The 72089-nt window shown below is 38.1% G+C and overlaps 1 protein-coding gene across 1 annotated transcript; it reads left to right on the forward strand.

The window, feature by feature from the left end:
- Positions 1-25412: 25412 nt before the first annotated feature.
- PTGFR (prostaglandin F receptor) lies at positions 25413-41589 on the forward strand. The gene is made up of 3 exons (XM_083357674.1): positions 25413-25505; positions 29392-30218; positions 40550-41589. Exons 2-3 carry the CDS (start codon positions 29451-29453, stop codon positions 40859-40861), a joined length of 1080 nt encoding a protein of 359 aa, XP_083213800.1. The 5' UTR covers positions 25413-25505; positions 29392-29450; the 3' UTR covers positions 40862-41589.
- Positions 41590-72089: the final 30500 nt, after the last annotated feature.

Raw genomic sequence — 72089 nt, forward strand, 5'->3', positions numbered from 1 at the left:
CAATTCCAAAGAAAGGCAGTGCCAAAGAATGTTCAAACTATCGCACCATTGCACTCATTTCTCATGCAAGTAAAGTTATGCTTAAAATTCTACAAGCTAGACTACAGCAGTATGTGGATCGAGAACTACCAGAAGTACAGGCAGGATTTCGAAGAGGCAGAGGACCTAGAGATCAAATTGCTAACATACGCTGGATCATGGAGAAAGCTAGAGAGTTCCAGAAAAACATCTACTTCTGCTTCATTGACTATGCTAAAGCCTTTGATTGTGTGGATCATAACAAACTCTGGCAAGTCCTTAAAGAGAAGGGCATACCAGACCATCTTATTTGTCTCTTGAGAAACCTATATGTGGGCCAAGAAGCAACAGTGAAAACTGGACATGGAACCACTGATTGGTTCAAAATTGGGAAAGGAGTCCAGCAAGGCTGTATACTGTTGCCTTGCCTATTTAACTTATATGCAGAGCACATCATGAGAAAGGCAGGGCTAGATGAATCAAAAGCTGGAATTAAGATTGCCGGAAGAAACATCAATAACCTAAGATATGCAGATGATACCACTCTAATGGCAGAAAGTGAAGAGGAACTAAAGAGCCTCTTGTTGCGAGTGAAGAAGGAGAGTGCAAAACTTGGGTTGAAACTAAACATTAAGAAAACCAAGATCATGGCATCTGGCCCTCTCAATTCCTGGCAAATAGATGGGGAAGAAATGGAGGTAGTGACAGATTTTATTTTCCTGGGCTCCAAGATCACTGCAGATGGGGACTGTAGCCAAGAAATTAAAAGACGCTTGCTCCTTGGGAGGAAAGCCATGGAAAATCTAGACAGCACACTAAAAAGCAGAGACATCACCCTGCCAACAAAAGTGCGTATAGTCAAGGCTATGGTCTTCCCAGTTGCAATGTATGGCGGTGAAAGTTGGACCATGAGAAAGGCTGAGCGCCAAAGAATTGAAGCCTTTGAACTCTGGTGCTGGAGAAGACTCCTGCGAGTCCCTTGGACTGCAAAGCGATCAAACCGGTCAGTCCTAGAGGAGATCAACCCCGACTGCTCTTTAGAAGGCCAGATCCTGAAGCTAAAACTCAAATACTTTGGCCACCTAATGAGAAGGAAGGACTCACTGGAGAAGAGCCTCATGCTGGGAAAGGTTGAGGGCACTAGAAGAAGGGGATGACAGAGAATGAGGTGGCTGGATGGAGTTACTGAAGCAGTAGGCGTGAGCTTAAATGGACTCCAGAAGATGGTAGAGGACCGGAAAGCCTGGAGGAACGTTGTCCATAGGGTCGCAATGGGTCGGACACGACTTCGCAACTAACAACAACAACAACATCTGCCTATCTAGCTATCTATCTATCATCTATCTCTAAGTGAAGAAACATGGCCTTTAAATAATAATAATAATAATAATAATAATAATAATAATAATAATAATAATAATAATAATAATAATAATAATAATATTGTAAACAACTACTGTATAGGAAGCTTGGTGTGGAAACATAAATTTGCATAGATGAATAGGGAAGCTGCAACCAAGAAAGTTTTGGAGAAGAAAGAGGTAAGCTGAGTGCTTAAAGTTCTTTGCTTACTCTATTGCACCTGCAAATTCAGTAGGTTCAGTCTTGACATTTCCAAGCATTTCTTCCAAACAATTTTCTAGAAATAGTGGTACGAGATCTTTATTCTAATGCAGAGTCACTGAATCTGCTGACATTGTATATTGGCTGCTAAATGTAGCATCTGAGCTCCAAATTTGCCTGTAGTGTTCAGCCAAAGGGTTAAACATGTTAACCAAAGGGTTAAACATGTTAAACAACATGTTAAAGTTTGATCTAATGGTTAAGAAATGAAGACTGAAACTGGGAGAATGTGAGTTAGAGTTTCTCCTTAAGGCATGAAAGTTGGCTAGGTTAGCCAATCTTTTTCAGCCCAACCCACTGCACAGGGTTGTTGTTGTATGGAGAAATAGGAGAAAAAGAAGTATTAGGTATGCTCACCATCTTGTGTTATTTATAAAAATAATAAAGATGGGATACACACACACACACACACACACACAGAAACTTGTTTCTCTTTCTTGTCTATGAAATAAATCCTTATTAGGAATACAATATCTCTTCCCTTCCCATTGTGTTTGGAACTAAAATTGCCCGCTTCCCATGCAAACTGGAAAGAAAAGAGCTACCCCACTGTTGTTTTTTTTAAAAATGGTTCTTACATTCAATTTTCTCTTGAAAATTAAAATTAAGCCTGTAATCGCTCGAGACTGTAGACAAATGCACAACAAGAGAGGGGCACCAAGGATGTGAATTGGAACGGCATTATTTAATTATTTAATTATTTATTTGTATAACTCACTATAATTATAACTTATAATTAAATGTAGTAAACACTGATGTAATAACATGCTAGAATCAATTACAACATTATTATTTATCATACTATAAAACAAGGAACCTGTAATTTAAAAGATCCAGCCATTTCTTGATCATATCAAATGAAGGGTGACTATCATCCTTCTGTGTAACCTTAATAACCGTTAGGAAATTCGTAATATTCAGTTGCGGTCTGCCATTCTCCATTCATTGCTTTTTCAAGAATGATGAAGAATAGACTTTGGCTTCTTCCCCATGAACCTTTGAAGGTATTTGAAAAGTTTGGTGGCCATATCCTCAATTTTCTCATTTCAAATGTAGATGTTTATATTCGTTAGATATTATTCATCAGGTGAAGTTGTTAAGATATACTAAAGATTATGCATGTATTTCATTGTATTTCTACATTTGGTGATTTATTCTCTTCTTTTTAGGATATATGTTAAATACTGTACCTTTGATGGAAAAGTAGCCTTTTATTCTTGGAGAGTTAACTTCTTAACTTAACTTAAACTCATTTTTAATCTTAATACGACCAGTTTCCTCTGTGGAAGTTCAGTATATACTCACAAAAATTAAACGTATGTTCAGTTGAAATTACGCATGGAGTCTAATGCAAATGTATATTAAATTCATGCAGAGAACTTCAATAAGTTTAGTAAATTTGTGTGTGTCTCTCTGTGTACACGCACACACATGCACAATAATACTATAAATTTGAATAACGAGAGCCTATTTGTGCATGTAAGTGTACATCCAAGACTTTATTCGTTGTAATGATGAAAAAAACATTGGGATCAAAACTTTTTTTGTAAAATAATAATAATAATAATAATAATAATAATAATAATAATAATAATAATAATAATAATAATAATAATAATAATGGTGGAAGGTAACTTGGAGGTACAAATGGCTGTCCACTCTCTTCTTAAAAACTTCCAGTGTTCAAGCATTCACTGCTTCTGGAGGCAGGTTGTTCCACTGATTAATTGTTCTAACTGTCAGGAAGTTTCTCCTTTGTTATGTATGCAGGCACCTGCATAGCAACAGCCACCAGGGGGCGTTGGCCTGAACGGTTTTGGCGGGAAACCCAGTTTCGGCGGGAAACCTAGGGCCAACCCCATTGGCTGTCCGCTTACCTGGCTAGGTATTTAAGGAAGCCAGGTAACCCTCATTCCTCAGTACGCTACCCCCTTCCAATAAAGAGCTGAATACATACTCCGGCTGGCGTCTCTTCCTTGCGTCGGACCCACTACATTACATCCTTAGTTCTAGGTTGCTCCTCTTTTTGGTTAGTTTCCATCTGTTGCTTCTTGTTCTGCCTTCAGGTGCTTTGGAGAATAGCTCTTCTTTGTGGCAGTCCCTGAGATGTTGGAAGACTGCTATCATGTTATCCCTTGTCTTTCTCTTCATTAGGCTAGACATTCCCAATTCCAGCAACTGTTCCTCATATGTTTTAGCCTCCAGTCCCCTGATCATCTTTGTTGCTCTTCTCTGTACTCTTTGTAGAAACTCAACATCTTTTTTACATTGTGGTGACCAAAACTGGATGCAGTGTTCCAGGTGTGGCCTTACCAAGGCATTGTAAAGTGGTATTAACACTTCACGTGATCTTGATTCTATCCCTCTGTTAATGCATTGTGTTGGCTATTTTGGCAGCTGCAGCACACTGCTGGCTCATATTTAAGTGATTGTCCACTAGGACTCCAAGATCTCTCTCGCAGTTGCTACTATGGAGCAAAACTTTAACTATACTTGTGCATTTGGTTTTTCTTGCCTAAATGTAGAACCTTATTTTTTTCACCACTGAATTTCATTTTATTAGATAGCGTCCAACGTTCAAGTCTGTGAAGATCCTTCTGTATCTTAAGCCTGTCTTCTGGAGTGTTGGCTATTCCTGCCAGCTTAGTGTCATCTGCAAATTTGATGAGTTCCCCATCTATCCCCTCATCCAAATCATTGATGAAAATGGTGAAGAGCGCTGGGCCCAGAGCAGAGTCTGGGGCACCTCACTACACACTTCCCTCCATGTAGATGCAGTTCCATTGAGGACCACATGCTGAGTACGGCTGGTCAGCTAGCTACAAATCCATCTGCTGGTGATGCTGTTTAACCCACATTTTTCTATCTTATCAAGTATTAGGTTATGGTCTACTTTATCAAATACCTCGCTGAAGTCCAAGTAAATTATATACACAGCATTCCTCTGGTCCACTAATTTTGTCATCTGGTAAAAGAGTGCAATAAGATTTGTCTGGCATGATCTGTTTTTTGACAAACCCATGTTGGCTTTTGGTAATGACTTTGTTTGCCTCTAGGTGTTCGCTGATTCGTTGCTTGATTATCTTTGTCCAAGATCTTCCCAGGTATTGAGGTTAGGCTGATAGGTCTATAGTTTCCTGGATCCATTTTTTCCCTTTTTTGAAGATGGGCACTCCTTCAGCTCTTTTCCAGTCCTCTGATATTTCCCCAGTGGTCCAGGATCTTTGAAAGATATTAGTACAGTGGTTCTGAGATCACATCTGCCAGTTCCTTCAAAACCTTGGGGTGTAATCCACCTGGTCCTGGTGTTTTGAACTCCTCTAGGCTGGACAGGTGCTCACTTACCATTTCCTTGCCTATCTTAACTTGTTTCTAATCTGTTTTTTATGGTACTGTTTTTGATAGATTGGATTATTTTTTCCTTTTGTGTAAATATGGATGCAAAAAACAAGTTGAGTAGTTCTGCTTTCTCCCTGTTGCTTGTCACCAATTCTCTAACTCCATGGTAAAGAAAATCAGTGGAATGAGTTCCAACTATTTCATATTTTGAAGTTCCTTAATGTTTGAACTCATGTAATATTTCAGAATTTATAATCGATTTAATTAACATCTAAAAGCTTGTCATGTTCTTTTTTTTACCTTTTTTTCCTCTCTTTCAAAGTCCTGCTTTATATCAGAATGTTACTTCTTTTGAAGCTATGCTATTTTTGCTGTCAACTGCAATCGATCTCCGGTCGGTTATTAATACTGAAATCTATCTTTTCTGTGATCACTGCAGTAGAGATGATACATTTGTATAAAAATTAGCATCAGGATTTTTAATTATGGATTTTTGGTCGTGGATTTTTTCCATGCTAAAAACTAACACTTTTAAGATAGTTTGCATGCAACATATTTGTATGTATGTTTCACAGAAAACTACCCACAAAACACATTTTATCAAGCATCACTTTGCAAAAATGTGCATAGTAGAAAAAATATTACTAAAAGGAGAAGAAAGTTCAATTTTACTATGCATAACACTGCAGACTTTGGATGGTTAAGGATTAAACTGAACTTGCCATTCATAAAGTTAGAATTCTGATGAAAAAGAGATGAGATAGAATTTTTTTTTACCTTTCTTGTCATATTAAAGCTCTAATCTGTAATGTGTATATTTCAGGCTGTCTAGAGTTACATGCACATAAATATAATATGAAAAATAGGAAGGAAGGAAGGAAGGAAGGAAGGAAGGAAGGAAGGAAGGAAGGAAGGAAGGAAGGAGAAAGGTATGAACTGCTTTTAACCCTCTCCTTGTTATTTTTATATAATGTTTGAATTGACTTTCAGGTGGACATACGTTGTTGAGAAATATCACAATTCTATGGAAAAAGCAACATATAATTCATATTTAAGTTATGATTTTTTTTCCTTATTCTCTTTTTTATTGATATTTATTGGAATTTTTTTTGAGTCAAAATCAAAAGAAAAAAAATTAATAATGAATTTAAACCATGAGTTCTTCCAACAAGAATATGCTTTTGCCTTCATATTCTTCAGAATCTAACGCAAACCAAAATATTTTTCAGCATTAGTTAATACTGCTTTTACTTACACATTTGTTTACAGCATGCGAACTGACTTTGCTGCTCTGAGTGGTATTTCACTTAGAAATAGGAAATATAAATAATAAAAAAAATCAGAAACATAGTTACATAGTTAAATATAACAGTCATTTTCTTCTTTGGTTTTCAGGTTGCATGCAAACACTGTTACTTGTCCAGAAATGAAATGTGTTTCTTAAGTATTTAAGGTAATCTTATTCAAGTTATCTTCACTGACAACAGCCATAAAATTAGTTATGTAACCTATTAATCCTTATGCGTTATTTTGTTGCTGAATTGGCATTTATATAATTTCTAATGGAACATTTATTACTATAATTCTTCAGCTTTTAATAGTGTTCTCGCATTTGCCCTGCTGGGTCACAGAGACATTATTCACAGATTTGTTTCTTCCATATAAGCCCAGAGGCATGATATTGTATGGCGACATGTGTTTTGATGTGAAGCAGTTCCAGTCCAACATTAATCAAAAATCTAGTCTTCCTGGTAAAAATGCTTAGCTCTCAGATTCAATCCTTTATTTTTGAAAAACTATGTTTTAATAGTGTGAAGAGCTCCAAACCATATATGTTATACCAATGTGTTCACAGATCTTTCTACTGAACTAGCATAAATACTGTAGTAATTGCATTATTTTTGGTTTTAGGTTTCAGAATTTTTAGCCAGAAATTTTTGAGTTAATGTGTGTTCCCCATTACAGATGATGACCTGGAAACAAGTTCAGTAGAATCTATTTGAAATTCATTTGGGAAAGAAGAGGAAATGCAAAAGAATAATAGTACTTTTTCCAAGTGCAACTCTATTTTTTTTATCAAGCTATTAAAAATATTGCTTCCTTTTCTCACTTGGTGAATTGGTTGATTGCGTGGCCTGATTGGAAAAAAAGACTGTAAGAAATTTACTAGCAAACTGATCAGTGTAGAAATATGGAAATCCAGAATAATAACACTAATATGAAGTAGAAAGCAGGAAGAAGTCAAACTTTGATGAGTGGCACAAATACAATTATCATATATTTTGTAAAAAGTAGTTTCTACTTGTTATGGATATCTAATTTTGATTCCTAGTTTTAAATTGTTTTAGGCAATGGTGGACAATCTGTTGCGTCTAAACATCCTTTACCCCCCAGCTTCTAGAGTACTTCTGCCTAGCATTGCTGAAAATTAAAGCCTAAAAATAATGTAGATTTTGAAAAACTCAAAATTCCTCATCCAAGTTCATCAAAATAAAACAAAAATCCTAGCTATTAGTAATTAGCATTAGCATGCTCAGATTCCTCCTAAATGTTAAGTTTCATGAAGGTTTTAGCATTTAATGTGATCATTCAATTATGTGAAAAATGTTTGTGCATGCACTTCTGTGCACGTCCATCTTCTAACTACACAATGTATTTCATAATAACAAACATTTATGACTTCCTGAAACAGGGTTATTTATATACAGTATGTCATAGAAAATGAACATAATGCATCTATTTTGTATTTGCATGTGTTACCTTGATCTTTTCGGACTTGTGAAAAATTGCTGAAATGAACTGGGAAGATTAGGAGAAGTGTTCAAATATTCACGGAGATTGGAAAGATGTAATATAATATGTCTAATGTCAACACATCACACCCATACATTGTATTTGTACTTTTTTCCATGAAGGTACTGAATTAGGAAGGATCTTCATACCTTCTTTCCTTTAAAAGTGAACAGAGATACATTTATCAAACGTGCATATTGCCAGCTCAGAATGGACCAGCCATATCTGATCTGTCAATTTGTCTTAGGTTATAAAAAAGCAACTGTGCTACTTTCATATTTTGAAGGGGGGAAAATGAAAAGATTTATTGGAATTGAAGTTGGAAAGGAGTCACTATGTTTTTTGTTATTTGCAACAGCTAGTAGTGATTAAAGACTTGAACTCTGACTGGGAGTATGAAACTCATGGGGTGATTTTGGCCATCCATTATTTTTCAGCCCTGCTTCAGAAATATATTGTTATAGGGAAAACTGGAAGGAGAGCTGCTGGAAGAAAGACGGACTATAAATTTAATCACTAATGAAATACAGTAATATTAGGGCAAATGGTAATAGTGTGTAGAGATTACTACAGTATTCAATAGTATAAATGCCTACCTTTCTCTGGGTTAGAAGTCACTTCCACTTACATTTCTCATAAAAGAATGGGATGAAAATCTCTTTACAGCTCAGTCTTGTGCGTATTTTCTCAGAAGAAACACCCCCTTTTACAAGCAATTTCTAGTTTGTTTGGGCAAAGATTTCGTGCTGTAAACAATGGCTGTGCAGCTTTTAATTTTAAACTTTTGTATTCAGCCAAGGCAGAAGGTTTGCATATGTTGGACTAGATCCTGATAATGACTCTATTTGACTATTTTATTCCAAATGTTCAACATTTTACAGAGCAGGAAAATTAGGACTGTCTCTGTCAGCAACCCACTCTTGCCAAATCTGTTGTTCGCACTAGTTGTGCAGTCTTCATTCACTGGAGAAAAGTCTGACAACGAGTCTGCTGATTGTATATAAGTTATCGCTATCATTTTGAATCTGGATTATGCAGGATTGGAGGAATATCAGCAATTGCTGCAGTCTTGCCACTTCATGTGCCTCTCCTTATATGTGCATAAGTAATGTGAGGTGCTAATTTGGAAGATGCAGGAACTAAATCCAAATTTTTGCTCTTTCTCTACATGCAGTGTTAATGTTATTGAACAGAATGCCTGAATAGTCCTGAAGTTTATTTATTTATTTATTTAATTCCATTTATATCCCGCCGTTCTCCAAAGACTCAGGGCAGCTTACAAGCTTAGCAGTTAATAATGTTTAGTATCCAGGGCTTTTTTCTCTCATAGAACGCTCAGAACGGAGTTCTGGCACCTTTTTGGGATGGAACCTTGTAGGTTAGGCAAGGCAGGTTGTATGACATGTGTGAGTTCCGGCACCTTTTTCTTTTACAAAAAAAGCACTGCTAGTATCCATTGAATGAAAAAGTGAAAATTTAGTAGTGAGTAATGTTGTTGTTGTTAGCTGCGAAGTCGTGTCCGACCCATCGCGACCCTATGGACAACATTCCTCCAGGCCTTCCTGTCCTCTACCATCTTCTGGAGTCCATTTAAGCTCACACCTACTGCTTCAGTGACTCCATCCAGCCACCTCATTCTCTGTCGTCCCCTTCTTCTATTGCCCTCGATCTTTCCCAGCATTAGGCTCTTCTCCAGTGAGTCCTTCCTTCTCATTAGGTGGCCAAAGTACTTGAGTTTTAGCTTCAGGATCTGGCCTTCTAAAGAGCAGTCAGGATTGATCTCCTCTAGGACTGACCGGTTTGATCGCCTTGCGGTCCAAGGGACTCGCAGGAGTCTTCTCCAGCACCACAGTTCAAAGGCCTCAATTCTTTGGCGCTCAGCCTTTCTTATGGTCCAACTTTCACTGCCATATTCATACCTGATATTCTATTTTGAAAAATAAGTCACACTATCAGAATAAACAAAGCACAACTCTGATTATTGGGGGTATGTTTCACATAATATGTCCATTAGCAAAGATATTTCACGGAGGGGTTTTTTTGGCCAAAATTTGTCTTTAAGGCTTGTAATACCTGCAATGTTTTAACCTGTTCAAGCTTTCCTTGTTAGGAAATCTGTTCTGCTCCATGTTATGACATCAAAATGTATCTGACAAATGGAATGCAGGGGAGACAAGAAGGAAAAGAATAACAGTGATAAGACCAACAGTTCATAGAAAGGGTAGTAGTTAACATCTCCTAATCCACATATTTTATTTATGAGCTTTGCTGGCATGCACTCATTGCAGCTGCAAGAAACTGGCCATATTTATTAGAACCATTATGCTCTCTTTGAAGAAGAAACCTGTAATATTACTGCAAAGCTGATTTCCAAAGCAGTATAAATTGGAAAGTAAAATGCTGAAATATCTTAAAAGAGAAATGCAAGAATAGTTCACTTGCAATATAAAACACATGATTCAAGATGGAAAAGAGGAATTAATTTAAGCACCCTGTTTAGCCCACTCTATGTACTGTTCCTCCTCTCCAAAACCTGCCTTTGCAGGTAAGGAAAGACCAGGTTGTGAGGTCTGTGGAACATTTCTGAGTCTCAATTAATTCCAACAGGAAATACAAAGACTGAGCAAAATTAACTCAGATGGAACTGGGAGCAGGTAAGAACATGTGACACTTTAAACCATACTGACAAACTGAAAACAAACAACCCCCCCATTCATTTAGATAATATCTGCAAACCGTCTGCAGAATATTGAACATGATTCTAGTTCAACCTCTTGAGTTAATCACAAGATTTCATTTGCATGTGTTTTGTTTCCAAGAAAACCAACCACATGGATAATAGATGTAATCACTAGATTTTTGAGGACTGTCAGTATTCAAAACATCTGTAGATATAACTGAGCAGTTACATCTAGTTTGAATAGTTTGCAAAATAAATGATTATATATATATATATATATATATATATATATATATATATATATATATATATATATATAATACACACACACACACACACACACACATCCCCTACTACTCAAGTGTCACTCACATTCCTAGAATTTCCATGGATTAAGCTATTTCTGTCATAAATTTGATAAGAAAATGAGTTATCCTGCATTGAGGACAGCACTGTTATCAAAATAAATGCTTGCTAACTTTGCTAATTATGAATGCTATGTTAATTTTAAATGTCTTTGCTCTTTTTTTTGAATGAATCACTTGTTGCTACCATTGATCATGTTATTCTTCTGGACCATCTGGCGGGGTTGGGGAGAGGGCATTGTTTTACAATGGATACAGTTATTTCTGGCAAGATCAGCCCAGAACATAGTACTGGAGAACTACCAGGTCATTTAGAGCTTCAGAGTGTGGAGTGCCATCACCAAGCTATTAACACCCAGTTCTGTTCCTTACCTAATGTTGGAAATTGAAGCATTCTCTCTCTGAGTATGAGAAAAAACCTAATCTGAGGGGGGGGGGGAATAGTAAAGCAGGTTTTTATAACTAACACAGAAAATAGAGTTATACATTACAGGAATAGCTGCCCAACTAGCTACATTCTGCCATAGAATAGTCAAAAGACCATGTTCTCTGTACCTCAGAAGAAAAGCAGAAGGACAGGGCCTTATTCTAGCAATCTCACAGATAAAGAGCAGGCAGAAAGATATAAGTAGGGACAAAGACTAAGTCCTTAACTTTTTATCTATATGTTATTTCCTCCTCGTGATCATGAAATTAGATGGCTTCTAAATTTCGATAAACAAATAAACAGTAGGAATATCCAGGGTGGTAGCAGCTCTTCAAGGAGCTTGTGGTGCTGATATCCTTAGATGAAGAACACTGCCCCAAATTGACTTGAACAGCCCAGGTGGTTGCACTTAGTCTAAAACATTTGCAAATGTATATGGAGCATTAGCAAGTGTAAATGGAAGCCTGGAATGCTGACAGATATCCCATCAAAACCCAGGTTGGTAGCACCTGTTGGATGGAAGTCCAGGATGCTGTAAGAATCTGGGGGAGTTAGAGGAAATGGAGGGGTTAGAATCTCCAAAATATCTATCTGTCCATCTACCAGTCCATATGTATTCAAATATATATATAAGGAATGATAGGATAATTTATAGGATCAATAGCAAGTTGTAACAAAAATGTAGTCAGCTGGAGCAAAGTTATAGGAATCAGCATGCAGTAACACTAGAAAGAAAGAAAATAATTAAATAGGAAACAAAATAGTAAAGTATATAGCCTAATCTCTAATAAATACATTAGAACAGGCTATATAGGATATTAGAACAGGTGTTGTAACAGAGAGAAAGAAGAACCTAGGTTGGATTTAGATAACTATCTGGAATAACAACGGGGAAAATCTACTTTTCAATTAGGGAAACCTTTTCTGCATGAAACCCTTTGTACTATCAATTTCTAATAACAATTATTGCCTTGATTCCCAATTCCTTGTCACCGTCTTTGTACTGAACCTACAACATTCTTAGTGACTTGTATTTGTTTTATGGATTTAAACTTTTTCGCCAAAAATTTAGACATGATTTGTATGATAACCAAGTTGAATGACAGCAATTATTTGGGAAAGTTAAAACAAAACAAAACAAAAAATTAAAAACATTTTCTCCAAATGTTTCTCCACTAAAAGGCAAATGGCATCTAAGATGAAGTAATTGTCAGAAAGTATAAGATCTACAGTAAAAGAAATGAAAATTCAATGTTAAAAATTATTAAGAAAGGAAAAGATATCAAGCTGCCAACATCTCACATTCCTTCATACATATTTATGCTTGTGGGCAATTCTGCTCATCATGTCTCTGAAGAAATATTGCATTGTTGGAAGGTAACCAAAAATGCCAAGCAAAATTATCAAGAATTTGAAATAATTCACATACTAAAATAAATGTTACAATATTCGGTTAAAAGCAAGGAATGATTGAACACTATACAATTATATATACTATGAATAAAATAATGGATTGTCTCCTCTTTCCTAAAACTAAAACTGGTTCATCCCATAAATGTGGTAAACCCTTGTTGGAAAAAACCCCAGACTCACATAATACATAGATAAACTACGTAATTGGCTGTCCTGAAATGTACTGCATCTATTATTCTCATGATAGGTCTATCGACAACTGGAAATAAGGACATAAAAACATAAGAAAAGTAGCCTGCTAATGCAGGCCATAGGTCCATTTAGTAAAAGTTTTTATGATACACAGTAGGCAAGTGGATATATTTGGGAAGCTGGCAAAGTTGGACTAGAGAGTGATAACTCCCCTCGACTGTGGTTTCCCAGCAGTATTAAGACATGGTTTTTGAGTCAGGAACTTTTAAATAGCCATAAATATTAATACTCCCTGTAGGTAATCCTCCATGAATCTGCCCAGTCCCCTTTTAAAACTCTCCAAACTGGCTGCGACAATGTTAAACAGTGAATTCCACAGTAGTGAACACAAAACTTTTGTCTGATCAAGCAAAGCAAAGCAAAGCAAAGCAAAGCAAAGCAAAGCAAAGCAAAGCAAAGCAAAGCAAAGCAAAGCAAAGCAAAGCAAAGCAAAGCAAAGCAAAGCACCAATGTTAACTATAAAATAATTATACTTAAGTAAAAAATACAAAACTAATTCAAACAAGGAAAATAATTTTTACACACACATACACAAACTCAGTATGTCAAGAAAAAAAGATGAAATAAAATAAAGATCAAAAAAGAACAGAATCAAACAAAAATTTGCTTGATTTTTTTTCAATGATCATCTGATATATATTTTTTTCTGCCCATATTAAGAATAATTTGATTCTGTCCTTGACCTTGTTTTGATTCCTCATAGTTTGATATGACACTGCTTTCATCTAAATCAGACATGTCAAACACAAGGCCCGGGGGCCGGATCCGGCCCGCGAAGTGGTTTAATGTGGCCCGCGAAGCCATCCTGAAAACAGTGAGGGAATGGTCCCCACTGCCTTGGCCCTGGCCCAGAGACCCTCCTTCTGCCAGAGACCCTCAGATCTGTCCCACTCCGGCCCAGGCCCCCATAGGCCCCCTTGAGGCGAACAATGTAGAGCTGGCCATGCCCACCCAGTAGGCCACGCCCACCCTGGCCATACCCACCTGGCCCCTTGAGGGCAACCGCAATGCTGGTGCGTCCCTCAATGAAATTGAGTTTGACACCCCTGATCTAAATGCTTTCCATTCCAATATGACGAAATCTGAATTATATAGCCATTTCTAACTGTAACAATAAACCTCTCCTAATCTAAACTGTTACTCCCAGATTAGTTGGCTCAAAAGTTTGAGAGTCAGTTCAATGAAATTCAATAAAATGGCAGACACAAATTTGGGGAAAGATGTAATAGATGTGTTGGGGGATTCCCTCTCTGCAGCTGTATCTGCCTGTCCCAACAGATCCATACTACTGGCCCCACCTATTAAAGAGTGCCATTTGGCAGGACCCAGGAAGACGGCCTTTTCTCTTATGACATCGCCCGAGATATTAGTTTGGCCCTTACCCTGTTGGCCTTTTGTAAGCCACTGAAGATGTGACTATGTCACTGGGTATCGGGCAGTCAGAATCTTTGGCAGAGACCGTGAGATGGTCATGTTGATAAGTGTTTGTGCTTTTATCTCAGCTACGAATAATGTATTTGTTGCTGTGATATATATTATGTTAGATTTCACTGTTGTTAGCTGCCCAGAGTCGGCTGGGAGATAGGCGGTCATATAAAAACAAATAAGGCCTACTGTCATGCTACAGAAAAAGCAGTAAGAACATAGCTTTGTTAAAATATATTTTGCAATTTCCTTAAATAGTTATTTTTAGTAAGAAGACATTACACATATTCACTTGACTTTGAGGCAAGTTTAATATTTTTGGATATCTTTGAATCAGTGATGTGTATACATACATGCATTATATAATATAAATTTAGAGTACATACAGTATATATATATACATACACCCCCCATTCTCTCCTCTCCTCTCCTCTCCTCTCCTCTCCTCTCCTCTCCTCTCCTCTCCTCTCCTCTCCTCTCCTCTCCTCTCCTTTCCTCTCCTTCCCTTTGCATTACATTCTTTATCTGGCAAGTGTTAGCTTCTTTGGCATTTTTTTCTGGGATATATGCTTTTGTGTTAATTCTTTAAGGTTAAGTAGTAATGAAATGAAGTATTTTAGCTTATACTTTATCGGTATCTAATACAGTTTTGACATATTTGGCACTTTCTTCATAGCTTATGACAAGGCTATATTCCTTTGCCAGACTTCTCATTATCTGTTTTAATGAACTGATTACTGAATACTGACTAATTCATTTATTAAAATGGACATAACTTCTAGAGGCTACAAAATGTTTACTGATGGACAACTTGCATTGATCACTTCTGAGTTTTAATCCGTTTTATTCTTCATGAAATATGACAGAATAGATATTAATGGCAATTGCCTAGATATTTTTGTGTAGCATTATTATAGCTGGTACTATTAGAGATATTAAACTAAACAGAAGTGGAGTACATTCCTTTCAGAGAAGGAACAAACCCAACATTAATTAAACATAATGAATATAGTGAATTGTATCTGGACCTGCTGTTCCATACATGGAGGAACTCCTTCTATTCATGAAAGTGATTTGGATTGAATAGGATTGACTCCAGCTGAAGAATGACGGTACACATTCTGTCTTCCCTCTGCAACTCCCTTGTAGTCTTGGAGATCCTGCTAGCTTTGCAGAGTTGTGAAGGATCTCACAGCTTCTACTCCCAAGAATGTTTTCACATAAGCTTTTTGTTATGTACTCATACTCACGATAATGGACATGTTCTAAAATGTGTATCTGGATCATTCTGCTTTTCACTATATTTCTTCCTACTCTTTTTTCTTCCATAAAATAGTCAGTAAAGAGAAAACGATGGCAGCATTAAGAAGTGTCAGGAAGATAGCCTGAATTTCACAGCTAAATGAATCTTAAATTCAGAATCAAGGTTCAGCATTTTTTCCCCTTATGCCTCACTATGGTTCAATATTTCTTTCTTTCTTTTTTCTTCCCAGAATTTTTCTGAAAATGCAAGGTCTGCTTTTTTTTGTGGATCAGCTAAGTGTTGAACCATTGGTTGTGTCAGGAACTGACGAACTGGCTTGTTACCTGACCCTAATGTTGTGGGCCAAAAGAGAGAGATCAGCTCAAAGTCAATATAATAATACAATTGCTTCTATAAAATTAGAGGAGAAACAGCAGAAGTATTCTGTTTCTATTTGAGTTCAGCCTTCTCTAAGCAAGCCTGTCAATACTATAGGCTACAAACTGTTATTCAAAGTGTGAGGGTTAGAGAGGTTTGCTTTTTGGGATTTTTCTTTTGATGTGTATGTGTGTGAGGGAGTGGTGTGAAAGAGAGAGATAGAAAGGGTGGGGGAGAATGGGAGATTACTAGATTATGACTTCTGATTTCATATGACAAATAATAATTTTGTAAAAGGATTGCGTTCCTTTGTATAAGAAGTAGCCATTTAAGTTGGACATGCAAACACTAAACACTGGCTTAGTAGCTGATACTTCTGACAAGAAATATGGGTTTAGGAAGAGAGACTTTTTGATTCTGAAATACTGTTTCAGGTCAGAACAATAAAAAGGGCCATAACTTCTATAATGAACCATCGATAGCTTCAATATGATAGAGAAGCAACTTTGAGATGCTTTCCAGAAACACTTTCCTCTCCAGAATCATTGTTTTTGCAAATGGGTCTGATGGGCCACATTTCAAAGGTTTGCCAAAGCAGAATATTCACCAACAGAAAAATAAGGCAACAAATTTGGAGCAAGAAAGATTTGATTACCACATATACTTGGATGTTGTTGAAAAATTGTCAAAGCGAAGCTGTTCTGCATGACTTGAGTCTTAATGGCTGCTGTTTTTAATAAGGCGGGCACCAGAATTGTGCACTGTCATATTTTATTGATTACTGCATTATTCTGGATTTTATGGTGTGTTCTGTTTTCAATAGTATTGTAAACCACTAGGAAACCAATCCTGATTATAGGAGTCCATTTCATGAATAGCTCATGAAATGCCAGCTTATCTTATCAGAAGTGCTTGGCTTGTATTACATAAGCAGTGTTCCGTGGAAATAACACATAGGAATGAATTGGCCAATCTTTATTCAGTCTTTTTTTAAAAAGTAAAATAAGATGGAAGCTACCGGTAGAAAATGTTTTTTTTTAAAAAAAATATATGTATATATGAGGATTTGGAAAATTTTAAGATTTATATCTTTACTCACTTACTCAACTGACACAACAGTACTTCTACTAATAAAGGACAGATGTTTGGTAGAGTTATCCAGATACAGGTATAACATTCTAAAGAATAAACTGCCAGTTTTATTTCAGCGCTACAGATAAAGTAAAGAACATTGACAAAGCCTGCATGTAGATTTTACAGCATTAATTGATGGTGATAAGGGATGATTATTCAAAATAGATTGGGACTCCATTATTGCAGCATACAAATGTTTACTTTAGTCAGTTATTCAGGTGCCAAAGAATTTAGTTATTTTCTCTTGGCTCCCTGAACAGATAGTTTATCAGGTTACTACTTCCCATTCTAATCTGAGAAATTATAATTATAGGAATCATTACTCATACTACTTTATTATATAATAGCCTTCAAATACAGCAACAATGATTCCGATGTTTTTGTAATGTTTATGGAGGCATTTTATCTATAGTTACCATCAGACATAAGCACAGGAATTGTGCACAGCTCGTTTCTCCTGATAATTGTGAAAACTGCAGATAGAGCAAGTTTGAATTTGGTTTTATTATTATAAAATCCCCTAAGTTTACAACAAGGTAGAAGTTCTTAGTGAAAACAAACAAGACCTTTCCAATTGTGTTTCGCTCAGAGTGTTAGTAGGAGGGTATTTTATGTTAATAAAATATTTGTTTTTGGAATTGAATATAATGAAGTACATGGGTAAATGAAGAGTAAAATATATAGAAAGATTTTTGTTTCCCAGGGACTTGCTGGAGAGAAATAAAATCCTTATTGTATTAAGAAAACCAATTATGGTTACAAATTGCAAGCCTCACTTGCATTTTATAAGTGAAATAATTTAATATCTAGAAAGCTGTGTGGGTTCTGAGTAGAAGCCACATAAGGTAACTAAATTCCTGGTGCAAAATGTGTATGTTTACATGTGCATGCTTATGTGTGAGGGAGGAGGGGCAAGAAATAAGAAACAGATTGCCAGGAAATAAGGCCAAATGGCTGTGCAGTTATGCCAAGCATAAGATGCTATAGTAAATGTAATAGTGGGAGCTACAGCTTGTACTGTCGTAGTTAGTATTAGATTATTAACATTTTAAATACTTCCTATACTAATGAATTTCAGTATGAATCAAATTGGAGACTAGAAATAGTTAAATGAAACTTCCTCATGAACACTTGAAAATTCAGACTTTCTGCCTAGCTTGTAAGAGCGATGTTGATTAAGATGACATAAAGAACAAAAAAAGTTAGTGAAAAAGCAAATGGCCAAGGGTGGAGAAGCCTAAACTTTACGCAAAATGAAAACTTGGGTACACTATTAGGGAACAGCAAGAAATTCCAGTTCATATCATAAATAAACAACTAATTACAATTCCAACTCTCTTTGATTTGGGGTATACCAGCCTACCAGATACGAACTGCAAAAATCTGAAAAATATAGCAATAGAGAGATACAGAAACGTTGCCAATTTGTGGTCATTTCAGATTATTGCATTCCACATTTGGCAGCTCTGGGATATATGGGAGTTTAAAAAATACCCTTAAAGAGTTTGGAAGCTTATTCCAAACCAGAAGGCTTTATAATTCAAATGTTTTATTATCCAAAAACGTTTGCCAACATAGCAAGAGTGCTTTTTTTCTCAAAAGGCAACTGGATTTTCTTGGTTGTTTTTTTTTTTGCTTGAAAATCTTTCACTTCTCATCCCAGAAACTTAATGTCTTATGCAGATTCTCAATCATCCAGATCATGGTTATCTCAAAAGTGCTTTTTTAAGAGGCGACTGGACATTCTTGGTTTTTTTCTTTCTTTGCTTGAAAATGTTTCACTTCTCATCCAAGAAGTGAAGAAGCTTCTTGTATTTATTTTTGTTTATCAACAAGAGCAAAATACAAAACAGAAAAACAAACATCCAACATTAACCCAAAAAAGAGAGAAAAAAAAACTTCTTTGCGTACAACAGAAAAGTGGGGGGAAACCCCAAATGTCGAATCAATCTAACATTAAAAATAAAGAATCCATCCTGGCTGGATGCTGAAAAATAAATAAATAAATAAATACGATAGGTTTTCCTCTCCTTACATAACATAACATACAAATAACCATGAACTTTCCCATCCTTATTCAACAAAAAGACTGTATTAAATAAATACAGATATTCCAGATGAGAAAAGAAAGTGAAGAAGCTTCTTGGATGAGGAGCAAAACATTTTCAAGGAAGAAAAAAACTCCTAGAAAGTCTAGTTGCCTTTTGGAATAGCACCATTGGGACATCAAGAAGGTTTCTTCAATTCTAAATAACTCACGAGGAATTTCTCACCAGTTAGTTAGAACTGAAGAAACTTCTTGGATGAGAACCAAAATGTTTTCAAAGAAAAAAAACCAGTCCAGTTTCTTTTTGAGAGAAAAAATAGCACCTTTGGGACAACCATGGCCTGCTTGATTGAGAATCTGCATAAAGATTTGCCAACATATCAATATTTAAAAAGGAAGGTTGACATCTAGCTGGAAAGTCATTACTGTTTATCATCTGTTTCTCTTTTAAGATAAAATGCTAGCAGGAAGCAGAGTTTGGTTGAAATTCATGGTCCATTTTAATTGACAAATGTGAATTAGGATGCAGACACTTCACTTTTTTCTCCTATCCATCCATGCTGTGCTTTTTATTCTCTCTCTTTTCTGTCACTTTATCAGTGGGAGCTAGGTGAAATGGTAGAGACATCACATTTAATTGAATGAAAAAAGTCCTGAGTTTCCCCCTCAAATGTTCTTGGTTGAAATTGACACAGTACCATTAACAAGGATTCCATGAGTAGTACAATCATTTAACCAATTATGGATTATGTACTAACAGAAGCAACTACAATATATTTCACCATCACATAGTAATGTAGATATACTATGCTTGTCATCTTGCTACGTTGACCTTCCGGAGCAAAGACTTTATAAAAAAGTACACTATTTGTCAATCATGTTTTAATCCTGATAATGCCACATAAACTTTAACTATACATTATTTTCTAGTTGATTCTGGACTGTTTGCTTAATAATGTTGTCTAAAAAATATTGACATCAGGCTGATCCTTGTTTTATTTTCTGGATCATACTCCTCTCCCTCAAATACCACAAGGAAGGACTACATTTGCCCAATTTTATTCTTCCACTTGATCTGAATAATTGTTGTTGTGTAGGCAAACATGTGGTCCTTGATTTATGACTAGAACTGGAATTGTCATGGTTGTAAGTTGAGTTGGATCTGATTTTATGATCATTTTTATAAGCAAATGCCATGGTTATAAATGCAAACCTATTCTTTCAAATAGGCATTTTTTGTGATCATGTAACTGCAGGACACTGCTACCAATTGTAAATTTAAGCTGGTTGCCAAGCATCCAAATTAAAATCATGTGACAACGGGGGTTGTGTGATGGTGTACATGCGAGGGTGAGGTTTTTTTCAGCACTTTTGCAACTTTGAATGGTTGCAATACAAATAGTCATAAGTCTAGGACTATCTGGAATAGGTTTGTGAACATTTTTCAAAAGAGGTGCTTACATGAATAAGGTGCTTTTTATACATGCAGAAACATGTATGAAGAACCTCTTCTTAAATAACAAGGCAGCTGCTACTTTGGCTACGTTTGGACAGCTACTTTGGAAGTTACTTCTGATTCATTCCATGAATGAGTTATTTTGAAAGCTGAACGATTTGCAGAGCCCTACAAAATAGTTTAGATAAAAAAATAATAATTGCAGCATAAATAATCACTACTGAATAAAGTAACCACAACAAAAAAGAAGGAGAAGGAGAACAAGAAATATAGAATAACAGAGCTGGAGATAACCTTGGAGGTCTTCTAATCCAACCCCTGCTTGAACAGGAGACCCTATAGCATTGTAGACAAATGACAGAACTAACACTTCAAGTGATCTTGATTCTAACCCTCTGTTAATGCAGCCTAAGACTTCACTGGCTTTTTTTTTACAGTGGCAACACACTGTTGGCTGCTTTTCTTACCACTGAATTGCATTTTTTCAGTTGGGACCCAGCATTTAAGTCTGTCAGGGTCCTTCTGGATCTTCAGCTTCTAAAGTGATGGCCATTCCCCCAGCTTGTGGTTGTCTACAAATTTTATGAGATCTCCTTCTATCCCTTATGAAGGTATTGAAGAGTACTGGGCCTAAGACAGAATCTTGGACTACCTCACTCATGCTTCCCTCCATGTAGATGTAGTTCCATTGAGAACTATGTGTTGAGTGTGGTTGGTCAGCCAGTTATGAATACATCTGGTGGTGGTGATACTGTTTATCCTACATTTTTCCTATCTCATCATGAAGTAGGTTACAATCTGCTTTATCAAATTACTAATGTCTAAGTAAACTATGTCGACAGTATTTGTCTGATCCACTAATTAAGTCACTTTGTCAAAGAATGAAATAATGTTTGTCTGGGACGATCTGTTTTGGAGAAACCCATGTTGGCTTCTACTAGAGCTTTGTTTGCTTCTAGGTCTTCGTAAAATCTGTTACCTTGCCAGGATTTTCCCAGATATTGATGTCAGGTTATTGGTCAGTAGTTGCCTGGATCCATTTTACCTTTTTTAAAGACTGGAATCACATCAGCTTTTCCCCACTCCTCTAGTAATTCCCTGGTGCTCCAGGAGTTTTGTAAGATATTGTTCAATAATTCAATAGCATTACAGTCTGGTTTGGAAGCATCACTGCTTAAGACAGGAAGGCGGTGCAGAGAGTGGGGAGGGTGGCTGAAAAGATCATTGGCAGTTCACTCCCTTCAATCCAGGACATAGCATATAAGCATTGCTTTAGCAGGGTCCGTAAGATTGTCTGGGGCACTACACATCCTTTTCACGTCCTGTTTTCTTTGTTACCTTCTGGGAGGAGGCTTTGTGTATCCGAAGCAGAACATCCAGATTCAGTCACAGTTTTGTTCCATACAGTATTAAACCTTGTGAACTCTCAAGCTTCCTCTATCCACTATGTATTCAAGATGGACAGTGATTAATATTTATATGTATTTATAGGTTGTATATATTTTATACTGATATGTTGTAATGGCATGTTTATATGTGTGTTATGTTATATGTACACCTTTGAGAGCAGGCAATAGAATTTCATTTTTAATGTGTGCCAGTGTGCCCACAGTAAAAATTGACAATAAAAGTTATCTTAAATCGTTCCAAGATCACATCTGCTAGCTCCTTCAGAAGCCTGGAATCCCTCTGTTCCTGGTGATTTGAACTCATCTAGAGGGGATACATATTCTCTTACCATTTTCTTGCCTATTATGACTTGTATTTCTCTTCTTTTATGATACTGCTTTAGATAGGTTGGACTATTTTTTCCTTTTGTGTCTAGACAGATGCAAAGAATGAATTAAGCAGGTGTGCTTTCTCCCTGCTACCCATCATTTCCTTGCCATCTTCTCCCATAAATGGATTGATTTCTTTGAAGTTTTTCTTGTTTTTTACACGTTGAAAGAAACTTTATTATTATTATTGTTGACATTTGTTGCACGTCTTGGTTTATTCTGAGCCTTAGCTTTCCTGGTCTTTGCAGATTCAGACTATTTTTTGAATCTGCTGTAGTTATCGGTCCCTCTTTCCATTTTTTATATTTGTCCTTTTTGTCTCTCAGTTTATCAGAGAGTTCTTTATGGAACCATGCTGGTTTTGTCTTGGGTCTCTTATTTTTCTTTCTCAGTGATATTGTGTTAGACTGGGCTTTTATAATCTCATTTTTTTCAGTTTCCCAAGCTTCTTAAATTGTTTTCCCCTTTAAGATTTCCATCCATGGAATCCTTCTTAAGCTCTAAGTTTGTTGAAATGAGCTCTTTTAAAGTCTAATATGCTCATTTGACTTTGTTCAGTTACTTCTGCCTGCATTATGTTGAATTCCAATATGACACAGTCACTCCCCCTCAAAGTTCAAAGTGCAGCTTTAACCCCTTCTATCATTTCATCCCTATTATTATGTATGAAGTCCAGTATAGCTGACTCTCTTCTTCCCTTCTTTAGTGTTTATATGGCAAAGTTGTCTGCTAGGTTTATCAGGAACCTGTTTGATCTCCCACTTGGTGCAGAGTTTGTGTCCCAGGTAGTTGATGTCCAGGTAGTTAAAGTCCCCCATTACTATTGTAGTGTGTGCTTTCTGCACACCTTAGCTAACTGATTAGCTTTTTTTGATTGTGTGATCAGTAATATATCTATGGCAATGTCATTTATTTTCCCTTTTATATGCATTCAAGGAGAATTAAAACGCAGTTCCAAATTCCAAATGCATTCAAGAAGGAAAAGAAAAAGGAGAAACAAAGAATGTAATCCTCTGAATGTGAATCTGTGTATGTGAAGTTTGACATTGACATATTTAATGTATTTAAAGACATTTTAAGTGTCCAGTTGAAAAGTTCATAATTTGAGAGGAATTGTGAACCTTTGCTCAGTGATCAATCTTAATTTACAGTGCAGCGAGTAATCTTCAAAGCTAGAGCTAGGATAGCATTAAAACAGACATAATTGCATGTGTTATATTCTGTGTAATTAAATGGGAATTTAACCCATTTAAGTAAGGCTACCTTTTTATCAGCACTTAATCAAATATGCAAACTGACTCAAATTTTAATGACTTTCACTTGCATGTTTACTAGTGAAAAAGCTTTTGGAAATGCTATAGTCCATAATTTATTGTTAGCAGACTGTCACTGAACCCAGCATGGTTGAACTAATCCAAGTGCAGACTAACTACTAAATTTACTATCAACTTGGATAAAAATGAAAGCAGAGGTAATCTCAGCAGAAACCTGTCTCAGCTCAAGCAACTTTCTTACTCTTTCTAAAAACTCTATTTAGCTATTTTCTCAGTACCACTGGGGTCGCTGAGACTCTTTCAAGATAACTGACTCTGAGATACCTCTTCATTGGAATGACACTGAAGGCAAAACTCTCGTATTAACAAAAGACTCAGGTATGATGCAAACCATGTCCAGCTTATTGATATATTGTTTATATAGAAACCTTAAATCAAAAGTCAGTTTCCTGTGATATTTGATGTTTGGATTTTCAGATTGTATTCTGTGTGAAGAGAACTATGTTAGTTTATCAGAGAGAGAAACATTCCTATTAAGGGTCTTTATTAGTTATACTATAAGTTATAGTTGCATTGGGACAATCTTTACTGTGCCATAGACACAATGCCAGTATAGAGAACTTGTCAAAGAACAAGGGTTAATATGTTTCCCTAGCTTTATATCTTCTAACACTAACAATAAGAAATGGGAAATGGGAAAAAAATCTATCAATTAGTTCCTTTAATGCATAATGAATCTGGCCTGGGATGCTCTTTGGCATAGGTGTTGATGCAGGTATATTTAGAGGTAGCCCAACTATATGTTCATAATAGATGACTTGCAGAGGATCAGTGCTGTCCTGAAATAGCACTAACACACCCCCCCCCCAAATCACAATGCTCAGGTGTTGGGCTACTACCTTTGAACGCACCAGGTATTATGGCAGAGCTGCCACTGTTTCTGAACTCTTAAAGGGGAAAATGCTGTTTTAACATTGGACAGTTAAACTGACCTTCACTCTTAGGTACGGTTGGGGGCCTAAGTGACCACAGCCAGCCATGACAACACAAATGTGCAATACATGCAGATACATCATAACACAATTCTTCCCCACTTCCTTTCATTCTTGTGCCCTAATGTTGGATCCAGATATGTGAGTCACTGTATTGTGATTTATTGCTACCTGTAGAAACCTGTGGATTGGGGACGAAACAAAGACAATGGCGCGGAGACATGGCTGAAAACAGGATTCTGAGATTTGTGGATAGATGGCCTAAGTCAGCGTTTCCCAACCTTAGGAACTTGAAGATGCGTGGACTTCAACTCCCAGAATTCCCCAGCCAGCTATGCTGGCTGGGGAATTCTGGGAGTTGAAGTCCACGCATCTTCAAGTTCCTAAGGTTGGGAAACACTGGCCTAAGTCTGCAGGAAAAAGAACAGGAATGTTTCGTGGTCTTTTTTTTGTTTTTGTTTTACTTTGACGTTGAAGAAAAAACAAAACAAAATCTCTTTCCCTCCCTCTTTTGCAGGTGTTGGCCGGCCCTGTTCTTCGGAAGAGCCAAGGGAGGGCGGAGGCTTTCTTGGAAAGGACTACCATCTTCCCCACGGGAAAGTTGCAGCGGGTTGTTAAAAGAGTCCCGAGTCAGGGGAAAAGAGCAAGCCGGTGGCACGTGTGACGTGTTCGCCCGCTGAAAGAGGCGGGAGCGTGGGCGAGCCTGGCGGGTCTGACCTATGCGGAGCTGCAGCCTCCCCTTCGCCTTATGAGTTGCCTGAGCGGGAAGCGTGGGAAGGAGTTGCCGCCCCGGCGATCTGGTGGCTGACGGCGATGCCCCGGAGAGCGAGGCGGGCGCGCGGCCGCTGGCGAAACTCGAAAGCCTGAGGTAAAAGAACTCCCGCGTTTTGTCGTTCCAAGCTTTTGCGGTCTCAAACTTTCAGGGGGAAAAAAGGAAAACTGGGCTTCGCCGCTGGAGCAGAAAGCGGACGCCTTCGCGGTCCTTGCGGGGCAAGAATTAGGACTAACTGGGCGGTTCCTCGTAGCTCTCTTGCGGACTCTCCAGTTCAGCCTGTCCAAGGGTTCGTAGGATCATCTAGCCGTGGCCGTGAGGGCACAATATAAAACGGGTCTGCGCTACGGTGAAATCACTGCGGCGTAAAGCGCTCGGCCGTGATTAGCCTCCACCTGGCTCTCCGAATGCTGCCTGTAAGTGTATTTTGTTTTACTTTCTTCAGACTTGGATGATTGGATGACTAAAGAGACAACTGCCCGCTCTGGCCAGACGTTTGAGGGTATAAGAGGATCAAATATTAGGGTAGGGAGCTTCAGATCAAATTGGCTGAATCAAGACTGCAATCCAATATTCCGCTTACTAGGAAAGGAAGCCCACTGACTTCAATGGAATTTACTTTGGAGGAGTGGGAGGAATGCAATATTAATTCTCTTATAGAAGAGAATCTCATTTTCCTCCTGCCTCCATCCAAACTTATTACAGTCTACCGTTACTTATTCTTCAGTTGCCTCCTACTTTCCTTTCTTCCTTTCTTTTTGCAGGCTTGCTTCTTTTATTTTTTTCCTAGATATTTTTTTTTAAAAAATTGATCATTCTACTACTTAGCTTGCAGTAACTGATTGCTGTTCCCTTTAATAGTTCCTCACTTTCTTTTTTTTTTTAAGTGGTAGATTTCTACGGTAATGGCATGATTGATAGATTACATGCTGTCAAATTGGTGTGGATTCTTAGGCAGTGCACAGACCTTCAGTACGACTGCAGGACACTACCATTAATGAATCCTGAAATCTTTCACCCTTTGGCAATGTTTATTTTTGAAGTTTTCTGTCACTTCAAAAGTACCTCATTGATGTATTCCCAACAATGAGTTTCATTTTTATCTGCAGCAGCAACTTGGAATAGGTTCCAATTTTATTCATGCAGCCCTTGTTGTCCACGTTAAATACTTCTGTCCATCTTTCATTGTACTTACTGCTCTGTTCATACCATATTTCTTCATACCATATTACCCATTTTGCTCTCTTCATATTACCTATTTTTAACATCCAAATTAGACTAGTTGCTGCAGTATGCTGAACTTTATGAAGCAGGTCTGTATGAGAGCATGCCCTAGCCTCACATATATGGGTAACTCTGGTAATTTTACCCCAAAGAAGCTTATGTGGCAACTTAAATAGTCTGCGTAAACATGCCGTTCTGTGCATTGGTTTCTGAAAACAATATAATATAAAGTTTGCTAAGATAATATCTGACATTTTAATTAGGTTGCCTACAGCTTCAAATTCAAATTAAAAAATAAATTTGCATTTAAAATTGTCCATGTGCACAGAGTACTTTTAATCCTTTTAAGTGCTAAATTCAAACAGAAACAAAACTGGAATTACTAATGAAAATGCATACTTACATATGTTGCTCTTCCTCCATTTAAGTTCACTTTTCATCTGTTTGCATTATTCCCCACTGGCTTAGTATTAGTTACAGGAATATATTTTTGTCAGGCAACATAGACTGTAGTATGTCAGTGCTCAGCTTTATTTCACTATGTCTAATATAATGGCAAAATATTATTTTTTTATTTCAAGTGTACTTGTATAGAATTCTTCCTCTTTTGAATTAATATTCTTTATTTTAAAACTGCAACTGTTAATTTTTGAAATCTTTGGCATGGTGGAATAGGTAATTTTACAAAGTTAACTTAAGATTGCCTCGTTTTTATGCTGAGCTTTTACTAGCATAAGGCTATATGAAAGCTATAACTTCATTTTCTAAGAAATAATGAAAGGGGAGTATCACATAGTGTATAATCTATGTGAGCTGATAAGTGAAGGACTGGTTGAGTGCAAATGACCCAGCCAACTCATGCAGAGTCTTTGCTTGGTCATTAAATGCTATTTGGGAAAAGAATGACAGTAAAAGAAAATCAATGTAATCAAATGGGGGTGGGGTGTATGTGCTCATATGTAATTTTTTTCCTATTTACATTTAAATTCACATTTCTTCTGTAAAAATGTTTCAATTAGCTTCAGATTCATGTGGTAGAAAGTTTGATGTAATGAATAAAATGGACTGAACAGAATTTCAAATTCCTATAAATGTAGAATAAGGTCTTCATTTCTCCAATAATTTAGTGTTTTGGAAAAAAAAACATATTTTGTAGTATTTCCTCATTTACCTGAAATAAGCTCAGATTTTAGTTTGATGTACTGTGTTTCTGCTCTGTATTGGCGGTGTGCTTTCCTGATGCCATAGAGAATATGAGAATATTATGGTAAATGAATATGTGGTATATAGTATGATAGATATATTTACTATATACTATTTACTATCTATATATTAAATATGGTAAAATATAGCTATAATATTGCACTGATGGAAGGAATAGCATGTCAGATCTTGAACAGCAGCATCTGGTGACTGCGTAATACATAAAATATCCTTACTTAATAAAAATAACAGACATCAAAAGTGCTTTGCAGTTGTTTTGTCCGTTTCTCTGTTGCACTCCTAAGTGCATATCATAACTCTTCCTTTGCATATACCTAAATATAGACTATAGACTCCTATAGGCATTCTGTCCTTAGTTCAAGTTCTAGAGTTACACTTATTTCCAGGGCTAGAGACATTATAATTAATATAAGAAACTTGTACACATTTATTTGTGAAGCAAATTGATCAATCACTTTAATCAATGGTTATTTACTCTCCTACTAGTTCTAATTTCTTCCTGTTATGTGTGTGACATTTTGAGTAAAATAATGGAACAGTGAAGTCTGGAGATATGCACCAGGGGGCTGGATATTAAAAAAAAACTACTTTATTCTACTGTTGGGGAAAAATGGGCAAAACTGAGAGTTCAAAGCAATATATTTAGTTCATTGTCAGCAGTTGAATGCTAATTATCTGAGACACTTCTGTGCTCATATATTAGCCAGGAAGGGCGAGTTTATTTCACCAATTGGTTCTCTGTGTGCTGCAGACCTCAGTAGAAGAAAACATATTACTTTCCAGAGCATCCTCATACACTGCAAAGTAAGAAACAGTCTGTTGACACTTTACTGTGTTCCATAAACATGGGCAGTGGAAAGCTATTTTCTGGAAAGGTTCATAGCAATGAAGGTAAATAGAATCCTTTTATTTCTCTTTGCCTTATCTTGCACCAAACTGTTAGGCAAAATAAATCAATTATTATTACTGCTATAGCTAAATTTACTTTCTTACATATAATACTGATATTATTTTTAATCATCAGATTGTTCATTGCAATATACATATATTTCCTGCATTATTGTCGATGTATGTGAGTGAAAATTGGATTGGAGACATTATAGCAAAGGTAAACTGGAAAAAAAAACCCTCCCTAGGAGGTAATCCAATTTTCACAAAATGTAAAAATCAGTATAATAGTACATGAAAGTATAAACATGCTGTTAATTATACAATTAAAAAAGAATCTGTATGAGATAATGAGTATTGTTTAGAAAATGTGTTCTTAAATATTGATAATTTAATAATCCCATCCATATTTATGCTAACATTTGCATTTCAAATTTTAAATATACCCCTTTCTACTTTTTGGCAGCTTTGTACTGACTGAATATATTGTATTACCCTTTTTGTATTTTGTTAATTGTATTATTTGTATAATAATTTCTTTATGCATGTTCATCTACATTAGGCCTGTCTTTGTATGAGAAATGGGTAAGATTAACTATGTAATATCATTTATTGTATTTAAATAGTTTATTTTACTGTATTACAGATGCCTGATGGTTTCCTGGCCACTGAGATGTTTTGAATGCTGAGATTTTCTTTATAACAATGAATAATTCGATGAATGGAATTTCTAAGCCTACCTGTGGTGACAAAAAGACTGATGTACATTTTTCTGTCATCTTCATGACTGTTGGGATTTTATCCAATAGCCTCGCAATAGCAATTCTCAGGAAAGCATATAAGAGATTTAGGCAGAAATCAAAAGCATTGTTTTTGTTTTTTGCCAGTAGCTTGGTTATCACAGACCTGTTGGGCCATCTCATCGTTGGAACAAGTGCAGTATTTGTATATGCGTATAATAAAAAGTGGAATTCATTTCTTCCATCAGAAAAGATATTTTGCAATTTTTTTGGTAGCTGTATGGTGTTCTTCGGACTTTATCCTCTTTTTCTGGGCAGTGTAATGGCTGTGGAACGCTGCATTGGAGTGACAAAACCAATATTTCATTCAACAAAAATGACTTTTAACCATGTAAAAATGATATTGACTATGGTGTGTTTTTTTGCTATTTTCATAGCCTTGCTGCCTATACTGAGATCAAGAAAATATAAAATTCAAGAATCAAGAAGCTGGTGCTTCTATAACATACAGCATACTAAAGTCTGGGAAGATAGATTGTACATCTTACTTTTTTCATGTTTGGGTTTTCTGGCCCTTATTATTTCACTTTTGTGCAATGCTGTGACAGGGATTACACTTTTAAGAGTCAAATTTAAGAGTCAACATAGACAGGGCAGATCTCATCATTTTGAAATGATCATTCAGCTCTTGGGTATAATGTTTGTCTCTTGCATTTGCTGGACCCCTTTCCTGGTAAGAACTTAATCATATTTGCCAAATCTAAAGCTTCCTGTTATATAGATATTTTTCTCATATTTACAGTACATTGTTTCAAATCTTCTCATTGAAGTAATATGCATACTTGTGTTTCTGTAAATATAGCAATATTTTCAAAATAGTCCTGATGCTGCCAAGATTAATAATTCTAAGATCTTGTTTGGATGAGATTCAGTGGCTATTAGCCTTGATAACAATGTAATTACCTCTGGAGGTCATCTGCTGGGAGATTAGTAGGCTTCCTTGTCCAGTTGGTTGGTCGCTATGAGACTGTTAGTTGGGCCAGGAGTCTGATCTAGCAAGGTACCACTTACATGTTATATATTGCTTATTTTGTTCTTGGATAATATCCTAAAATATTGGGTTGAATATAATGATACAACTTTCCAGAAATTCAATCTGTTGTGAATTACATGTGATAGAAGGAGTGGATAGAATTTGCATATCCAATCCCTATTTATGCTATCAGGGCTGATACATTGCTTTAAAGATTGGACAATTACCTTTATAGAGTACATGCAGGAAAGCTCCAAGATGATGTACATGCAAATGTACATGCAGATCAAGCTAGCAGTTCTCTGTCCCTGTTGCACAAGTGTGCACTGATCATGATAGAGAGTCATGACCATGTGTTGGGATTATTAAAACCTCACATTCAGTACCTCAGTTCTGTGAATTCTATATGTTTATAACTGCAACTATTTCATTTAGTTAATTAAAAGGAGTTAATAAATAGGAACACTGAAGCAACAAATGAAAACCAGTTTGCATTTTTGAAAATAATGGAACCATGTCAATATTAGATATTTTAAGGAGAATTAAAAAATTGGGTCTAGGTGTAAGCATTTTCCAGGTGAGGGTGGGTGCTGAATAATATGCTAAGGCTATCACGGGATAGTTTAAAGCAGACATGTCAAACACAAGGCCCGGGGGCCGGATCCGGCCCGCGAAGTGGTTTCATGTGGCCCGCAAAACCATCCTGGAAACAGTGAGGGAACGGCCCCCACTGCCTTGGCCCTGGCCCAGAGACCCTCCTTCTGCCAGAGACCCTCAGATCTGTCCCACTCCTGCCCAGGCCTCCATAGGCACCCTTGATGAGAACGATGTAGACCTGGCCACGCCCACCCAGTAGGCCATACGCACTCTAGCCACGCCCACCCAGTAGGCCACGCCCACCCTGGCCATACCCACCTGGCCCCCTGAGGGCAACCGCAATGCTGATGCGGCCCTCAATGAAATTGAGTTTGACACCCCTGGTTTAAAGGAAGTTATGATTTTTTTGTTTTTCTTTTTATATTGAAAACCAAGATAAACAGAATATCTAAAATAATGAGACTTACTGTGTCACAGGGGACACGCCACAGCTGTGAACTGCACCACAGCTTTGCTTTGAAGGGTTGTTCCATTTGAAGCTGTAATGAAACAATGTGCTCCTTCAAAGGTCTACAGCAATACTGAGGGGAGCCCCACCATTTCTTGAAACAGTTGGAAAAAGTTTTTTTTCCTATCAAAGCAAAACAAAAAATACATGTGGCTACTTTGTGTTTTGAATACAAGTCCACCCATCTCATAAGTTTGCATTTACCACTGAAGTGTAGACTGCTAGACTGCTTCTTCCCCAATATTTAAACAAGACGGTTAGAGACCTATAGACTAAAATACAATGGATGGTTGCAAGAACTGGGTGTGTCTAGTGTAATGAAGAAAAAGACTATGGGTGACAGGGTATCAGTTTACCAGTATTTGAGCTGCTGTTACCAAAAAGACAGGGGCCAGTCTAAAGCACCTGTTACAGAAGTGACAAATGGAAATTTACCAAAGAGAGAACCAGCCTGGATCTAAGAATAAATTTCCTGGTAGAATAATTAGTCAGTGGAAGTGGCTGCCTTCAGAAGTTATGGGTGCACCAACACTGAAGTTTTAAAGAAGAGATTGGACAGTCATTTGTCCAGAATGATATAGGTCTCCTGAGCTCAAGCAGGAGGTTGTAGTAACAGACCTCCAAGGTCTGTTCCAACTCTGTTATTCTGTTATTTGTTATTTATGGGTAACACGGTGTAAGTTATAAGATGGACATTCAGTCCAGTCTTCCTTGAAGAAGCTGGCTGGATTCGAATACCATGGCAAACTATATTTAAAATAGCTTAAATCCACACATTGTGCTAATCGTAATTTGTTTTATTTGGATCTGGCTTAGCACAATCTATGAAGCAATTAAGCAACAAATCATGGGTAGAGGAAACTGACTGCATGATCTTCAAACCTAAAATATTGCTTGACAAACCCAAACCCACTGTTTTTATTGTAAGTATGTTGCTTTTTTGAAATTGGTTACAAGTTACAAAAGCCTAAAAAACGGCAGTAGCAAAAATGCACAAGAAGCACATTTAAAATGATACTTCGTTAACTGTATGTTTGGAATAAATTCATGTAGGATTGGCATAATATTTGAATGGCCATTATTTTATTAAATATGTAATGGCTGTAATTTAGCAGCACTTTGTATGAAAAAGGTCCTAAATTCAACATTTTGCACTGTTAGAGACTACTGGGGAATCCGCCCCCCCTCGAAATCCTAGATAAACATTCCCAGTCATTACTGAATAGGATGGAAATGGGGCATGTCAGGAGCTGTGTGTGTGTGTGTGTGTGTGTACACCAACACATACACACTGAGGGAGATGGGTGGCTAAGAATTATGAAATATAAATAAATAATGATGTAAACATAATGGTTATTTTCAATTCCATGAAATGTGTGATAAAATTTAATTTTAATTTAGATGTGTAAATGGTTCTCATTGTCATTTACTATTTAACACTCTGGAGTTTTCTGACTACAAACTATAGTTTCATCAGCTAAATGGTTTCATTCTGTTTATTCCAGAAGGAATCAATTGCTCTTCCTGAATGAGTATGGAATGAAATATTTTTAAGACATTTCAGATTGGTACTAGAGACATATTAGGAGTACAGTTTAATATTAAGCTATGGAAAAACATAGCTTAATATGTTGGGAATCATTAGGAAATTAGGATTGTAAGAAATTGTTATCTTGTTTATTTACAAATTGCACATCCTTGTTTATTTTAATTAAAGTAAAAACAATCTATACTACCTATATTATTGGAGAATAACGCACGGTATGTAGACATTCACTATTTTAATATTTAAGCCATAAAGTGTATTAGAAGTTCAGTATAACTGAATCAATGATGACTGGATAATGGTAAAAACCTAAGTCAGCAGTAATTTTTTTATCATCATTGTGGATGAGGGTACATCATAAACAGTGTCTTTAAAGAATGTTCATCAAGAAAAGAGAATCAACAGTGATAAAAAGAAGCAATATGTTTGTGCTTAGAAGAATTTGCTTGATAGCACCAAGTGGAAAGAATGTCCTGTTAAACTTTGTACAAGTCAAATCACAGAACATTATTATAATATGAATTAACTGTATGGAAAGAGCAACCATATTCAGGTATACATGGAAATATGTGAGTTTTTTTTATTAAAGAGAGCATAAAGGATTTCATTGTTCAGTATTTTATCATAATCTTAAACTTCTTAAATTATCACAGTACTTTAATCATTCTTACTGAGGCTAATGAGACTTTTCTAGGTCATAATGACAGAAATGCAAAAGTCACAATCAGAAGTTTCGCTTTTCATAGAGTTATCTATTTAATAAACTATACCTGCTTTTTAAAAACAGTTTTCTTTGCAAATCAGTTAATACTGTGTAATGCAAAGATGTTCAATCAGAGTTAATCTACATGTAGTATCAGTCATATAAAAGCTAAAACAGCCTGATACATAGATCAATAATGGCACAGCAAGTGAAGTTGTTTTACATAATAGGGTATCAATACCCACTGCTTTATACTTTCAGCTTAAAATGTTTTATACTTTTAGCTTAAAATGACTAACTGGAAAAAAAATAATTGGGTAATTCCATACTAGATTTGAAATTAAGTTTAAATCCTGATTACATTGTTAACTGTGACTGATTCAGGATCCTTTTCTGTTACCTAGCCATGAACAAAACATCTTTGTAATTCTTTCATCATGAAGGGGTTATTAACTGTTTCTCCATGTAGATACATTTGGTCATAATCCAATAGCAGCATCATTATGCATTGGACCTCTTAAATTCAAAAGGCCTAGCCCATTTAATAGACAATAGAGTACTATATATGGGAAAGAGTACGGAACATAATTATCCTGTAATTGGAGGGAAATGACCTGTGCAAAGAGTTCTATTTGTAGATAGAATTATCTGATTTCTTAGTAACTTTGAATGCTTGGTTTATAGCTTGTTATCCTGATGTCTTTTATGGAATTCTTGAAGCATAGTTTGCTTTCATTTTTAAGATTTCATTATATTTTTCTGATTATTTTCTAAAAAAAAAATAATGCTTTGTTTACAATAGCATTATTTCATTCTTCAATTTACATTTCCTTTTTTTTCCTATCCCACAAATATATTCAACCAAACTTATTTTACAGCCAGTTACATTTTTCCAAGTTATTCTTTAGGCAACTGAAGCCTTTACTGAAAAATTCTACTCCTTTAAAAACTTGAGTAGAAAATATAATCGGTAGAAAAAACACCTTTCCCATTAGACGTTTTCTTACTTTGTTCCTTGAAGTGACTCAAGAATACTTACAGAAAATCATATTTCATTCAGACAGGAAGAGATAATAATGTGAATCTCTCTTTCTGTGTGTGTGTATTTGTGGGAAAAAAGAATGTATTTGAAGAAAGATCTTCAAAGTAGCTCTTCTGTAAGATTAAATTTTCTTTATAAAAGGAAAAAAAATATTAATTTGATATTAAAAAACCCCTCTTAAAAGTAGTCACCACTATTCTTATTTCTTCAGCTGTATGCTTCAGTTTAATATTTCCTTCAAGAACCTCATTTGGTGCTTTCTAAAGAAAAGTGAATTATTTAGGAAGATTTTTTTTCTGTCAATACTCCACAGGATCTTACACTTTCTTCTTAATTTTTTTAAAGATTACTATCACTGATGTACCCTTATTACTTTTTGACACTTTGTTTGCTTCACAACTTGGTAGAAAAAGAAAGTGTCTTGATTATCAATTCTGTTAGAAGATTTTAAATACTAAATTTAATATTTTAAATGTTAAATAAGACCAAATATTTTCTTTAATCATATGTGCTTCCATGGAACGTATCCTCTTAGAGAAAGATAATTCTTTAATAATTTTTGCTAATGCATAAATATTGCTTCTGAATTAGTCTTGGGCCTTATGCTCTTTCCAGGCTCATCTGGTATCATGTAACTGGCAATAATTTCCTTCCTATGAACTGGCAGCTATTATTTCTGTTATTTTTTATTCTGCTTCTCATTTTGATCATAGTTCAATTAATAAGTTTATGTGAGCAGTTTTCTAAAATTTCTTATAACTACTAATTACTTAGGTGGACTTAGAGAAACAACTTATATATTATAGTGCTGAAACTAACTCTTTTTAAATATAAAAAAAACTAAAAAAAGGTTTTGGGAGAAAGTGTATTTGCTTCTGAAATCTATGGATTTAAAGTGCTTGTTGTTTAGAGAAAACCTTTATTTATATCAGAGTCAGTGATTTTTTCCCCCTCTCCACCACTCCCATTCATTAATTTCAAGTTATCAAGTCGTCTTTTTAGATGTTAAGGTCCAAATTTTTCTCATTTAGATGGTATAGAGATGTTGAGCAATTTGTGAACACTGGACTCTCTGTGTTTGTATGGGTTATGTATTGCTGCTATTTGTACAGATAGTAGCAGAGAGATGTAGCTACTTCTCACTAAACATGCCTGGTCACAGTATCCAACTCCTCATTGTATTCATTTCTATGGGTTCTAAACCATAGAAATGAATAGCTTTTTTCAACTGTACATTCTGTATAAGAATGCACATCTTATGCATATAAAGATAATTTGCCCACCATGAGTATTTTTAATGAAAATAATGAAAATTACTGATTTGCCTATGCTCATAATAGTTATTATTGCTGTTGCTATGGATAAAGCTGTTTTTTAAATAGACAGTATAAAGGGAATTATATTCATTTTTTTATTAAAAAGTTTTACAAAAACAAAATTTTACAATATATCCCCAAATCCCTCCCACCCCAAACCCACCCACTTCCCACCCACTTCCCCCCCACTTCCCAGAGCTAAGTACAGGATTATAGTTACAATAATCATATTCTAAATAAAAATTATGCATAATATACAATTAACCAAATTCATAATGTGCTTTAACTCCCCTTTAACATAACTACAAACAAAGTACCAATAACAATATCGCACTAAAATCTACTCATAAGCTAAATGGAACTTTTTAGTCCCATATTTGTTCTGAATATAATTTATCCATCTCCTCCAAACTGAAATATATCTTTCCTGTGAATGATCTTTCAAATAAGCAGAAATCTTAGACATTTCTGCAAGATTCGAAACTTTAAACACCCATTCTTCTATAGTGGGCAGACTATCCTTCTTCCAATATTGTCCCACCAGTAACCGTGCTGCTGTTATCATGTTCAACATCAAGTTAGTTTCTTTAACATCACAATCTACAACAATACCCAATAAAAACAATTGCGGAGAAAACTTTATCTTTCTCTTAAAAATCTTTTGAATGTTCCACCAAATTTTGATCCAAAAAGCTTTTATATTTCTACAAGTCCACCACATGTGAAAATAGGTAGCTTCTAAACTACCACATCTCCAACATTTAGACTATAAATTAGGATACATGTTGGACAACTTCTTGGGATCCAGATGCCATCTATAAAACATTTTATAAAAATTTTCTCTTAAATTTTGAGCCTGAGTAAATTTAACATTTCTAACCCAAATTATCTCCCAGGTGTCCAACGAAATTGGTTCCTGAATATTTTGTGACCACTTTATCATACAGTCTTTAACCAGTTCCGTTTCTGAATCCAATTCAATTAAAGCATTATATATCCTCTTTATATGTGCACAATTTAAATCTCTAATTTGTTTTACTAAATTTTGATCTGTAATTGTGATGCCAACCTTTTGATCTGACTTCCACCTAGCTTTCAATTGGGTATATTGAAACCAAGAGTAATTTATGTTTTCTTGTCTTAACTCCTCTAATGATTTAAGTTGCCAATCATTCCCTTGCAATCTAAGTAGTTCCTTATAAGAAACCATGTCCATACTCACTCCCATAGATACGCCCTCTATCGCATGTCCAGGAATTCCCCAAATCGGTATTTTATAATTTAACTTATAATAATACTTTTTCCAGACACGCAATAAAGCACTTCTAAGAATATGGGATTTAAAAGCCCTGTCCACCTTCTTATCGTAAAGCAAATATGCATGCCATCCATATACCAAATCCCATCCCTCAAGATGAAGTATCCTCTTGTTAGTTAAATTAAGCCAATCACTAACCCACGTCAAGGCAACCGCATCATAATACAATTTCAAATTCGGCGCCTTGACTCCCCCTCTTTCCCTAGCATCTTGTAAAATCTTAAATTTAACTCTTGGTTTTTTCCCCGCCCAAATAAATTTGTTAATACCCTTCTGCCATTGATCAAGGTTGGCATCCTTTTTCAATATAGGTATCATTTGAAACAAAAAGAGAAACTTTGGTAGAACATTAATTTTAACAACTGCAATTCTTCCCAGTAATGATAATTGTAATTTTTTCCAATTATTTAAGTCCCTTTGTACCTTCAACCATAGTGTTTCATAATTATTCTTATACAATTTTACATTTGAGGCTGCAATATATATTCCTAAATATTTAACCTTCTTCACTATTTCAAAACCTGTTAATTTAGATAACATATCCCTTTCACTCATAGATAAGTTCTTAGATAATATCTTAGTCTTATTACTATTCACCTTAAACCCAGAAACCTTACCATACTGAGTTATAATTTCCATAAAATCTATAACCGACTGTAACGGTTGGGATACTGTTATATTCATTTTAATTTTCATATTCTTACAATTCCATGACAATTTCCTTTAAATTTTTTACTCTTTCTCACTTATTAATAACAGTGGAATATTTTTAAAGAGTATGGCTTAAAATCAGTGACACAATGAATCTCTAAGAAGAGTCTATCACTTCTAATCTCTTTTCTCCCAAATCAACAGCATAGTAGGTTCTTAAAACATGATGAAATTAAGAAATGATAATATACCCCCTTTGATGATAGATCTGCAGTGCTATCTGCAGTGGTGGCATGACTTCCTATTGGCAAGAGCCTCTGCCTTATCTTCCTCCCTATTTCTAGGAATTTGTCTCTCTTCCATAAAGCAAGATGCTTTTGCACTTTGACTTCTGCCCTCTGTTGTTTCCTGTCAAACAATAATTAATCAGCTCCATGAAAAGTTAAATTTATTATAATTCAATGGGAGAGTCCTTCTTTTAGTCCCTCTGGAGGTTCAGGTTCACTTAGATTATAAGGAAGCACCTCCTCCGAGGTAACTTTACTATCTACATGTAAAGGCTTGTCATCTTAGCTATTTGCCATCATGTTAAATAATTTTTATTTTACATGCTTTTAATTTTCTAGAATTATCTGAGTTCCAAATAAGCCTAAAAGTAAAATTTAAATTTATCACACTAGTTTATTTTAATGGAAACATACGGATTTTAGGATCAGTTAGAAAACCAGATGCTGAGCATTTTACTAGTCTTTTACTTATTTAGATTATTATATATTTTATAAAATCAGCCATTTTAATTGGTTTCTGGTAAGCTTGATATGGTCTCCCCAATCATAGGGCTCTGAAACTTCATCCAAGGAAGATGACCTTGATGGAAATATTCAGGAACCATGATCTACACAAAAGGTGTTGAAACATTTTTTTTTAAGTTGAGAAGACCCTTTCCTACAGAACAATCACTTGAAAGATTCTGTTATTATAACCAGTCTCAGTAAAAGTAGTTTTAGCTGTTCTGTAGAGTTGATTTTTCTGTTCTAATCTACCTAATGGGACTGGCACATAATAGCTTCTTCTATGTTAAGAACATAAGGGACGCAGTGGCTCAGTGGGTTAGGACGCTGAGCTTGTCGATCAGAAGGTCGGCAGTTTGGTGGGTCGAATCCCGAGTGCCGCGCAACAGAGTGAGCACCTGTTACTCGTCCCAGCTTCTGCCAACCTAGCAGTTCGAAAGCACGTAAAAATGCAAGTAGAAAAATATGGACCACTACGGTGGGAAGGTAACAGCGTTACGTGCATCTTTGGCGTCTAGTTATGCTGGCCACATGACCACAGAGACATCCTTGGACAAGGGCTGGCTCTTCGGCTTTGAAACGGAGATGAGCACTGGCCCCTAGAGTTGGAAACAACTAGCACACATGTGCGGGGGAACCTTTACCTTTTACCTATGTTAAGAACATGTGTCAAATCCTTATATATTCTTATATATATAAATTATATATATGATATAAGAATATATAAGATATCATAAAGGTTTAACCCAAAGATTTCATTGGCAGTACAGAAGATATTACTTACCTTTTAAATGCAGTAAAGCCTGTAGTATTGGAAGTTGACTATTATTAATGATGGTCATGCAGTAATCTCCTGCACCTCCATGCAAGGATATAATTTAGCTTCTTGAGCATCAGAAAGGCCAACTGATATTTAGCTTTGCTTACACACACACAGGCAGGACCAGAGGGCTTAGCTGAAGAGTACCATTTTTACTTATGCAGTTTTTCTAACTATTTTCTATGTTTTCAGTAGCCTGACTAATAGTAGGATAGCCTTTATGCCTTTCAGAAGTATATAACTATTTAATTATAGTAAGATATCATTGTGTAGATTTGATGTAAACAAGTGCAAAATGGAAAAAATGGCATTTGCAAATAACTTCAAATAAACAAAATGGAAAAAGCTATAAGAAAGGAGAATGTAGAAATTAAAATAATAAAGCAATATTGAAAGGGTCAGAATTAGAAATGAACACAATAGATAAAGAATTATAGGAACATATAATTCATGCTAGGCTATGTATCTTAACTATACTATATTAACTTTTCTCCATCTGATACCCATTTCTAAGCAAACATGGAGCAATATGATTTTTTTCCAAAAAGAGATTTGATTCTTTATGATACATCAACTTTAATTTTTAATCCATTATGGTTCAATTCCAGAATCAGTTTTTTAAAAATATGTAAAGTTGTTCCATATATTCAGTAATTTCTATTTTATTGTTAAAGCAAATTATTATCGTTAAAAACAGGAATATATTTTTGACCTGGTTTTTTCTGACCTTTTTTTGTAGGTAATGATGGCCATTATTGGAATAAAAGGAGATGGAGACGATCTCCAGATATCATGTGAAACTATAATTTTTGCTCTTCGAATGGCAACGTGTAATCAAATATTGGATCCATGGGTATATATTCTTTTGAGAAAAGCTGTTCTTAAAAAACTGTATGAGATTGCTAGGAGATTTTGCGGAGTACGCCTCATTAATTTGTCCACATGGGAACTCAGTTCCATTAAAAATTCTTTAAAAGTGGCAGCAATTTCAGATTCACCAATTGGGTCCAAGCTGACAAGCCAACAGCAACTCAGTATAAAAGTGCCATAAAGCGAAACACAGAAAATGATGAAAGTAAAGGTTTATGATTGTTGTATACTTTGAAACCTGAGAAATGGCTCCAATTATAGATAAGTTTCTATCTGGAAATGCTACTACAAGATGTTTGTGAATATAAAGAATCCTTTTTATGGGATACACGCATCCATATCTAGTGCCAAATATTTCAAGAATTTGTAAAACAAAAAAGGGAGGCAATGATTAATAAATTAATATATGTAAAATAAATAATGTTAAAAATCTCAATAAAGATAAGATGTTAATGGCTGTGAAATAGTTTTGAATGAAGTAAAAATTTCAGTGTTTGTGTTTTATGTTTAAATGAAACATAAAATCGTGTTTTCAAATGTGTTTAAGTGAAAGCTTAACAGCAGTATTAAAATGCATACATATGTCACAGAATTTAGAGACGAATGTGTCCAAACATCACAAACTCTTCGGAAGTAATATTTTGTTAACACTTCAGTTGGGGTAGAATGAAACCTGATAGATATCAGGGCAAGCATGAAAAACTAAGTATCTTAGTGTTGAATTTTACAATGTATGTGCAGTGAAATTATGTAAAAAGCATTAATTTTGAAAATGTTTCTTGCTAGTATAAAGCTTTTCCTGATTTTTGCAAATATTTTATCTAAATCTTATAAAACAGGTGGAATATTACTTCCTAAATGAAATAGCCCTGCATCTTGCATCTTGGATTTTCTGAGCAATTTAGAAACAAATAGAAATTGGTATAACACGATAAATTCATTGTATAATCTGGAAATTCTACCCTACAACTTTAATGGTTACTAAATAATTGGATGCTGTGCTATATCAATATTTTGAATTATACTCACATGGTTATAGAATTACTTCCAAAGTATTGTAAATGTTTAAGTCAATTCACATACAGTATATGCATAGAAAAGTTGACTTATAATATTATATGTCAAATATTAATTTAGATTTAATTTAAATATTATATATTATTTCATGTTGTACTTTGTGGGCTCATCTTATTAATAGATACATGAAGGTCAAAACACATGTTGGGTTTTTTTGAAAGTAAATTCAGACAACATTAAAATGAGGATTACATCATTCTTGTTTTGAGCAAAAGAAAGGAATGCATTGCATTTAATTTAAATCGTAATACTTCATATCAAATGTAAAAGACATTAAATATGCACAATAAACTAAATTTGCAATACACAAAAGATTAAGTGAAAGATTTGTATACAGATTAATATATTATTTTTTTTGCTTATTAAATTAACATTGTTGTTGTTAGTTGCGAAGTCGTGTCCGACCCATTGCGACCCTATGGACAACGTTCCTCCAGGCCTTCCTGTCCTCTACCATCTTCTGGAGTCCATTTAAGCTCACACCTACTGCTTCAGTGACTCCATCCAGCCACCTCATTCTCTGTCGTCCCCTTCTTCTCTTGCCCTCAATCTTTCCCAGCATTAGGCTCTTCTCCAGTGAGTCCTTCCTTCTCATTAGATGGCCAAAGTATTTGAGTTTTAGCTTCAGGATCTGGCCTTCTAAAGAGCAGTCGGGGTTGATCTCCTCTAGGACTGACCGGTTTGATCGCCTTGCAGTCCAAGGGACTCGCAGGAGTCTTCTCCAGCACCATAGTTCAAAGGCCTCAATTCTTTGGCGCTCAGCCTTCCTTATGGTCCAACTTTCACTGCCATACATTGCAACTGGGAAGACCATAGCCTTGACTATACGCACTTTTGTTGACAGGGTGATGTCTCTGCTTTTTAGTGTGCTGTCTAGATTTGCCATGGCTTTTCTCCCCAGGAGCAAGTGTCTTTTAATTTCTTGGCTACAGTCCCCATCTGCAGTGATCTTGGAGCCCAGGAAAATAAAATCTGTCACTACCTCCATTTCTTCCCCATCTATTTGCCAGGAATTGAGAGGGCCTGATGCCATGATCTTGGTTTTCTTAATGTTTAGTTTCAACCCACGTTTTGCACTCTCCTTCTTCACTCACAACAAGAGGCTCTTTAGTTCCTCTTCACTTTCTGCCATTAGAGTGGTATCATCTGCATATCTTAGGTTGTTGATGTTTCTTCTGGCAATCTTAATCCCAACTTTTGATTCATCTAGCCCTGCCTTTCTCATGATGTGTTCTGCATATAAATTAAATAGGCAAGGCGACAGTATACAGCCTTGCCGGACTCCTTTCCCAATTTTGAACCAATCAGTGGTTCGGTGTCCAGTTCTCCCTGTTGCTTCTTGGCCCGCATATAGGTTTCTCAAGAGACAAATAAGATGGTCTGGTATGCCCATCTCTTTAAGGACTTGCCACAGTTTGTTATGATCCACACAATCAAAGGCTTTAGCATAGTCAATGAAGCAGAAGTAGATGTTTTTCTGGAACTCTCTAGCTTTCTCCATGATCCAGCGTATGTTAGCAATTTGATCTCTAGTTCCTCTGCCTCTTCGAAATCCTGCCTGTACTTCTGGTAGTTCTCGATCCACATACTGCTGGAGTCTAGCTTGTAGAATTTTAAGCATAACTTTACTAGCATGAGAAATGAGTGCAATAGTGCGATAGTTTGAACATTCTTTGGCACTGCCTTTCTTTGGAATTGGAATGTAAATTGATCTTTTCCAATCCTGTGGCCACTGTTGAGTTTTCCAAATTTGCTGGTAAATTGAGTGTAGCACTTTTACTGCATCGTCTTAAGATTTTGAATAGCTCAGCTGGAATACTGTCACCTCCACTAGCTTTGTTGTTGCTGATCTTTTCTAAGGCCCACTTCACTTCACATTCTAGGATGTCTGGCTCGAGGTCAGTGACCACCTCATTGTGATTGTCAGGGATGTTAAGCTCATTCCTGTATAGTTCTTCTGTGTAATTTTGCCACCTCTTCTTAATCTCTTCTGCCTCTGTTAGGTCCCTGCCATTTTGGTCCTTTATCATGCCCATCTTTGCATGAAACGTTCCTTTCATCTCTCCAATTTTCTTGAAAAGATCTCTGGTCCTCCCTATTCTATTGTTTTCTTCTATTTCTTTGCATTGTTCATTTAAGAAGGCATTCTTATCTCTTCTAGCTATTCTTTGGAATTCTGCATTTAATTGGGCATATCTTTCTTTTTCTCCCTTGCCTTTCGCTTCCCTCCTTTCCTCAGCTATTTGCAAAGCTTCCTCAGACAGCCATTTTGCTTTCTTGCATTTCTTTTTCTTTGGGATGGTTTTGGTTGCTACCTGTTGTACAATGTTGCGAACCTCTGTCCATAGTTCTTCAGGCACTCTGTCTATCAGATCTAATTCCTTAAATCTATTTGTCACCTCTACTGTATATTGAACAGGGATATGATTTAATTCATACCTGACTGGCCTAGCGCTTTTCCCTACTTTCTTCAATTTAAGTCTAAACTTTGCAACAAGAAGCTCATGGTCCGAGCCACAGTCAGCTCCTGGTCTTGTTTTTACTGACTGTATAGAGCTTCTCCATCTTTGGCTGCAGAGCATATAGTTAATCTGATTTCTGTGTTGACCATCTGGTGATGTCCAGGTGTAAAGCCGTCTCTTAGGTTTTTGGAAAAAAGTGTTTGCTATGACCATCATATTCTCTTGACAAAATTCTATCAGCCTGTGTCCTGCTTCATTTTGTACTCCAAGGCCAAACTTGCCTGTTATTCCAGTTATCTTTTGGCTTCCTACTTTAGCATTCCAATCCCCCATGACGATAAGGACATCATTTTTGGGTGTTAGTTCTATAAGGTGCTGTAGGGCTTCATAGAACCGGTCAATTTCATCCTCTTCAGTACCGGTGGTTGGGGCATAGACTTGGACTACTGTGATATTGAATGGTTTGCCTTGGATTCGAACTGAGATCATTCTGTCATTTTGAGGATTGTATCCCAGTATTACTTTTCCTACTCTTTTATTGACTATGAAGGCTACTCCATTTCTTCTGAGGGATTCTTGCCCGCAGTAGTATACAGACTCATTATATGAGAATGTATATATGTTCTGTGTCTCTCTTTCTGTCTCTGTTATAGAGCTTACCTATAAATTGTTAGAAGTTATCATCATTTTGTTGTTAATGTATAGCTTCACATACTTTTGTATAAAGTGTCTGCATAAATTTAGTAAGATTCCTAGGATCTCAGGCAATCAAATGCCTAGGATTTTTCCTTACTTGCATACATTGGAGCTTTCTTAAAAAAATACTGGCAAAGAAAATTAAAGTAGAATATTACAAAATGAAATCAGTGCGCTAAAGGATGCTAGTGCTTCTATTGCTACTAGCAGTAATCTAAAATATTTTATTACTATTCATGTCTACATGATGTGTAAGCCAAAAGAATTATAGGCTATTAGGTATATGAGAGGGACGCAGTGGCTCAGTGGGTTAGGACGCTGAGCTTGTCGATCAGAAGGTCGGCAGTTTGGCGGGTCAAATCCCGAGTGCCGCGTAACAGAGTGAGTGCCTGTTACTCATCCCAGCTTCTGCCAACCTAGCAGTTCGAAAGCACGTAAAAATGCAAGTAGAAAAATAGGGACCACTATGGTGGGAAGGTAACAGCGTTATGTGCACCTTTGGCATCTAGTCATGCCGGCCACATGACCACAGAGACGTCCTCAGACAAGCGCTGGCTCTTTGGCTTTCAAACGGAGATGAACACCAGCCCCTAGAGTTGGAAGCGACGAGCACACATGTGCAGGGGCACCTGTTGTGATCCCAGCCCAAGAGGGTGCTTTATCTTTGCATGCTGACTCAGAGGATGACTCGGAGGATGATATGGAAGAGGAGGAAGCTGACATGAACAATGTGCCGGAGGGGCCAACTCCCCTGGTGAGTCAGCAAGAACTGACTGTGGCTGACGTGCCTATGGACCCCAGCTAAATAGAAGAGGCAAGCAGAGTTCAGCAGCAGCGAGGGGGAGCCCCTATTGGATGCAAGAGAAAGACGTAGGATACGTCATCAGCAGCAGCAGCAACTAGTGCAACGTCCCAAGTGGCGTGGCCGGGAGACCTAGGGCCACACCCTACAGAGTATAAAAGGGGTGTGGTTGCACAGGAAAGGCGTGATGAACAATTTGTTGGTGTTTTGAGTACCATGTACTTAAAAACTGTTCTTGAAATTTGTAACATGTCTGCCTGTCTATATCTGGACTTTGAAGCTGCTGGCCATCTGCCAAAGACCTTGGAACATTGCCCAGTAATTACAAAAGTGCTATATGATTCAACCTTTGGGAAAGAGTTTAACTGTTAAAAGACCAGCTTCTGTTTATTCAGCCTGCGTTTGCTTCTGCTGGACTCTTGAGCCTCTTTAAGGCTACTCATTGGGAGGGGACAGAACAGAACCTTTACCTTTACCTTTTAGGTATATGAGACAGAAATAAAGAGAAAATACAAACCTTTATTAACAGTTTTCCAAGTTTAGCTCTGTACAACGTCTGACTTACCAAAATTGAATTTAACTCTACGAGTTACATAAATGCAATCTGTCAAGTGTCTTTATTTTTACATTGCATAAAAATAAATAAATGTTGAGATATAAACAGTGGTGGGATTCAGCTGGTTTGCACTGCTTTGGCAGAACCGGTAGCTAATTTTTTTGTTGCCCAGGCCCAGAATTGACTTCCGGAAGCGGCACCCACAGAGAGAACTGGTTGTTCACATATTTGAATCCCACTACTGGTTATAAGGCTGGTGAAAGATAATTCCTAAATTAAAGATGTGACAGTGATAGAATAATAGTAATAGCACTTAGACTTACATATCATTTCACAGTGCTTTACAGCACTCTCTAAGCATTGGCTGCAACAATCTGGGTCCTCGTTTTACTGACCTCGGAAGGATGGAAGGCTGAGTCAACCTTATCAAGTGTTAATGTTAAGACAAATGAAGAAATATAATGTGGAGGATATATTCTATCTGAATCATTTTGTTATCATTTCCAATTATGTGCAGTTATCTTGAATAAATATCATTATCTGGTATATAGAGCAGGCTTGATATATATAAAGAGCAAGATTACAATTCAGTGATGGAGCATGTACTTATACATAGAAGGTATTATATCAATTCTCTAGCATCTTCAAGGAAAAACTGGAAAAGACCTTTTTGAAAGATTTGTGAATTACTATTAATATAATCAATACTGAACTAGATGGACCTCAAATCTGACTTGATCTAAGAAGCCTTCTAATCTATAACATATGCTCCTACAACAGACCAATGCTTTCTTTATATAATACAACCAACCCTTCTCCCCTTGACCTGATGTTTGAAACTGGACTTTTGAAGATAGAGTCCACGGCCATTACTATGTTATATCCATTTTACATGAGAAGATTACTATTTGTTCAATGGTCCTTCCTCTGTATATTGCCCATGCATCCTGCAAGTCTCTTCCAGGAGCTCTCCAGTTTTCTGGAGTAGTTTTGGGAAGTAAAAGAGGGATGGTTCCAGAAAAATTAGTTCTTTTATGGATTTTATTCCTTCAGTATAATAACTCTTTTGGATGAAACCTGCCTAATGTGTTCAGTGGTTAGGTTAGTTTCAGTGACTATGACTGAAGCTTAACAATAATGTTGTGGAAATCTTCACAAATGAAAAGAGTAAATGATATTTAAATTCATGGGCTTGGAGACGGGTGTTAGGTGAATAAATCTTATTCTACAGTATGTATTATTTTCAATTTGGCTATATTGTTTTCATTCTGTATATATATTTCTGTTTATAAATTGTATACAACAGAGTGAATGTATGATGTAGTGCCTCATTAAATTCATTATAATGTGCCTTTATTGTTATGATATGCTTAGAATAGCAAGGGAGAATCGCAAATGCTGAAAAAAATGTGGTCATACTGTAAAAATCACAGAAGTGTTATAAATACTGGGGATATTATTGGTGACTGTATTTTTTCTGCTAACTTTTTTGTGGTTGCAAATAAAGGTATCTAATATTTGCTCCTTTTGCCATTTTATCCTTTGAAATGTAGAACAAAAAGAACATAACACTATTATGTTCCATTGGACTTAGCCCAGTCTAGCACAATGCCAACAAAGAAGAAAAATAACAGCTCTCACCCCCCCCAAATAGCATGGCTGCATAAAGAACTCTCTGATATATTAAAAGATAAAAAGGATGAGTATAAAAAGTGGAAAGAGGGACACATAACTAAGGCAGAATATCAGCAAATAGCCCGAGCCTGCAAAGATGAAGTGAGGAAAGCTAAGGCTCAAAATGAACTAAGGCTTGCGACCAAAGTCAAAAATAACAAAAAAAGCTTCTTTCAACATGTAAAAAACAAAAAAAAATTAAGGAAATGATTGGTCCATTAGTGGGGGAAAGTGGCAAGCAACAGGGAGAAAGCAGAACTATTTAACTCATTTTTTGCCTTTGTCTTTTTGCCTTTATGGTACACAGTACCATAAAAAATAGATTAGAAACACAAGTTAAGATAGGCAAGAAAATGGTAAGTGAACACCTATCCAAACTAGAGTTCAAATCACCAGGACCAGATGGATTACACCCCAAGGTTCTCAAGGAACTGGCAGATGTGATCTCAGAACCGCTGAACTATATTTTTCAAAAATCCTGGTGCACTGGGGAACTACCAGAGAACTGGAAAAGAGCTGATGTAGTTCTCATCTTCAAAAATAGAGGGAAAAAAGATCCAGGAAACTATAGACCTATCAGCCTGACCTCAATATCTGGGAAGATTCTGGAAAAGATAAGCAATAAATCAGCGGACACCTAGAGGCAAACAAAGTCATTACTAAAAGCCAACATGGGTTTGTCAAAAACAGATCATGCCAGACAAATCTTATTGCATTCTTTGACTATGTGACAAAATTAGTGGACCAGAGGAATGCTGTGGATATAATGTACTTGGACTTCAGTGAGGCATTTGATAAAGTAGATCACAACCTACTACTTGATAAGATAGAAAAATGTGGGTTAGACAGCATCACCACCAGATGGATTCGTAGCTGGCTGACTGTCCGTACTCAGTGTGTGGTCCTCAATGGAACTGCATCTACATGGAGGGAAGGGTGTAGTGGGGTGCCCCAGGGCTCTGTTCTAGGGCCCAGTGCTCTTCAACATCTTTATCAACGATTTGGATGAGAGGATAGATGGGGAGCTCATTAAATTTGCAGATGACACCAAGCAGGCAGGAATAGCCAACACTCCAGAAGATAGGCTTAAGATACAGGAGGATCTGAACAAACTGGAACGCTGGGTGCTATATAATAAAATGAAATTCAATGGTGAAAAAAGTAAAGTTCTACATTTAGGCAAGAAAAACCAAATGTACAGGTATAGTATAGGTGGTACCTTGCTCAATAGCAGTAACTGTGAGAGGGATCTCAGAGTCCTAGTGGACAATTACTTAGATATGAGCCAGCAGTGTGCTGCAGCTGCCAAAAAAGCCAACAAAGAGTTAGGCTGCATTAACAGAGGGATAGAATCAAGATCACATGAAGTATAATACCACTTTACAATGCCTTGGTAAGACCACACATGGAATACTGCATCCAGTTTTGGTCACCATGATGTAAAAAAGATGTTGAGACTCTAGAAAGAGTGCAGAGAAGAGCAACAAAGATGATTAGAAGTCTGCAGGCTAAAACATATGAGGAATGGTTGCTGGAATTGGGTATGAATAGTTTAATGAAGAGAAGGATTAGGGGCAACAAGATAGTAGTGTTCCAATATCTCAGGGGCTGCCACAAGGAAGAGGGAGTCAAGCTATTTTCCAAAGTGCCTGAAAGCAGGACAGGAAGCAACAGATGGAAACTAATCAAAGAGAGAAGCAACCTAGAACTAAGGAGAAACTTCCTGACAGAACAATTAACCAGTGGAACAACCTGCCTCCAGAAGCTGTGAATGCTCCAACACTGGAAGGTTTTAAGAAGAGACTGGACAGCCATTTGTCTGAAATGATATAGGGTTTCCTTCCTGAGCAGGGGGATGGACTAGATGACCTCCAAGGTCCCTTCCAACTTTATTATTATTATTGTTATTGTTATTATTATTATTATTATTATTGTTGTTGTTGTTGTTGTTGTTGTTTTTATTGTTGTTGTTATTTGATCATATGAATTTCTTTTTCTGTACCTCCCTTACTCAATTCGACAACTTTTAAGAATATCCAAAGAATTAGTGCATCTTGGACACAGACAGAAATGTTTTCAGACTGGAGTTGGATCTTATGTTAATAAGTGGTATTTTATATACTCTTTAGGGGACGTGGTGGCTCACTGGGTTAGGACGCTGAGCTTGTCGATCAGAAGGTTGGCAGTTTGGTGGGTCGAATCCCGAGTGCTGCGTAGCAGAGTGAGCGCCTGTTACTTGTCCCAGCTTCTGCTAATCTAGCAGTTCGAAAGCACGTAAAAATGCAAGTAGAAAAATAGGGACCGCTACGGTGGGAAGGTAACAGCGTTCCGTGCGCCTTTAGCATCTAGTCATGCCGGCCACATGACCATGGAGACGTCCTCGGACAAGCGCTGGCTCTTCGGCTTTGAAACAGAGATGAGCACCGGCCCCTAGAGTTGGAAACGACTAGCACGTATGTGCGGGGGAACCTTTACCTATATACTCTTTAAATAAATAATATCCTCTGCATTGTAAACTAATATCTTAGAGAAAAAGATTCTAGAATTTTCTTTAAATTTCTGATTTTCCACATGTGGGGAGGGATTTCAGATAGAGAATTAAGCTTGGCTGAATGTTACTCACTAACCCTTTCAAAGGTAATAAGAGGCTGTTGATATTTATTTGCTATTCACTCACTTTCATTTAGGTAAAGGTAAAGGTAAAGGTTCCCCCGCACATGCGTGCTAGTCGTTTCCGGTGCTCATCTCCGTTTCAAAGCCGAAGAGCCAGCGCTTGTCCGAGGACGTCTCCGTGGTCATGTGGCTGCCATGACTAGACGCCAAAGGCGCACGGAACGCTGTTACCTTCCCACCGGAGTGGTCCCTATTTTTCTACTTGCATTTTTATGTGCTTTCGAACTGCTAGGTTGGCAGAAGCTGGGACGAGTAACAGGCGCTCACTCTGTTAGGCGGCACTCGGGATTCGACCCGCCAAACTGCCGACCTTCTGATCGACAAGCTCAGTGTCCTAACCCACTGAGCCACCGCGTCCCTTTCATTTAATAGATTACAACTAACACATGTGTTGTTCTCTCATATTTGGGGCCCTAGTGAACCAGATCATGGAATACCAATCCATTTTGAATTACTAATCCTTTATGTATGAAGTCTGAGAAATCCTGGAGATTCGAATTGTGTCCTTATCTTCAAAAAGGAAAAACAAAAATCCAGCAAACTACAGATCAAAGGGGTACCACAGGAATCAATTCTGGAATCTTTAGTCTTCAGTTTGTTTTTTTAACCAGCGGTGCAAAGAGAATGCTCACAATATTGCTGATGACAAAAAAATGGATGCAATAACCCTAGAAGACAAAAATAAAAATAAAAATAAAATCTTAATAAATTAGAAAAATGAACTAAAAGTGATAGAATGAAATGCAGTAAAGCAATTGCAATCTTTTTCACTTAGGAAACAAGTTGATATACAGGTATAAGATATGAAATATCTGGTTTGGTAATAGTAGTTATGAAAAAGGTAGCAATCAGTTGCAAACTAAACTAAACTAAACAATGTAGCTATAGACATAAGTGCAATTAAAAAAATATCAATAGGAGTATAGTTTCTAAATCATGGGAAGTTATCATTTTTCCATTATGTTTTGATCAAACCTCATGTCCACTTTAGTGTCCATTTTTGGGCACAACATTTTAAGAGAGATTTAAAGACAAACAGGTTTAGAAAGGAACATTTCAGTATGATTTAATTTATGGTAAATTAAAATGAAATTGTATAAAACTAAAAGATTACGCCTCTTGTTTTTAATACTTACCTTTTTATATTTTATTAAAATAATTGATTGGAAACTGTTGGAGATTCCTTGAGGGCCTCATTAAAGGCTTTTGGAAAGTGCAAGTGACCTAGTATTATGCACTTTCTCTATGTCACACCCCGTATGGACAGAGACAGACCCCAGTTCTCTCTAAGTGATATGTTTGTTTGGATCTGGGCAAAGATGGGTCCTCCTATAAGGCTGGGATCATGTACAATATTTCAGCAAGCATTTATACTTTATTTGATTACATAAGTAAGGAAAAACAAACTAATTAGAAAGGAAACACATATCTGTGGAACAAAGGAATTATTAAAATATCCTTATCACTCCCTCTCAATAAGTGAACATAAGCAATTTCAGCAAAGTTTATTTAAAAAAAAACTATTGTAATTTCCAGAAAGGACAGAGCAGTTTCTCTTTAAAGACTCGCTGCTGTCTCAGCTACCTCTGACACATCTTCACACACTCAGGCATCTCTCTCACAATTAACACAATTCAACGTAGGAATTTCCATCATGATCACATAGGACAGCCTGACCAACACTAGAACCTCAGGCTTGGGCATTTTAGATTTATGATGAAATGCAACAGAATGGCGTATTCTCTGATCCAAGTACTTAGTGCTCTATTGTAAGAAGCAGGCAGGACAGCAGGCTAACAGAACCAACTTTATTCAGGAACCAGGCAAGGAACAAGTTAACAGAGCTTCTATTTATACTACAGCTGTCTGACCATTAACCAATCGGGGCTGTGCCGGTTTCCCCCTCATTTAGTTAGAGCCAATCGGTGTCTTGCTGGTTTGACAGCTCGGAGCTGTCAAACTGGTTGCGCTTGCACGGTAGCCGGCAGACTTTGACAGCCGAGAGCTGTCAGCCGGCTCGCGCTTGCGTAGTTGTTCTCCGGCAGCTTTTGACAGCTGTCAAAAGCTGCCGCGGCTTTTACCTCAGCCCTGTTGAACTTGTATATCCATAACTTGTGTGTATTACAATTAACGTGTGAATACACAACACTTAGTTATGGTATTTTCCCTGTTTTCTATCTGTGCCTCAAACACATTTCACCCACTGAGCATTCCTCTAACTGTCTTTGCTATAAATTTATTAGAATTCTATGGCATTCAATCCTATTCAGCATGATGCCAAAATTTATATTGTGATATTATAATGCAACTCTGCCCTTTGGCTTGTGCATCATCACACTGAACAGAGATTTATGAGAGACAAAGTTTGTGTCACAATGAATGCTTCATTACTGTTCACCTTTCTGCCCTGCAGACACCTCTGAGTAATTCAGAATCCTCAGAATCCAGACATGTCATCTGATATTTCTGTGTGGATATCCTACTTTGGTCACAGAACAGTTAACATTTGTAGACTAAAGCTACGGCAGGTGTATATTTTAGCTGAATCATAGGGAACGGTTGTCTTTCAAAGGAAAAACATCTACTTCACATGCAGGAAGTTTGAGACTAAGTCTGTGGCCTGGCACTTGGAAAGATCTTTCAAGACCTTTCTCTGAAAATATAGTAATAGCTACTCAGTACAGCAGCACTGAGCAAAGTGGATCAATGGTTTTGACTGGGTTAGGATGTAATCCACAAATTGGGTGATGTGCCATGCAAAGCTAAAGACAAAGAGACCACAACATGAGATATTACTGAAGTAAACCAGAACAAGACAGGGCCCTGACCTTAAGCTGCTCTGAGATTGGCAGCATATAAATTTAATAAACAAATAAATAAAACTAAGTGGGTTTTGTGTCAGTAGGGACACAATCGTGTTTTTTTATTATTATAAGTAAAAGAGGCTTTTTGCTTTTTCAACAAATGCTAGTAGTGTTCTATTTTCAGATTAAGGAAAAGTCTTGAGATGTGTTTCCTCAGGATTCTAAATATTGGAACTTTTCCCAAAAGCTAACAGCACTTAAAGCACGTTCATGATTTCTGTGCTACCGGCACGTACTCCCAGATTGTGCTGAACGATTGGCCTTCATAAGTGTTCTTGGGAAACTATTTTATGAAGGTCAAGAGTAGGATGTTTTAGGGCCCTGGGATCTTGTTCCATTGCTAAACTTATATAGGTACTTAACTTTCTGCCTGCTTAATAATTTATTTCAGTGCTATATTATTAGGTCTGAGATGTTTCTTTAACTGGCTTCACACTGAGAGCGTGACAATTAAAATCCTAGAAACATGCTTGGCCTCAGTGCTAAAACAGAATAGAAACCCTGTTGTGTCCAAAATCATCTACAGAGGAAAGAACTAGATTGAGTGGAAACTGGCTAATGCCACAAACTCTTCTTTATGTCATATCTAGTCAATATATTTTCTTGGAAGACTGAATGCAGAGAACATGAAAGGTTGGGAAGAAAGCCAATGATTGTAGTCTTTGTGTACTTAAAAATGCACTTGACGGAGGCCAGTATTTAAAATTGATTATACTAATTAAGCTAGAGACCCATTATACTGATTAGCCTCAGAGCACTCTTGAAGAAACACATCTGTTACATAATTGTAAGAAAAGAAAAATATTTTTATTAAGCCAAAATCAATTTAATGATTAAATTGAAAATACTACCTATGGCCCAGAATAGTTTTAAAGTATCAGTTTAAACTTTTGAGCTAACTAGAATTTGGGCTTCTTTGTATTTTAATTTTTTTACTGGAATTCCTAGTATTTTCCCCTCTTTTTTGTCATTTCCTCCAGGTGTTTTTAATATCAATAATGCCAGATAGATTACTAGGGATGAACTATATAAACAGAACACCACTGATAGTTAATTATAGCTCACAGCTCAAGCCATACAAATGCATTCTTAATAAACCATAACATTAACTGAATAATGACATTGCACTTGGTGGTAGCTCATATAGAACCACCCACTTGAAGCCAACCTGCTCTCACAGGTTATCATCACAGGTTTCAAAAAGCTGTTGAATAATTATTTAACAAAACCCCTACATTTCTGATAGGTTTCTTACAAGCAACCTTCCATTTATAATCCGGATATTATAACCATGGTGTTATTACAGCATTAATGATATCAGGCAGCCTTCAAGATCTTGGAGAGTATAGTAAGCATTGATTCAATTGAAGAGGTATTCCTTGTTCTTCAAAGTAGTCAATGAATTTAGGGTAAGCATGTGACAAATTGACGGTCATTTTCCGAAAAGGAAGTCTGAAGTACCATGGTATGGAACGTGATATGATTTGAAAATGGAGCAGACAAAAATGCTTTTAGATTGCTTTGATGGCAAGTGAGTGCTGAAGTACTCTCTTACTCATGAGAGTACCAAGCAGAAAACAATATTATAAGGAATTTGTTGTCTCAATGCTCAAACTTTTCTTGCTGTAAATGTCTTCATTTCAAGTCACTTGTTATCCCTTCAAGTTACACTGGGATGTAAATCTAACAGATTTTACATTGAGACTGCTCACAGATTGTGTCAGAAAAGAGTGACAAATGCTGCTTTAACCCTAGCACAACTAAGAATGATTCTGTTCTGACTGATTTCCTGTAGATTATAAAATTTCTAGGCTGCTCTCCCAATGTGGATTCTTAATGCTTCTTGTTTGATTGTTTTATATTGCTTTTAATTTGTATTCATGATATTGTTGTTATGGCTGCTCAATGCCAAATGAGAAAGCTGATAACTTGATTAAAATCAAATATGAATCTAATAAAAGTATTGAAGATATCCTACTTATGGGCTAGGCACAGGATGAATGCAAGAAGAAGATAGCAAAAAAGATGATGCCAGTATGTGCTTGTGTCCTGGTTAGGGACAAGCAGGAAGGCCTCTACAATCTAGTAAATTAGGATAAATATTTCCTTCTGATAAATCAAAATGTATTCTTGATTGAAATGAATGTTACATGTTAAACACACACAGAAAAATAGAGAAGAAAAAATAAAGAGACAAGAAAAACCAAACTTGATATGAATTATTGATGTTAATGACTGCTGAAGCATTATATTAACTCTATTAATAACTTTGATCGATTACTTTTAAAACAAGAATTTGAAATGTAGGGAAGGCAAAGGTGTTTTAATTTGTGGAAGAGATTGACAATACAATGTGCTCAGTTTTCTTGCAAGAGATATAAAAACAATTTTGCTGGCATTCAATTGAAAAATTCAATTATAACGTGCTAAATGAAAAGACTGAACTAGTAATCTGGCACTTATTTCTGGTACTAGACAAGTAATATAGATTATGCATGTAATGGACATCTTTATGTTTGTGATTTAATAACTTCCATATTTTACCATCTGAACATTAATTACTTGCGCAGGGGATGCACTGTCATTTATAGTGATATGTATACGAATATAGAAATGGGCATTTAGTTTTTTGACTGGAGAACTGGCTTTATTCTTGATTCTAAGAAACTGATGCTACAGATTGGCTTATCAATTATCTGGTTGTTTATTCATAATATTTCCTCATTAACTCAGCCAACTTAACACCTTAACCTACCTCAAATCATAGAATGAGAAGGGATTGTTTAGGACAGGGGTCGGCAACCTAAAAAAGAAAAAGAGCCACTGGGAACCGGTTCCATCACAAATTAAAAAAAGAGGGAGCCGCGTGCGTGTGTCCATGCACGCGCATGCGCAAAAAGGTTTTTTGCGCATGCGCGGACGCACGCGGCTGCCATTTTTTAAAAAATGAGATGGAACCGGTTCCCGGTTGCCCGATGGCGACGGCCCGTCTGCAAAGCTGCCGCTTTCGGCAGCTTTGCAGACGGGCCGTGGCAGCTTCCGCAAAGAGCGGCGCCCCTGCCCATTCCGAGAGGTGCGCGCGCACCTCTCCGAACGACCGGAGGTGCGCGCGTACCTCCGCGCGAATGGGCAGCGGTGCCGCTCTTTCAGGAAGCCCGCCGCGGCCCGTCTGTGAAGCTGCCGAAAGCGGCAGCTTAGCAAACGGGCTGCGGCAGCTTCCGCAAAGAGCGGCGCCCCTGCCCATTCCGAGAGGTGCGCGCGCACCTCTCCGAACGACCGGAGTTGCACGCGCACCTCCGTGCGAAGGGGCAGCGGCGCCGCTCTTTCAGGAAGCTGCCGAAAGCGAAGGGGCAGCGGCGCCGCTCTTTCAGGAAGCTGCCGAAAGCGGCAGCTTCCTGAAAGAGCGGCCCGCTGCCCGTTCGCGCGGAGGTACGCGCGCACCTCCCCAAAGGTTTGGGGAGGTGCGCGCGCACCTCCGGTCGTTCGGAGAGGTGCGCACGCACCTCTCGGAATGGGCAGGGGCGCCGCTCTTTGCGGAAGCTGCCGCGGGCCCGTCTGCTAAGCTGCCGCTTTCGGCAGCTTCACAGACGGGCCGCGGCGGGCTTCCTGAAAGAGCGGCACCGCTGCCCGTTCGCGCGGAGGTACGCGCGCACCTCCCCAAAGGTTTGGGGAGGTGCACGCGCACCTCCGGTCGTTCGGAGAGGTGCGCACGCACCTCTCGGAATGGGCAGGGGCGCCGCTCTTTGCGGAAGCTGCCGCGGCCCGTCTGCTAAGCTGCCGCTTTCGGCAGCTTCACAGACGGGCCACGGCGGGCTTCCTGAAAGAGCGGCACCGCTGCCCATTCGCGCGGAGGTACGCGCGCACCTCTCCAAAGGTTTGGGGAGGTGCGCGCGCACCTCCGCCCATTCGGGGAGGTGCGCGTGCACCTCTCCAAATGGGCGGTGCCACTCTCCATTTGGAGAGGTGCGCGCGCACCACTGCCCGTTGGAAGAGGTGCGCGCGCACCGGGCGGCTGGGAGCCGCAAGAGACGGCTCAAAGAGCCGCATGCGGCTCCGGAGCCGCAGGTTGCCGACCTGTGGTTTAGGACAAAGAGTCTTACCCCTATATCGGAAGAGCCAGTTTCGTCTAGTGGATAAGATACCAGGCTAGAAACCAGGAAACTGAGTTCTAGTCCTACCTTAGCCCTTGAAAGCCATGTGGGTAATTTTGGGTTAGTGCCTCTCTCTTAGTCCAACTCACCTCACAGAGTTGCTATTGTGGGGCAAAAACGGAAAAGGAAGCAGTATTGTATGTGTTTGCTGCCTTGAGTCACTTATAAAAATAATAAATATGGGATAATAAATAAATATTAATACATATTACCCATGACATAACCTCTGGGTAATTGGTTCCACTGTCTTTCTTAATGTACATGTCAGAGCTCCTCAAATGCATTTGCCCTAATCCTTCCTTTCTTCCCCTTTTTTTTGCTTTTGCCTATGTATTTTTGGGGCTTGCCATACTGTTGGGGGAGGGTATTTGCATGGGGATTGTTATTTGCCTTGCTCTGCTCTGTAGAAGATGCCCTCCCTCCAGGCAAGAGGAATGAGACCTAGAAACATCTGCCTTATCTCCAGACAATGGAGTCTGGGACCGTTGAAAAATGAAACCAAGAGAGTCCTTGAGAAGTGCATTAAATCTCCACCTTCTCATAACACAGTGGCACCTATGGATTAGCTGGATTTGAGCCAGACGGCTGGACATCGGGGGAGAGGAGCTGTGCACTGCCTTTTTGATGTAATTCTTTACGCACCAAATCTGAGACCTTGCTTTGCTCTCTTGCCATCACTAACTCTTAATAAAAGTTTCCGTTTGAGACAATGCCTGTTTCAAGAGTTCTGCTTTCTTGGGAGATGTAGTTGAGGCAGGACCTTAAAGTACAATTTGAGTTTGCTTTCCTTCATTTTATTTTTGTATAAAAGGGAAAAAAGTGATAAAAACAGTAAAAGCAATGTCACAACATCATGCAGGAAACTGCTCCTTTTTGGTGGGGGTATAAGACATCACAATGATATAGAAACAGGGTGCGACTCACATTGTGATGCTGCAACACTCTACTCTCTCCTTGCTCCCTCTGTAAGACGTTGCTACCTTTAAGTATTTTTAAAAATGGTATTCAGTTTTCTCCCTTGGGGTCCCCATTTCAGTGCTAAACACTGCAAAATTCTTCAAACAGTTTCTAATCTTCAGATTATTCTTGTTGCCCTTAAACAATTATATGTAGTGAACAAAGAAGCAGAGTTTTTATTCTCGTAAAATAATCCCCAAATATTTTTCCAATAGTTTTGAATAAAGTATATAGCCCAGTGATTCAATAAATCCCAAACTCTTTTCCGGTCCCAAAATTTCTCAAGATAATGCCAATGAATTGCAAGGCATCCAGAAAACCAAGAACAAATTTACATACATATAGTATGTAAAAATGCAACAAGTAGATTAAGAGATCATTATGAAAGTTTAAACAGCAGATTACTTTCAAGAAAAATCCTTTATGGGCACTTCTACATCAAATCTTTGTACCAGCTGACTGGTACATTTCCATTACTTTGGCTGTATTATTATATTATATATTATTATACTATTCCAGGAAAAAATTCTGATCACTTAAATTTGATAATTCATTTTCATAATTTAATTTTGATGGTCTATTTATATAGAACCTTTATTATAGCATGAATCAGGGTTCTTTAAACTTGGCCGTTTTATGACTTGTGGACTTCAACTCCCAGAATTCCTCACCCATGGTGCCTGGCTGAGGAATTCTGGGAGGTGAAGTCCACAAGTCATAAAAGGGCCAAGTTTGAAGAACCCTGGCATGAATCTACTATAGTCAGATAAAAAATGTATTAGGCATACTGCTGAGGCAAGTGTTAATCTGATTTCTAAATTAGCTCATCAAATCAATATGATTCAGGAAATCAATATGATTTGAAAAAAGTGTTTTTGCATATATGTAAGGCCATCAAATTGCCAAAATAGTTTGGAAAAAAACCCACAATTTTGTTTGATCCAAATGTAAAAAAAATTGAATGGCATTGCCTTTGGACTGAGTTTCCAAATCTATTATTTGCATAGTGTGTACATAAACACACATTTGATGGCTGGGAAATAGAATATATAATATATTCAATAATACATACATAACACAATGGCATAAAATGCAGTTGGTATTATTATTATAATATCTAAAGTTGTATATAGCATGTACATCATATAATGGCTGAAAATAGAAAAGTAATAAAAGAAGATACCAATTGCATATGTTTTGTTTTTTAATTGTATTGTTTTTGAATTAGTAAAATATGATCAGGAAAAGGAAAACTATTTCTTAAATCAAAGTAATCTGAGGATGATAGGAATCTTTACAATTCATTCCTTAAAAAAGCTTCCCAAATACCTGACTTCAGATTTAGAGTTAAGACTATTTGTGTGGCAGTATATAAGATATTCAGCTGTAAATGATTACCAAACTCCATGGAATCAGACACTCTGAAAAGGTTGAGTAAGCAGCTGAAAGCTAAATATAAAGGGATACTTTTTGGCCTGTAATCTTAGACATTAATTCAAGCTGGACTGGAAATTGATTAAAAATTTAACCTTTAATAAAGTACTGCTAGTGACATCCTATGACTTTCATTGTCATAAATAGAAATGAGTTCCACATAGAATAGCAAAGCCACCTTTACATTTTTAATTATTTGGGCAAATTAATGTAGGCTTCAGACTTTAGGATTGAAGATTTTGTTTAAATAAATAATTAAAAAAGCAATTTAACTCTGCTATACAGATTACTTGAATTGTGGAACCTTTCAGATTGACTTAGGTTCATGGGTATCTTGAATATACAGATTTAGCCTGTAATAATGAGATTTTAGTGAGCAGAAAGTTAATTCAATCTAGCAGAATAAATCTGTTGTGACAGTTTAAATTGTTGCATTGCGGTGTGCAATTATTATATTCTAGCACAATTACGGGAAATAATGCAAATTTCCACTGAAAACTGCATTTGCTTTCTTAAGAAGACAGCTAATTCCTTCCAGTGTAATATAAGTGATGTATAGCAATATCTCTTATAATTGGCACAATTATTTTGAACTGAAGGTCTCACAGCATTTATTTATTAGTTGTTACTGGAAAGTCATTAATAAAGGTAAATGCTTCATTTTTCTTTTTAGTATAGTGAGATCACACTGGCTAAATTTACAGGCAACCAATAATTTCTTTGTTGGGTAGATTTGTCATATGCAAGACAGCACCATCTGTATTTTATCATGTTGCAGGATATGGTTTAGGTAAAGGTAAAGGTTCCCCCGCACATGCCTGCTAGTCGTTTCCGACTCTAGGGGCCGGTGCTCATCTCCGTTTCAAAGCCGAAGAATGTCCGAGGATGTCTCCGTGGTCATGTGGCCGGCATGACTAGACACCAAAGGTGCACGGAACGCTGTTACCTTCCCACCGTAGTGGTCCCTATTTTTCTACTTGCATTTTTACGTGCTTTCGAACTGCTAGGTTGGCAGAAGCTGGGACGAGTAACAGGAGCTCACTCTGCTACGCGGCACTTGGGATTCAACCCGCCAAACTGCTGACCTTCTGATCGACAAGCTCAGCATCCTAACCCACTGAGCCACCATGTCCCTAGGATATGGTTTGGAACCATACATATTGAAAAAAGTTTATGTAGAAGTACAGTTTCAATGTAATTGTAGTGTTAGCTCTGCCATTTTTTACTATACCATTATATATATTATGATTAGTGCCCAATAAATAGATAAAACTGAGGGTCTAACATGAAGTGCTAGATTACAAAAACATTGAATTATTGGATTTAAGGGAGGAATTTCCAATCTTCAGAACAGCAAGAATCACTGGAAATTGTGGAGCAGGTTGTAAATGCTTTCCTGTCATTACTGCCAGTCTGGCTGTAGCTAATTATAACATACTAATTAATAAGAAGGGAAGTTTTCCATGGCCCCATTGTGATCCACACTATATTTATTAGCTTTATTTTTAATTGGAAGGCAGCCAAGCTTTCGAAGAAAGCAATTTTAAAAATTTCTTGAAAATGTCACTAACAAAAAGCCCCTGGAAATAAATACAGTGCTGGAACTTGATGTTTTGCTTTGCTAAACTAGGTTCCTATTAATTTCTTAATTTAATCAAAGAAAAGATTTAATCTTTTGCCAAAGGAAGTATCCACAGGCATATTTTTTGGACACATGCGCCAGACTAGCAACAGCAAAACTATGATCACTAGAATTAGAAAAATCAACAAGATATTTTTTCAAATCATAATCATGTGGTTAGGTGAGGTAAACCTAAACATGTACAAAGATTCAGAAAAGATTTTGAAAATAAAAGTAACTGTTAACCCAATGGGTTGCAACCAAGATGGCAACCTGAGAACAGCTGGCACAAACTGGTAGAGGTTTGCTATAAAAAAGCAAGGATAAACTTGGATGCAGAGAATCTGGATGCTCAAAATTTGTAATTGGAGACAGAACAGAAAAAGTATGTATGGATAAATGAGAAAGGGTAACTTGATTATGAAGTAAAATAAAAAGGCTCTCATGAGACAGCAGGAAGCCAGCAAGGGAATTGGAATTGAGTCTTTCTGATATGAGGGGAAAATTTTTGGAAAATATAGAAAAAGATATGGCATTAGGGTGCAGATACACCAGTATGCACCCAGATCTAAGAAATTCACTTGATGGACACAGTATTTTACTCAAAGAAGGAGAAGCTAATGCAGAAAGAAATTGCTAGGGAAATGAATGGGAAGTGATAAGCTTAGTGAAGCATCCTGAGGAGATTTTTTTTTTTTAAAAAAAGCAAGAGAGACGTAAAGTGAGACTGAAAGTTTATTTTGAGAGTTAGGGAGGAAAGAGGCAAAGATTTAAAGACAGATTTTTTCCCCCCTGAATCAGGCAGCTTAAAAATAGACAGAAATAGAGATGGAAGACAAAGAGGACCAGTTAGGAAAGCAAGTGATAAAAAGGCTACTCATGAGTAAGTGATAAAAGGACAACACTCAATAATTTTCCCCTACTATATACTCCATTGGTGTGCCATACTGCAACTTATATTGGAGGGAAAGTGACAGGTGGGCAACTTTTATTTTTAAAGGAAACGAACCCAGAAGAAGAAAGGACTGAATGAGGGAGTATATATGATAGCTTGGGAACAGATCTTATTGTAAGAACTGCTTGAGTAAATCTGAAACAAATGTACACACTTCTTTTTCAATTATTATTTATAAAATTCAATAAAACCTATATTTAAAAAACTGATATGTACACTTCATAAAATTGTTTCTAACAATGCTAGTTTGGTGCACAGAATAAGTAAAATATTCTGAATTATTTTGATGGGAAATAATCACAGACAAAAATGAGGCCTACCTAGGAATTTTGGTTGATCCCTTCAAACTGGCAATGAAAAAAGGCCTCAGGGAATGGGGTTTGTGTGTGACTAAGACAGTTAATTTGAGAGGCAGCCCTTGTATGCCGACAACTCGTGCCTCCTATTGAAGTAAGCCTGGAATTCGGTTCCTGGAGACTTTTCTTGCCACCCTGTGACTACCCAAGACTGAACTCTGCTTAGGACTCTGTCTGCTGCTGTTTCAACAGCTATGTCTTTTGCATGCAGGGGGCACTCTGGTAGATCCTCAATGGGCAGTATCTGGGCTGCCGGTGCTGGATCAGGTTCAGCCCTGTCTAAGGGCAACCTGCTTAATCCGTCCGCATGGCCCATCTCTTTCCCAGGTTTGTGAGCTAACTTGCAAGAGTATGCAGATAGGAATATGGACCACCTAAGCATTCTGGGTGATAATATTTGAGGTGTCTGTTTGTCCGTTGTGAACAAACCCAATAGAGGCTTATGATCTGTGAATATGGTGAATTCCCTGCCATAGAGGTAATCATGGAATTTCTTGACCCCAGCCACTATGGCCAGGGCTTCCTTGTCGATTTGAGCATAGTTCCTTTCTGCCCTGGACCACAGGTCTGCAACCTGTGGCTCCGGAGCTGCATGCGGCTCTTTCAGCCATCTCCTGCGGCTCCCAGTCCTCTGCCATGTGCAGTCCAAAAAAAAAAGTGGGACTAAAAAAGTTCAACCAATCAATTCAAATATGCAGGGTAGGTGCATATCTTGCCTTGAGTCCACTCTTCAGTCAAACCCTGTTCTGCGCATGTGTGCATGTATGCACATGCGCACACATTTTTTGCGGCTCCCAGTTTTTCCTTTTGTGATGGAACCGGTTCCGAGTGGCTCTTTCACTGTTTCAGGTTGCTGACCCCTGCCCTAGACAATGTGCGTGAGTAGTAGGCAATGGGCACTTGGTCTCCATTGTCTTCAAGATGGCTCAGTACAGCATCCACTCCGTATGGGGATGCATCACATGCGATGCATATAGGTTTTGACTCTATGAAGTGGGTGACAGTGGAGTTACTAGACAGTAGTTCTTTCAGTTTTCTAAAACTTTTTTCATGACTCTTTGTCCAATTCCAAATAGCTTGCTTGTTTAGGAGCCTGTGCAGAGGCTCAGCTATGGCAGCTTTGTGTGGAAGAAATGAATGGTAAAAATTTAGGAGCCCCAGGAATGCTTGTAATTCCCCCTTGTTTTTTGGAGTGGGGGCCATTTTTATTGCCCTCACCTTGGATTCAGCAGGATGAACCCCCTTGGCATCTATTCTGAAGCCTAGGAACTCAGTAGATGCCACCCCTATGCTGCACTTGTCTTTTTTAAGTTTGAGCCCTGCAGAGTGAAATCTGTTTAAGACAGCCTGCAGTCTTTCAGCCAATACCTCCTCAGAGCTTCCAGCAATGAGGACATCATCAAAGTAAGGGCATACTCCTGGAATGCCCTTCAGTGTTTTCTCCATCACTTCTTGAAATATTCCTGGAGCCACAGAGATATCGAACCGTAAACGGTTAACTCTGAAAGCTCCTTTCTGTGTTACTATGGTTTGCACGTCCACCGTCTCTCTGGTAACCAGGAGCTGCTGGTACGCTTGCACCAAATCGAGCTTTGCAAAAATGGCACCGCCCTGAAGAGAGGCGAGGATGTGGCTGACCGTCGGAACAGGGTAAGCATGTGAATTGAGGGCCCGGTTCACTGTGCATTTGTAGTCAGCGCAGATCCTCACCTCCCTGTTAGCTTTTAGTGGAGTAACTATAGGGGTCTCCCATTCCCCCCCTTCAATGGGCTCTAAAACCCCCTGGTCCCTCTCTATTTTATTTTTAAGGGCAAAGGGAACCCTTTGGGGTTTGATTCTAATGGGCATGATGTTGGGGTTTAGCTTAAACTTGATGGGTGGCCCCGTGTATGTGCCTAGCTTGTCCTTGAATATGTCTGCAAACGTTTTGCAGATGGATTTGAGGCTTGTGGCCTGGACCCTATGGATCCCTGAGATCCCTATGCCCAGAGCCTTGAACCAGTCCAGCCCCACTAGGCTAGTCCTTTGGCCATCAACTACCAACACATCCAAGTTCCCATAAAACCCTCTGACCCCCACCAACAGTGTGGCCTCCCCCTTAATTTTCATGGGAGCATGCTGGAAGTCAGTTAGTTTTAGGTTAGTAGGTCTTAAGGTAGCCCACCAGTTGCTCCGGCTGCACACTTGTTTAAAAGTCTCCTCAGAGATTATTGAGACAGCGGCTCTGGAGTCTAGCTCCATCTTACAGGGTATGCCCTGCAAGTGGCAGACCCGCTGATGTACAGTAGCGCCGCCGCTTTCATGCAATCCTCAGTAATTCGGTTGACGAGGAGGTACCCTTCGACCTGGCCCAGGTGCGATTCCCATCGCTCTGGCCGGTGAATGTCAAACTCACGAATCCAGTGGCGTAGCGTGGGTTGTCAGCACCCGGGGCAAGGCAAGTAATTTGCACCCCCTAACCCGTGGATTTTAGCACTCGAGTCTCTTCCACTAGCTCAGGAATTCTGGGAGTTGAAGTCCATGAGTCATAAAAGAGCCAAGGTTGCCTACCCTTGAGTTAGGTTCAAGGCAAAAAAGGGTCTCTGGAGAAGAGGGAAAATGCTAGTTTAAAACTGAAACAAGGCAACTTTAAGGTGCCTCAGCTGTGATTTAGGATGAGACAAAGAGAGGACATGGCGTTGAAAATGGTTAATGGGGCATGTTTGTTCCACTCTTAGTGGATGTCAAGATAAACCCCACGAGAGAATGACCTTACAACAGATGTGAATAGGCTTGGACTACGTTTGTAGATTGAGTGCATACATCACATGGAGCGATGATGGGCTTCATCAAGATTTATGATCCCACAATTGGCTAGTTTTCTCCATCTTGTCCTAAACCCTGGATACCAATCACGGTTTATGGCTTAGCATGTGGTGTGGGGTGACCCAACATGTTAGGCAACAAACAATGACTTCCAACTTACAATGCCTCAGCTTCCCAAGGTTATTCCAAATTGTCCATATTCCAGATTGTTGCCTCCTGCAGACCCACAGTCCAGGCTACCCCCTTCCTCCCCCTTTCCCCTCCCAACCTGGGCTCGCTCGATGTCCTGGATTTCAAGTCCCAGTCATCACCAATTCGTCCAGGGTCAATCAAGGATGAGGGATGCTGTAGTCGAACGTACTGGGAAGTCTCTGCTTACCTGGGAATGAATCTCACGGAACTTGCTTCGGCTACTTCTCAGCACGGAGGGGATTGGACTATAAAGTGACCTTATTAAATTCAACACGGATTCGAGAGTGGGTCTTGTCAATTTCTCGGACCTACCCCCCAAAGGGAAAACTCTGAAGTCCCGTTGACTAGTCAATTTCAGGCAGATTCCTCTTCCCAACTAGGACTAGGACAAGCGCCGTTCTCTTCCTTCCTTTTCTGGCAGAGATTTCAGGAACTTGGCGCTACCTGGACTTCCGTCCCTCTCCAGTCACCTTCCTCCTCTCCTCAATACCTTCCGGACAAGGTACATTGCCCCCCTCCCCCTCCTTACCCCACAATAGAAACCCAGTGAAACCAATGGCACAAAGATAGCGGCTGTCTCAAAAGTGAACTTCCACGGCCGAGGGGAAGCTCCTCCGAATTCTCAACCTGGGAGCTCCCGTTTGTCTTGGTTAAGAGGAAGTTCAAGATCAGGGGCAGCCGCCGAGTGATTTTGAGAACCGCCTATCCGTTCCTCTTGCTTAAATGGAGGGTGATGGATTGGTTATTTAGATTTAACACCGACGCCTTCATTCAGGCCCCGTGAAGACGGGCGCGACCCGGCGAGTTCACGACTTCAGCAACCGGGTCTTCTGAATCTAAGAGAGATGGGGGGATCTCATCTTTACCTTTACCTCTGGGAAAGGAGATGGGGGCGGGAGCTGGGTCGGGGGGGCGGGCTTGCAGGTTGAGATCCAAGTGGAGGAGAGCCGCGGCGGGAGAAAGAGAGGGAGGCGAGACGCCGCCAAGCCTCCCCACCCCCACCCGAGAAAGGAGGCGATCCGCAGCCGCGAGAGGACGGGATCCCGCTCTGGCTGGGCGCAGCAAATGCGGTTGCTTTCTATGCTCCGCCCACTCACTCGCTCCTCCGACCCTCGGTGAAGCAGAATCGTCCCCCTCCGGCGAGCTTAATGGGCGCCCCCCCAGATGTTGTGCCCGGTGCGGCCGGCCCCCCCTGCACCCCCCACACTACGCCACTGCACGAATCTGAGTGATTTTTGCCATGGTCTGACCAGTCCTAAGATGCTGCTTCAGCAAGGGATCGAGAAAAGAATTCTTTCCCTCCGATCTAGTGATTTCAGCTAGTGACTTCAGCTAGTGATTCAGCTCTGAGCCAAACAGCATCCCACCTTTGTCGCCACTATTGTGTAGTGGATTCTGGACCGCATGGCAAGGAAGGAACAGATGAGTACCGCATGTCAGTTCTTTATTAGTGGTAGGCACATACTGAACAAAGGGGGTTACCTGGACCCCTTATATACCTAGCCAGGTATCACTCTGGCCAATCCATCCATCCATATCTCCCGCCGAAAACCCTTCAGCCAATTTGGCCTCAGCACAGCGCCACCTGGTGGTACCTGCAGAGCTGCTGCTCCCACCCCATACATGAGAGAGAGAGAGAGAGAGAGAGAGAGAGAGAGAGAGAGAGAGAGAGAGAGGGAATTGACTGGCTTTAAATGAACCCAATCACTTGCTGCTAGGATCTGGAAACCATAGCAACCAGAATTGCTGATACACATTACAGTATAGTTAGCCAAGTCATTCTTGGAGGAAAAAAAAGAAAGTTAACTTTTGCTTTCAATTACACTTGTTCAAATGTTTAATGGCATTAAAAAATTAACCGAAATCTATGCTGAGGCTTTTCATGTCTTAAATAGGCATTGTGGGATTCAAGGACAGCATTTCTATCAAACGCAGCTCAGTTTTTCATAAGATAAATTAAACATAAATAACCAGCAAATCCTATTTCAGTTCAACTGAACTCATATTTCCATGATTCATAATCTTTAAAGCTGGGGGAAACTCAGCTTAAAATCCTGTTTAAATCCTGGAGCCTATTCAAAACTGATTTCTAGCATTTGAAGACACATACCCAAGAGAAGAAGGGGACGACAGAGAATGAGGTGGCTGGATGGAGTCACTGAAGCAATAGGCGTGAGCTTAAATGGACTCCAGAAGATGGTAGAGGACAGGAAGGCCTGGAGGAACATTGTCTATGGGGTCATGATGGGTCGGACACAACTTCACAACTAACAACAACAGCAACAACAACCCATAGATAATCATCAAGAGTATAGATATAGCATGAAAGATGTATGAAGTTGAATGTTACAAGCCAACAATGAACACTGTGAGACCCAAGGTGACACATATTCCTTCAAATCAGCAATATCTAGAGCCTCTCAATGTCTATGGAAATTCTCAGTCATCCAGGTCATAGTTATCCCAAAGGTGCTTTTTCAAGAGGCAACTGGACTTTCTTGTTTTTCTTTGAAGACATTTCACTCCTCTTCTCCTCCATGAGCTGAAGAAGCTTTTTGGATGAGGAGCAAAATGTCTTTAAAGAAAAACAAGATAGAGCTTCTCAAGTTGTTATTCAGCTACATATGTTAAGTATGACAGAAGCAATCATTCCTTAAATAGCAAAGGAATAATCATACTCAAATACTTCAATTAATTAGAATTTGTTTTGTTAACTCTTGGCCTTACCTCTCTCTATTTCTGGAAGTGCAAACCCCAATGTTACATCCAAGGCTTTCATAGAAGTCAATGAACTCTTGTGATGTCATTGAAGGAAACACGGCTGTTTAGTGTGCTGAATCTGAGAGATTAGTATTTGAGCTTTTGGGAAATGCTTTCATAGCTAGTACTGTAAAACAGTACAATTCACATAAAATCTCATGCTAATGATTTCAGATCTTAAATGGTAGTCCTTTTTTCCAAAGTTTGGTATCCCACATAGTTTGAATTGCTTAGAACCCATAGTCTAATCTGGAAAACCATTGGCACATATATCCCTGTTCCTTTAGCAGAAAAGTTGTCAAATTCTAGAGTGAAAACCTTAGTATCTTAAATAAATCTGAGGGGATTTGCCCATTTTTGAGATTGCACAAGGAGAGCTGGATTGTTGTCAAAACTTGATTCCACTCTGTTTTGACAATCCGGCTTTGGTTAAAAAAAAGAAAAAAGAACATGGAATAAGAGGGTTCTGGCATTCCATGCAGAAACCTAATGCTTTGCACAAATCTGGATTACGGCCAGATCTTGTTCCTGCACTGCCTGGACAAACCATATGTTACAACTGGGCAAAATGACAATACAAAGATAAAGTTTGTTCCTACTTCAACATAATGTCTCTCTGAATGTACTGGACTGTCATTGCCTGTTGAGATAATATTAGGATTGTTTTAAAAAAATGACTGTCCAGAATTTATTCTGTCATGCATAGTCATAAGTCTTTGTATAATCAATAAATCAAAAATAGATGTGTTTTCAGAATACTCTTGCCTATTCCATAATCCATAGAATGTTAGCAATGTGATCTTGGATGCTTCTTCTAGTCCAGCTCATTTATCTGTCAAGTCTAAATTGTGAAATTATGAGCATTACCTTGTTTGCATGCAAGATGAATGAAGTTGTTTGGTAGTTTGAATATTTTTAGCAGAGTTTTTTGGGGAAATATATCATCTTGATAGCTGTTGCTCTAAATTGACTTTTTATCAGCCTTAGCAGGGCACACCGATCCAGCAGAGCCTGGCTTGGAAACCTTCCTCTGGCATGATTGATTTCACTACCTTAAAGAAGATAAGGAAAGATTCTTGCCAATTATTCCGCAATAACTCATCCAAAGGACTGGAACTTGATTCCTCACTAATGTGTCCTCTTTCTCACTGAATTGAAACAATTCAATCTGTCTTCATGTGAAGACTCACATCAACACAATTAACTAACAGCACATGCTAAAAATTAAACTACAAGATATTTACATTCTTTATTCTGTGCTGACTTAAAATCAAGATGGCTAGTGGATTAATAATAATAGATTAAGAAGAGATTAAGAAGCAAGAGCACATAAGGAACATGGGAGATGCTTCTGGGGTATAGAACTCAGAGCAACGTATTCAAGCCTTTTGCCAAAGAAATGAAAGATTCCTTGTGCATTTTTCCAAGTAGAATTAAGAGTTCCAAGTATATTTCACCCTCCTATCTTCCTGCAAGGGCCTGAAGACCTGGCTCTCCTAATTGGGGAGTATATCACTGTAGGTGGTTGCTGGACTAACTAGCTGACCTCACCTCTCCCCTGCACTTCTTGCTCCCCCTCTGCTCATCTTTTTAATTTCATATTAAATATCATATTCATTGTACTTTCATTGTTTAATTTCATTGTTTTGTTCCTTTACTATATTTCATATGTTTTTATTAGTTTTTTATAATGACCAGTGCTTAAAGTATTATCAGCAACATATTGTCTAGGTTTCAATGTCTAGTTTACTAATACATATTAAGTTCCTTTTTCTCTACCTCGTTTTTCTAGCCAATTATAAAAAGTATCCCATGTTCTAAAATAAACTGAATCTTCTTTGTCTTTCATTTTCAATGTCAATCTATCCATTTCTGCACACTCTAAGATTTTTTTAATTAACACTTCCTCCGCTGGTAGATCTTCATTTTTCCAATATTGAGCAAATACAATTCTTGCTGTAGTTAATATATGTAAAATTAAATATATACACTCTTTCTCATAATTACCTACAATTATGCCTAACTAAAATAATTCTGGCTTAAACTCTATATGTTCTTTTGTCATTTTCTCTAACCACGTACTGTATGTAATCTTTGCTTTAGCGAAGAAGCAGTCGAGACAGCAAAGTTAAGCAACTTAACTTTTATTAAGAACCAGGCAAGGAACAGAAGAACAGCGCTCTTATTTATACTCGCAGCTGTCAACATCTCGACCAATCAGGGCTGAGACGGTTTCCCGCGCCGTCTGCTTCGCCAATCCGAGCCGGCTGGGTTTTGACAGCTCGGAGCTGTCATCGGTAGCACGTGCGGTTGCCAGGTGATTCTGACAGCCGAGAGCTGTCAGACGGCGGCGCCTGCGTGGTTCTGTCTGGCAGCTTTTGACAGCTGTCAAAAGCTGCCGCGGCTTTTACCTCAGCCTTGTGTTTACTTACTTATGTTAACATTAATAACATGTGGATACACAACACCCCTTACCCCTCCCCCTGATTGAGTTGCCGTTTCCCTGATTGTTTCTTTTTGGGGTTGCCCCATTCGAAGTCTTCTAAATAAGTGGGGGGTCTTTTTATTCTTTCGGATCGTCGGGGAATGGGTTCTTCCGTATGTTCTTTTTCTTGGTATGTGTTGGAATCAGGCTCGGGGGGTGGGGGGCTTGACCCTCTTGCTTCGGGGTTTTCTTGATGGAAGAAGTCTCGTTGTGCTGGGTTTTGTAGTGGTATCCTTTGTTCAGGGATGTCTTGGTGTGCAGTTGCCTGCAGCGGTGGTTCAGATTGTATTTCAATGTTCCCCCTTTCCCCCATATTTTGTGGGCTGCGACGCCAAAGTTGGTCTATGTGTCTGCGGATGTGGGAATTATTTCCCGTGTCAATGACGTATGATAGGGGACCTGTTCGTTCAATGACGACCCCCTGTGTCCATTTATTGCCCCCTCCGTAGTCCCTGGCCCAGACAGCTTGCCCTGTGCTGAGAGTTCTGTACTGGAGGGGAAGCTCTGGGTCTGGAGGGGATCTGTCGGGATGTAAACGGTCCAATCTGGTAGTTAGTCTCTTGCCCCAGCGAAGTTCTGCTGGAGACTTCCCTGTAGTTGTGCAGGGGGTGGTGTGTTGTGCTAAAAGGAATTGAGCAAGTCTGCGGTGCCAGTTGCCGGTGATGATTTTCCGCAGTGCCTCTTTGGTCGACTTCACCATCACCTCTGCCAAGCCGTTAGCGGATGGGTGAAACGGAGCCGTGGTGGTGTGCCTAATAGAGTTCGCCGTTGTGAAACTCTGGAATTTGTAGGAAGTAAATTGGGGGCCGTTATCGGAGACTAATACATCCGGAAGCCCATGTGTGGCAAACAACCCCCTTAAAACCTGTATTGTGGCTGCAGAAGTTGT

Source organism: Vipera ursinii (genome assembly GCF_947247035.1).
Source record: "Vipera ursinii genome assembly, chromosome: 3".
In the NCBI taxonomy this organism is placed as follows: Eukaryota; Metazoa; Chordata; class Lepidosauria; order Squamata; family Viperidae; genus Vipera; species Vipera ursinii.

Excerpts from the sequence above, each read along its gene's own strand:
- PTGFR (XM_083357674.1), top strand. The coding sequence starts at position 29,451 with ATGAATAATTCGATGAATGGAATTTCTAAGCCTACCTGTGGTGACAAA. Across the intron at positions 30,219-40,549 it reads TTTGCTGGACCCCTTTCCTG|GTAATGATGGCCATTATTGG; the intron begins GTAAGAACTTAA and ends CTTTTTTTGTAG.